This window comes from Phragmites australis, chromosome 12 (genome assembly GCF_958298935.1).
Source record: "Phragmites australis chromosome 12, lpPhrAust1.1, whole genome shotgun sequence".
Lineage (NCBI taxonomy): Eukaryota > Viridiplantae > Streptophyta > Magnoliopsida > Poales > Poaceae > Phragmites > Phragmites australis.
Window position 1 is genome coordinate 4,316,443 of NC_084932.1, and position 72,089 is coordinate 4,388,531.

Here is a 72,089-nt window from a genome sequence, read left to right on the forward strand (position 1 = left end):
ATATACCAGAGGAGAAGATGTTGATACAAATGGACCATGCCAAACCAGGCGACAGACCTATACCCGACGCAACTTAGCTATCCCTAGCTCATCATGATGGTGGGTATGCATGTCACCCTACTTTGGTCGCCCTGCACACCCTATATTATCACCGAACGCCGTCACACTCACTCATCAAGCTATCCCATAGCATTAAATGATACGGGACCGGTCACTGCTATACCACACCGTCCCACGACCATGCCCGCCGAAACGGAGTGACTGAGGAAGGAAAACACTTGAGTGGGTCGTATTAAATGAGACTTGACCAGTTTTTACTAGTCACAGGATCTCCTATCACAACAAGAGGGTTGGTCATCTGAGCACCACCCTAGTCGTACAGTAAGATCTTGAAAATGTTTGCATCCGGCTACCCCTGACAAAGTGGGGCCGTACTAAGAGGCCCCATTTATCTACAACACCGACACCCATCTATTCACACGCGTGAGCGCATTCATTGTGTTCGTTGTGGTATGTTTATCTCTAGATATGTGATAGGAGGCACATTTGCATGTGGTGTCCCCTTGCATCTTGTTGTAATCGGGAAAAAATACAGAGAAGACTTGCCGTGTCTTGTAGTGCCGCGCAATTCCTCGTTCAGTCTCCCTATTGTTCCACAGCGGGCACCCAGGAAGCCATCACGTGTCATGCTCACCTGCTCCCTGTTCACGCGGCTGCTGCTTGCTAAGTTGCTGTCAATAAAGCAACCTATGATGTGTTGACTGCCCTGTAGCTATTAACTTCTCATATTCATCTCCATCTTTTATACTTCTAGATTCTTCTCGTCCCCATCTCCAAGAAGATGTTCGCCTAACCCGACCTAAGCGACAATGCGTCGGAGAAGAAGAGATGGAAGGGATAGATGCAGCGGCGCAGCCTCAGCGTGCATGACGTCAGAAGGAAAGTTTCAGATTGTTCTAGTTGATTGAACTGAATTTTTGTTAAAGCTAGTTTCGGTACTTAATGAGTTGAAATTTTGCGATCTTTCAATCTTAGTGGACAGGTCTTGAAACTAGTAAGTCTCAATTGAATGGCCTCAAATCCGAATCCAATGTCTTCAGCTATCTCAATTAATAAGTCCCCCGAAATTGAAAGCTTCTTCAGAATGTCCAAACTCGAGCTTCTGAACTGAAAGTTGTTTCAAATTTCGATTTAAAGCTGTTTTCAAATAGCAGTGATTAAATTCTAGAGAACTACACTTACATAGTCCAAATTATCGTAAAAATAAACTTTTCTGGAACATATTTAAAAAAGTACACAAACTTCATTGATATTATCACGTACGTGCACACAAGGATATTTGCTAGTTAACATATTAAGTTTGGATGTCAATTGGCATGCCAGGCCCACATGTAAGACACAGCTGGAGTTCAATTCATGTCCAAACTAACAACGTCTTATGTGTGGGCTCGTGATGTAAATTGACGTAAAAAATAACAACGTTTGCTAAAAAAAATGTATTTTTTTATAATATAGGCAAATTGTTGGATTGTGATCTGAATTTTTATTGGACTAGATAAAGGACGTATTTGTTTATATTCCGAAACAGTCCGTATTAGATTAGAGTCGTATATGTCTACTCCTGTAAATATATCTTGTAAGCTATAAGAAAAGTCAAGACGTTCATTGTAATTCTTTGTATTATACACATTCTTGATACAATGAAGATCGTTGATTGGTATCCGTGATTTTTTTTTACAAAGATTTTTCACATAAAAATTATGTCTTATATTTGATCGTATCATATTTGATTTCTAACCAGTAGTATCAGAGTCGAATCAAACACACGAGAAAAAAAAATTAGATCTATTCGCCGTCGAGTTTTTCTCTTCGTTCAGTCGACCGGTCTCCCGATCGCTGCCGCCGGTCTTTCGCCGATCAACGCGCTTCCCCGCTGCAGGCCGGCGCAAATCCCGAGCTCCGATTCGCAGTGCCCCGCCCGTCCACCAAAGAAAAGGCAAGTCCACCGGAAAAAAGCAAGTCATTCACCCATCGAATCAGAAGGAAAAAAGAAACAAGTCCCGAGGACACCCAGACGTCCTCACGTGAAGAAAGAGAAAAAAATCAAATCAGTTTTGTTATTTGTCTGTCGTCTGATTCTTTGAAAAAATTTGTCGAATTTGCAGCCGTGAGATGTTGCTTTGCGATCTGTGCGCGGGTTCTCTTCCTTGTGCTTATCGGGCTCGAAATGGTGACCCATTTCGATTCCAGACCCGTTAGCGAGTTCCGGAGAGTGTGAGCGTTAATTCATCTGTTCGATTTGATGATTTCTGTGCCATAGCTTTCCCTTTACTGTTTCTTACCTCCTCACTCTATTTCCCCACTTTAATGCTCTCTATTTCTTTACTCCTTTCCCTCCTCTCTTATTTTTATTTCGTTGATCTTTTTCTATCCTCTCTGAATACCTATAATCTTTCTACTGTACTGTGATGAGGAGAGAGAGAGTCAACCCATTTCTTTCATCTATATTCAAGGCTATTCTTCGACTTTAGGATGGATTTGAGTCATATGCATGGACCTTGTCATTTTATTTTTGGTTTTTTCTCATATTTTAGTTTGTTTTGTACCTTTTATTTTTAGAGTTTGCTTAGGGTGTAACCATCTATTTGTGTTGTATGTGAATTATTTTTTGAGTTTTGAGTTTTGACGGGTTTAATGAGTTGCTATTGATAGTTTTGTGCTTCATAATTTGTCTCTTCTCTCTATTTCTTTCTCTCTTCTATCTCTCTATTTCTCTCTTCTTCTCTCCCCATGTCTCTCTATATATTTCTCTCTTTGTCTCCCTCTGTCTCTCTCTATTCTCTCCATGTGTCTATATCTTTGCGTCTATTTTTTTTATGTATCTGTCTCTCGATTTCTCTGTCTCTATATATCTTTGTATCTTCTTCTATTTTTTATCTGTTTATCAATTTTTGTCTCTATTTGTATATCTTTTTGCTTCTTTTTTGTTGTGTCTCTCTAGATGTATATATGTCTCTCTATCTTTTTTTTTTTGCTTTTTATTTTATTTTATCATATTTCTTGCTGTCTATTTTTGATCATATCTTTTTTCTATCTCTTTGTCTTGGTTTCTATCCATTTTTATTCTAAATAATTTTTTCTATCTCTATCTCTATCTTTGTTTTCTCTTTTATCTCTTTATTTCTCTCATGCTCTATCACTCTGCAATAAGTATCCATTTTTCTCTTTATTTCTTGCTTTCTCTCTCTTTATCTATTTATCTCTCTATGTGTGTCTTTTTCTATTTGTCTCTCTATCTCTCTTTATCTCTAAGATTTTCTCTCTTTTTATTTCTCTATCTATATCTCTTTATCCGTCTATCTCTCTCTTTCACTGTCTATTTTTGATTATATCTTTTTTCTAGCTCTCTATCTTTGTTTCTATTATTTTTTATATTTCTATCTAGTTTTTGCTATGTATTTACACTTCTTGGCTTCTTACATGTCATGAAGATATCTTGTTCCAAACATGTGTAGCGAGAGTTTATTTGTACTGAAATGCCTTTTCACAAGATTATGATGGGTTATCCTTACATCCCAAAACAAACCAATGTGTAAGTGTTTTATCTGTTTATCAATTTCTGTCCCTACTTCGTATATCTTTTTGCTTCTTTTTTGTTGTGTCTCTCTGAATGTATATATGTCTCTCTTTATTCATTTGTTTTTGTCTCTTTCTCTCTCTACCTCTCTCTCTCCTTGTCTCTCTGTCTCGATCTATATCTCGTGCTCTCCCTCTTTCTTTGTATTACCACAATGCTAGTCATTGTTTTCTCTCTTTGTCTTGTCTCTCGAATAAATAAGATTCAAATATTACACATAATATTTTTGTTATTACAAGTGACGCTTTTTTAGATGTGTGTGGAATGATCATGTCTGTGCTGAGACGCCTCTTCATACATTCAAGGTTGATGTCATCATATTTGTAACACGAACATGTCAAAGTATGTTTTGATTTTCGAGAGGTTTGAGATGCTACTATATAGTGTTGGTTGTACTTATTGTACACTAATTATATATAACCGGAGTCCATTTCAAGTGTAAGTGCTTCATTATTTAATTTGTTCTTTGTGCAGCTGCTACTCTCTAATAGTGGTTTTAGGCTCAAGTTTTCTACTTACGTGAATTCAGTGAAGAATCAACATGAAATATTGCTAAGAGATAAGTCCATGTTCCGAAAGGAAGACGAGAGCAACGCTGCATGGAGTTTGTCTCTTCACCGTGCTCCCTGCAGTGCAACCTACTAATTTATCAGCCTGTTTCGGACCCGTTATATGATTTTGAATGTCTGGTAGTATTTGTTGGGCTGTGGTTGTCAAAATTTTATTTGTCCAACGTGGCAACATGTCATTGGTCCAAAATTTGACAGATTTTGTGCCACAAAATGTGTCAACAGATAGATAGCAGGTCCCAAATCAAATTTGCTAGGTGCACACAAGAATCGTATCAGAAGATTGGTTTTGACTTCATTGCTAAACGTACACGAAGTGTACCAGGACTTGTTCAGTTTATTGCTTGGTGCACACAGGCTGTACCAGAGGTGCTGCTGATTATTTTTTGTTGTTGATTATTCTTCGTCATGACTTCTTTAAAGTATGATATTTCACTGCTAAATCGAGATACAAGGTTTTCTCTATGGCAAGTAAAGATGCGAACTGTTTTTGCGCATACTGATTTGAATGATACGCTTGATAATTTTAGAAACAAAGATCAAAGGTCTTGGTCTGATGAAGAAAAGAGAAAGGATCGTAAGGCTTTGTCATAAATTCATCTTCATTTATCAAACAATATTTTGCAGGAAGTTTTGCATGAGAAAACCGCTGCTGCTTTATAGCTAAAGCTGGAATCGATTTGCATGTCCAAGGATCTAACCAGTAAAATGCATCTGAAGATGAAGTGTTCACGTACAAATTACAGGAGGGTGGTTATGTGTTGAATCATCTTTCGGTCTTTAAGGAGATCGTTGCTGACATACAATCTATGAAGGTAAAATATGATGATGAGGATTTGAGTCTTATTCTTTTGTGCTCATTACCTAGTTCTTTTGCAAACTTCAGAGATACCATATTATACAGTCATGATACACTAACTTTGAAAGAAGTTTATGAGGTCTTGCATGCCAAGGAAAAGATGAAACAAATGGTGTCTAGTGATGGCTCTACTTTCAATGAAAAAGGTTTGATTGTGCGTGGCAGGACAAAGGAGAAGAATTCGCATAATAGCCAAAGAGATAAAAGTTCAAACGGTTACAGGGGTCGTTCAAAGTCCAGAGGCAAAGAAAAATTCTGCAGGTATTGCAAGAAAAATAATCATGACATATCTGAATATTACAAGTTAAAGAATAAAGAAAATAGGAAAGGTAAATCTATTGAAGAAGGTAAAGCATCTGTTGCTGCTTCTGATAATAGTTCTGATGGAGAGACTCTCGTTGCTTTTGCTAGATGTGCTAGTAGTGGTGATGAATGGATTATTGACTCTGCTGCGTCTTTTCATATATGCATACATAGAGATTGGTTCACCACTTATAATTCTATTCAAGATGCTGGTTCTGTTAGGATGGGTGATGACAACCCACGTCCAATTGTTGGAATTGGATCAATTATGATAAAGATGCATGATGACATTGTTAGAATCTTGACAGATGTGAGGCACGTTCCAGGTATGAAAAGGAATCTTATTTCTTTGAATAAATGGTATGATAGGTCAGGTGGAGATGGTATTTTGAAGGTGAAAAAAAGTTCTCTTATTGTAATGAAAAGTGATTTAAAGTCTGTCAATTTATATCATCTCTGAGGCACTACAATCACAGGTGATGCCGCTGTAAGTTTACATTCATTATCAGATTCTGATGCTACTAATCTTTGGCATATGCGTCTTGAGCATATGAGTAAACTTGGTTTGACAGAATTGAGCAAGAGAGGTCTTCTTGATGGACATAGTATCGGCAAGCTAAAATTTTGTGAGCATTGTATTTTTGGCAAGCATAAGAGGGTGAAATTCAACACTTCGGTTCATACAATAGAAGGTATTCTTGATTATGTGCATTCTGATTTATAGGGACCATCTCGTAGGTCTTCACTAGTTGGTTCTTGTTATATGTTAACTATTATTGATGATTACTCGAGAAGAGTTTGGCCTTATTTTTGAAGCATAAATCAGAAGCATTTAAAGCATTTAAAGAGTGGAAGGTTATGGTTGAAAGGCAAACTGAAAAGAAGGTAAAGAAGCTTCGCACTGATAATGGGATGGAATTTTGTTATGATGAATTTGATTCATATTATAAGTCTGAAGGTATTGTGAGGCACTACACTGTTCCTGGTACTCCACAAGAAAACGGTGTAGCTGAACGTATGAACAGAACTATCATCTCGAGGCCCTGAGGCTGATAACTTGAAGCTGCAACACCAAGACTGTGTGTTTTTTTTTCTGTTTTCTTTATGTTTGGAGTTTTTTACGATACCCAATTGTTGCTTTTGGTTATGATTAATAACGAGTTGTTTGCAAGATTTGAGAAGTAAAGAGCTTGTTGCGGTGAAGTCAGAGGTGCTATTGCGAGGGTGGCCTATGTTAGATAGATGTCATGTACACACCTCGCGTTCACACCTTGTGTTCACACCGGCCTCATGTTCACATCGGCTGTTAGACAATGTCGTGTTCACACCAGCCTCGACTGGCTATATATATGTGTAACCTATGTACCTTGAACAATCAATCAATCAGTTGCGTGAATTATCTCCATCAACATGGTATCAGAGGGTTTCATTCCTCAACCTAGCCACTAAATCACTTCCGTCATGCCACCCTCGGGGAGATCAATCCCCATGATCTCCATCGGGTGCAACGCAACTCCTGCATTGGGGCGGTGTCCACCGTGCTCCCCACCGCACATCGCCACACACCATGGCCCCGCACCGGCGTTCCTTATTGCCGAGTCCTCCTCCGCCGGGGCAGTGTTCGTTGTGCTCTCCAGTGCGCACCCCGAGCCCCCGCACGTCACCGTCTGGCAAGGCACCACGTCGGCGGTCCTCGTCGTTCGGTGCTCCTCCAGCGGGGTAGCATCTATTGTGCTCTCCACTACGCATCCCACGCCCCTACGCGTCGCCGCCTGCCACGGACCCGTGTCGGCGTTCCTCGTTGTCCGATGCTCCTCCGCTAAGGCGGCAACGTCGTGCTCTTCACCGCTCCACCCCCACCCCCCTTGGGGAGATCAATCCCCATGATCTCTGCCAGGGGCTGCGCATCCCCTAGTGTAGGGGTTGTGTCGTTGATCCTCTAGATTGGCACACATTAGACGATATGTTCAAGGACGGACTGAGCATTCACTACAACAGAAACAGTCATCCGTACCATCCCATCAGTGATGGTTAGGATAGAACCGGCACTGATACTCAGTATCAGTATCATTGCCGGCTCTTGGAACAAACCGGCATAGATACTTCAGTGCCGGCTGATAACCATGAGCTGGCACTGATACTGAGTTTCAGTGCCGGTTCGTATTACGGGTCGACACTAATAAGTCTACAGTCTATAAAAGATGCCTTCTTCTCCCCCTAACACGTCATCCCCAACTCTGATGCCCCTTTTCGCCACCTCACTGTCGCGACGTCACCTCTGACCTCCTCCTCCATGACCGAGTCCGTGGTGAGCTTCCTCGAGTCGCTCTCTTCCTTTAGCGCGTGTCGCTTTCACGTTCGCCCGATGCCAGCACGGGTCTTCGCGTTGGTCGAGTCGCTGCCGCCCTTGTGTGCTCACCACCGGTCGAGCTGCAGTCGGTCCCGTCGGCCAATTGGCACGCCGTTGAGATCGCACACTCACGTAGATGTTCTAGGTGTTCTCGGTAGGGCCGTTTTTTGCTGTTGCTCGTAGCCGACATGTTTCTCCCCACCCGTCGAGCCACCACCGCTGGTGTGCGCCGCCGCTGGCCGCCTTTCGGCCAACGCCGTCGACCACCTGTGCCTCAGGCTAGTTTGTGGGAGTGCGCTGGTGCCACTGGTGCCACTCGCTGGCTGAGCCGCACCGTTGTTCGCCGCCGGCGAGCTCGCCAGTGCCGGGCGGCACTATGCGCCTCCTGGCGCAAGTTGATTTTGACCTGGGTCAGCGCGGCTCGACCCTACGGTCAGTGACAGTGGCTAGCCAGCCCCTGGTGAAAAAGGAATTAGGGCCTTTTTAATAATCGGTTAATTCAGAAATTGCCAAACAGAATTATTGTTCAACCATTAAATCGGCTGAAACTTGCAAAATACATAGGGAATTAAATATAGCTCTAAAAATAGTGAAACCAATTTTGTTAGCTTTGTTTTTATCATGCTCTACATATTAAAAATACTTGGAGCCATGATATATGTACTGAAATCCCTTTAATTATTTAAATGTGATTAAGTTTAGGTAATTCAGAATTAATTTATTGTAAGTCCAAAATTGGTGAAACTACATATTAGTTATTGGTAAGCCATGAAAGTATGTGATTATGCCATTATTACCTAGATCTCTAATTTTCTAGTAGTGATTTAAGGAAAAAATTGTTAAAATCACCTCTAAATAGATTAAAACCTAGCTTCAATTTTCTAGTATTGAATTAGTAAAAAAGATTAAAATCACCTCTAAATAGATCAACATATTAAATATAAATATTGTGCTATAGGGATGGCAAATCCACCCGCTAGTCGCAAGCGGATGTGGTAGTAATTAGAAGGTGATGGATCATCTAACATGGAGTAATAAAGATGCGAGGTAATTCAATAAATTAGATGTGCATTTTGAAATATTTCATGGTTATCATTTCATTGGTTTTTTATTGATTGCTAAAACGTAGTGATAATTATAAATTTGTAGATGGACCGGACATGGATGTACAAGTCTGATCGTCACTGCCCAGAGTTCTTTCATGGTGTGGATGCTTTTTTGAGGGCTGCCGCAGCGTACAGAAAGCTAAAAAAACTAGCATGATGATCACTATATATGTTGTTCGTGCATTGATTGCAAGAATAAGAAGCAGTTCTCAGGCATAGAGTATATCAATGCACACTTGTTTCGCAGGGGTTTCAAGCCTGGCTATATCCATTGGACCGAGCACGATGAACATGAGGAGGTTGTGCGTGAAGAGAAGCACACAGTCGAGGAAGACGGAGGCAACGATATGATGGATGACGAAGACATCGATATGTCAGCGTTCGAAGATACTTTTGTCGGCAATGATGATGACGACCTAGATGAAATGTTGCACAATGCGGAGGGAGACTTCACCAGTGATAGGCAACATGAAAAGTTCCAGCGCATGATGGAGGGCAATAAAACACCGGTGTTCCTGGGTTGTAAGAAAGAGCACAACAAGCTACATGTTGTGCTGACATTGCTGCAAATGAAGTCTAGCAATGGTTGGTCTGATAAGGGTTTCAATGAGTTATTACGATTCTTGAGGGACTTACTTCCAGAGGGCAACGAGTTGCCTTAAAAACATATACCATACCAAGCAGATTATATGCCCGTTGGGATTGGAGTTGAGAAAATACATGCATGTCGAAATGACTGCATGTTGTTTCGCAACGGGGATGCAGACTTGGAAGCGTATCACGTTTGTGGTGCATCACGGTACAAACGCAACGTTGACAATATCGATAGCGATGACGTAGGGGAGAAGAGTAAGGATAAAAGACCCTCTGCTAAGATAGTTTGGTATTTTCCTAGAATCTCCTGTCTGAAGAGATTGTTTGCCAACAAAGCGAATGCAGAGTTGATGCGATGGCATGCCGAAGGATGCAAGAAAGACGGAATGCTTAAACTTAAAACACCTTACTGATGGAATGCAATGGAGGAATTTCGATACAAAATACAAGGAATTCAAAGCTGACAAGAGGAATATAAGGTTTAGGTTGAGAATGGATGGGATGAATCTTTTCAGCAATATGAGCAATAGTCATAGCACTTGGTCCGTGACTCTTTGTATTTATAACCTTCCATATTGACTGTGTATGAAGATGGAAAAAACTACATCTTCCTTTTGGCAACATGAGCAATAGTTTATGCTTTCAATATCATCATTCGCCTATTTCAAATTAATCTTATTTACCATGATAAAAAATAAAAAAACTCGATTCGAAGATGACCTGAGAAAACTCTAATTGGTGTCCGATCTAACGATTGGTGACACAAACCGTAAACTACAGATTGCGCAGCCCTGAGAGAGATCATGGAAATTGAGTCATCTCCAAAAGGTGGCGTGGTGGAAGATGTGAAGGTGGGGGCTCAAGAACAGTGTTGGCTTGATATAATGTAAAAGTATGAACATACTGCGTAATTCGTTGGATGTATTAATTGAGTCTCCTGGGCTATTTATATAAAATAAATAGTGGTTTAAATCCCAAATAATACTAGAGATATCATATCAGAGAGAATAATTCTATCCTACTGTAACTACTGGATCCTTACGGTATTATCTAAGAACGACGAAAGGGAGGAGTACACACTAAAAATCGTGAGAAGTCAATCATGGTTGATTCCTTTGGCAATTTCTAAACAGAATCGAGCCTGTGGATGAGTCGCCTACATGAAGACTATCCTGTCATCACCTGTAACACACATAATTTGGTACGGTACGGCGAAGGATATAAACCCCGGTGGAGTCCTGGTCGCCGAGGAGACTTTTTGACTCTCCTTTTCTCGCCGGAGACTTTGCCCGGCAGGCCGCAAAATTGCCCAGAAATTCCCTGGAAAAAAGAACTGCCCAGAAAAAGCTACGCATTGCAATCGAGCCTGTCCATCAATTCACTCACTGAGGCAGCAAGAAGTGAAGCACGTGTTCAGTGCCAGTATCTGCCATTCTGCCAACCCACACACTCTGTAAGCAAATGAGGACATCCAGCAACATGCATGAACCTGCTCCAAGTCTGCCTTGACGGCTCATTGATTGACCCAAATGTGGCAGACAAATGTTAGGCCTAATATTTTGTCGTCATGATGCAAGCTGCCATGTTGTAGTTAATTTGTGTGATTGTTTATGTAATGTTAGGTATCAAACACTCTAGCATTACTAGGGCACTAACCATGCGACTATACGCTAGTTAGACTCATTGTAAGATGTCATATATTGCTATTTTGCTTATTCGATTGCTAAGATTAAATTTTTGACAAGTGGAATGGCTGAATGATTATAACATATGTGATCGTTTTTTTTCACATGCTATCTGACAAAAAAAAATATTTGTTACCGCACCATTTTTTATATGTATTTGATTCATACTCATGATCAATACTATCCGTGACGTATTCAGTACGACAATATTTGCATTTGGCTCCGATTCAAAAAAAAAAGAGATATGGATACAAATGATATCCATTCGATTTCGAGTCGATTTCACCCCTATGTGCGTGTGTGTGAGAGGGGGGGGGGGTCTGACTGCTTGTACTCAAGAAGAAAACACACCATGTTGATGAAAGCTATTTAAAAGGGGTTCCAATAATTGAAGCATCCAGCAACATCCATGAAACTGCTCCAAGTCTACCTTGACGACTCATTGACTGACCCAAAAGCGGCAGACAAATGTTAGGCTGAATTTTTTGTCGTCTGATACAAGTTGCCATGTTGGGGCTCTCAGTGCAAGTTCCATCCATCTCTCTATATATAAGTAGCAGCCTCATCAGCTCGGTCCTTGTGTCTCGTGGCGGTGACCTCATAGCCAGTGATCTCATCGACGCCCGGCCGGTGCGCTGGGCGGGTTGATCGGGCTCCACAGGCACTGGATGGCCGGCTAGCTTCACTTCGGGTGCCGGTCTCGACTCGTGCGAGCTGTAACTGTAAGCACCTTTTGCTTTTGTTTTTGTCCCCGACCATTTTAATTTGTAGTGGAGATCGGAGCCGGCACTAGGATTTCAACATAGGTCGGATGTGCACATTACTCCCTCCAGACATAAAAAGGGTGTTGTTCGGATTGCGTCTATTCACCGACTACTTTCCATCTTTGCATTTTCCTTCTTAATCACCGAGTACTTTCCATCTTTCCATTTCATTCCTTTAATCATAGGTCAATCACAAATAATACTTTGTATTTAATCACGGAGTAAATATTTGTTTCTTTTGGTAGGAGCAAGCTTATCATGACAGTTGAACACACACTCCTCATCCTCTAGGTGGAAGAGAAATATTTATCTTCCACCCAGAGAGCGGAAAATATTTTTGCACAGACAAGTAAATGCCATAAGTGTCTATTTTTGTAATTTTTGAAAACAAACCTATATTTATGCTACTTTTGAAAATCTCTACTATATAAAATATGAGTTGGTTCCTGCATCACCTCTTCTCCCTACTCTCTTCTCATCTAATAAAAACCCCTAAAATTCAAGTAATTTACCTACTTTAGCCATCCACCATCGTTCTCCAACCTTATCGTCTCGTTACCAGCTACAGATATAGAATTCGTTTTACTAATAAAAATAAAGAAAGAAATTAGAAAAACAATTAGCGGATAATATCCTCCTCATTTCAGATCCATCTGAAATCAAACTACGGCATCGCTTATTCGTTCTGCGGCGCTGCATGATGTTGGCGGTTCGGTGATTGGGGAAAACAGAGGAGACGCTCCGATGGGAAATTGGGTGTGGCAGAGAGAGAGAGAGCTGTGGTGGTGCAGTGAGTCGGCGGAGGTGATCGCCGGCCTTAAATAGACGAGGTAAGGTGATGGACGGGAAAATATCCGCCCATCAATGAGATTTTTCTTGCTGGTGATGAGACTGAACAGTGATGCAAGCATGGTGTAATCGCGGTGTGGTTACGGCGGTGGAAAAGTTACGAGAGATGGAGAGATGGGATGGGAGGAGTAGAGTTACTAGTCATGGCAGCGTCAAGCTCCGAAGTCATCGTCGACACTCGACAGCGAGTAGTTTGGTCAAAAGTTGCGAGCTAGCCGACAGAATAGGACAACGGGTTCTCGTGCGCACATGCTACTTGTGGGGCTCACATCGGCGTTGATGTGACAAGACAACTAGAGACCAAGAGAGGAGAGACAGGGAGGTATGGGCGAGCGAGAGGACGTGGGAGACGAGAGGTTGACGAAGGGGCGGTGTGGCTGGGCCAGGCCGGGCTGAAAGAGAGGGTGATTTGGGTTTTGGCCCAGAGAGGTTTTAGGATTTAGAATAGGTTTGATGATTTCCAGACATAGAGAAATTCGAATTTGAACTCGCAATGAAAAAATCCAAATAAATCTAAAAAGTTCAAAAAATGAAATATGATGAGCTTGTGCATATTTTTCAAATTTGGTACGTATTTGGGATACTTTTGCCCGATCAAATTTGTTTTAATTTCAAAAAGGTCAAATATATAGTGATTTTTAAACAATGGCAAAATACAGGATTACAACTAGTGCATAGATCCATGGTTTACACGGCGTCTCTACTGTTTACATTGCTACTGGTTTTAATGTGTGGATATAGTATAATTGCTGCATCTTCCTGATAATTGGTTTAGGAATTAAAAAGACACTAAAGTGTGAGTATTTCCAACAGAAACTAGTTTGTGTTCTGGAATTGAGTAGATCGGCTGCAGCTAGACTTGTGATACTTGAGGCATTTGTTTTCAATAATGTGTGTGATGGGATTACACCAGGATCAAATATCACAAATCACGTCGAAGTATATAGAAAACACACACGCTATCTGGATGCACACAAGAAGTTCACAAGGAACACGAAGAACCCAAGATTTTCCAGCACCACAAGCTCCTGAAGCCTTTCCCTTCTCTACTCTTTTTGTCACGTTACATTGTGGGGTGCCCCTATACAGGGCTGAATACTCAACTCTGAATCCTACTCCGATCCAATTATACTCTTACTTAAACTCATCAGCCATGTACAGTACATGGACTCAACACCTGCATGCAAGTCGGACTCAATCTCTTATATGTATTAGACTCCTACCAAAGAAAAAAAACAAGATTAAACTCTAACAGTGTGATCCTTGTCTGCAAGAATTGTATGGTTCTGAAGCACATTTTCAACTCTGAATTGCAGCTATACTTGACAATCATCCACTCATCCTGCAGTGGAAACTTTCAATTGTGTTCAACGCTGCTGCACCAAATTAAAGCCGCCATTAGGCGACGGCTTTGACCGAGTGCCGCCAAGGGTCGCCGGTAAGCATCATCTCTTGTTTTAGCTCTCGCTCGTCTGATTCGTCTGCTGGTCTTATCGATCAGATCAGCTTTTTGACTACGAACTGCAAGCATATGCAGCTTATCGGAAACTGTTTGCATGTACGTACGTGTTAGCTCGAATTAAGTAGATCTGGGCAAATTGTAGTCATCCAGAAAAGCTCTCTTTCATTATTTTCCCTAAGACATTTGTTGACTATTTTCTGAACTTTCTCCTTTTTTATCAATGCAGTAATCAAGATCTAAGTTCGGCCAAGCTAGCAAGACTAGCCATGAAGCTTACTGCAATCCGACAGTTTCTCTTGGTGCTCATGGCGTGCTGTGCACATGCTGTCATCTGTTCCTGCAACGGAAACTACACAGATAGGCTGTCACTAATTGATTTCAAGAAGGCAATCAGTCTTGATCCACATCAAGCCTTGATGTCGTGGAATGAAAGCAACCACTTCTGCAGCTGGGAAGGTGTTCTGTGTAGTCTCAAGCACCCAAATCGTATTACTTCTCTTAATCTCACAAGTCGAGGTTTGGTAGGGCAAATCTCTCATTCACTCGGAAACCTAACATTCCTAAAAGTTCTAATCTTGTCAGCTAATTCATTCACTGGAGAAATCCCTCAATCCCTTGGTCGCCTTCATCGCCTCCAAATCCTCAGCTTGAGTAATAACACGCTTCAAGCAAGGATACCCAGTCTTGCAAACTGTTCAAAGCTCAAGGAGCTATGGCTATGGAATAATCAACTAGCTGGACAGATTCCTGCAGATTTGCCTCGCCGGCTACAAACGTTGGAACTTTCTTTTAATAATCTTAGCGGCACCATCCCTACTTCTCTTGCCAATATCACAACGCTTAATATGTTTTCTTGTGCGTCAAATAATATCGAGGGTCACATCCCAAGTCAGTTTGCAACGTTGTCCGGGTTGCAATACCTAGTTTTGAGTGAGAATAAGTTGTCAGGTCGTTTTCCACAGCCTGTCCTAAATCTTTCTAATCTAGTTCAATTTAGGGCTTCTTTGAATGGTCTAAGTGGAGATGTACCATCCAATATCGGCAACTCTCTACCCAATCTCCAAGTGCTCACATTAGCTGTCAACTTCTTTCATGGGCATATCCCATCTGGATTAACAAATGCTTCCAGGCTGTCCTCTATCGATATATCCAGGAATAAATTCACTGGGGTGGTGCCTAGCTCCATCGGCAAACTTTCTAAACTATCTTGGCTAAATCTCGAGTTAAATAAACTCCGAGCAAGCAATATGCAAGACTGGAACTTTATGGACAGCTTAGCCAACTGCACTGAGCTGCAGCGTTTGGAGTTAGATGGGAATTGTCTAGAAGGCCGTGTTCCAAATTCATTAGGTAACCTTTCCAATCAACTCCAATATCTATACATGACAGGAAATCAGCTGTCAGGAGATTTTCCTTCTGGTATAGCAAACCTTCGCAACCTGATCATTGTGTCATTGAGTAAGAATCAATTCACTGGTGTGGTTCCAGAATGGCTTGGAACTCTAAAAAATCTGCAATTGCTATCACTATACAGCAATTTCTTTACAGGGGTCATTCCATCAACCTTTTCAAATATGACACAATTGGGAGTCCTCTATTTATTCTCAAACAAATTTGATGGACACATACCCCCAATCCTAGGAAGCCTCCAAATGCTTGAAAAACTGAGCATTTCCAACAACAATCTTCATGGGAGCATACCAAAGGAGCTCTTCAGAATTCCAACATTAGTACAGATTCACTTATCTTTCAACAACCTAGATGGACCACTTCATCCCGATATTGGCAATGCCAAACAACTCACATATTTGTATCTTCCATATAATAATTTATCTGGAGATATTCCAAGCACTTTGGGTGACTGTGAAAGTTTACAAGATATCGAGCTGGGCCATAACTCTTTCAGTGGAAGTATCCCCACATCATTAGGCAATATAACTAGCCTACAAGTTCTCAATTTGTCTCACAATAACTTGACCGGGTCAATACCAGTTTCTCTCGGCGGCCTACAACATCTTGAGCAACTAGATGTGTCATTCAACAACCTAAATGGTGAGGTCCCAACAAAAGGAATTTTTGGGAATGCAACTGCCGTGAGGATTGATGGAAACCAGGGGCTTTGTGGTGGGCCTCTGGAGTTACACTTACTCTCTTGTTCTGTCACGCCTTTGAATTCCAGAAGGTACAAGCATTCCACCGTGCAAAAAGTGGTGATCCTGTTAGCCATTATTGTGGCACTTGCTATAGTCATATATGTAATGTTGCTCTGGAGGGGCAAACAGAAGAGAAAACTTATATTTCGGCCCTCATTTGGTAGAAAATTTCCGAAAGTTTCTTACCATGATCTTGCTAGAGCAACAGAGGGGTTTGCCGCATCCAATTTAATCGGTAAAGGAAGATATTCTTCCGTATATCAAGGAAAAATGTTCCAAGACAGAATTGTGGTTGCAATCAAAGTTTTCAGCTTAGAAACAACGGGAGCACAAAAGAGCTTCATTGCAGAATGTAATGCTCTGAGAAATATGCGACATCGAAACCTAGTTCCAATCCTAACTTCATGCTCAAGTATTGATTCCAGGGGAAATGATTTCAAAGCCTTAGTATATGAGTTCATGCCACAAGGTGACTTGCATGAGTTATTGTACTCGACTCGGGATGATGGAGACACTTCAATTCATAGCAGCATTACACTGGCTCAAAGGTTAAGCATTGTGGTTGATGTCGCAGATGCATTGGAATACCTCCATCATAACAACCAAGGAACTATTGTTCATTGTGATCTGAAGCCCAGCAATATTCTTTTAGATGAAACTATGACAGCTAATGTTGGAGATTTTGGCCTTGCAAGATTCAGACTTGACTCCGCAACATCATTTGTTAGCGACTCCATCTCAACTTCTTCAATTGCTATAAAGGGAACAATTGGATATGTTGCCCCAGGTAATGCTAGTTTTACTGTGACTTTTTCCCTGCAGTATTAACTTCAGACTAAACCATTCTTCTATGCAATCCATAGAGTGTGCAACAGGCAGTGAAATTTCAAGCGCTGGGGATGTTTACAGTTTTGGAATTGTTCTACTTGAAATATTTTTACGGAAGATGCCAACTGACGATATGTTCAAGGACGGGCTGAACATTGCAAGATTCGTTGAGATGAACTTCCCGGACAGGATATCACAGATTGTAGATCCTGAACTACTAGAAGAGGAGCATGCTTTATCGCAACAAACATCAGCAGCCATGAAGGAGAAGAGCTGGGAGTGTTTACTTTCAGTGCTAAATATTGGACTTCGCTGTGCTAATCCATCCCCGAATGAGCGCATGGACATGCGAGAAGTGGCTGCAAGGCTGCATGGAATCAAGGAGGCTTATCTTAGAGGAAACTAAGGTAACACTAGCTAGTACATTGATGATTTGGTATGATCTACTGTAAATTTTGTCCTAGTTGTACCTTATTTCTTTTTCATTGTTTTGTAGACTGAACTTTTATTCCTACTGTGGATGAAATATGGCAAGTCTGCTGCTATTTCTTCTACCTGTAGCTTATGAAAGGTTTACCGCGTAAACTAATAGGGTGTTTAGTTTGAGGGACAAACTCATCTTAGATGGGATGGTCCGTCATGACTTCATGTCATGAATTTTGGTGGGATGACAACATCCCTCATGTTTGCACTATTCATGTGCTTGTGAGGAATGAGATGGTGACAGATCAACCTATTCTATTCTTCAAACTAAACATATGGGCTAGGAATGAGATAGTGATGGATCACCTTATTCCTCAGACCAAACACCCGATAAATAATCTAAAAAGTGATGGTGTGTCGTTCTCCACTGCAGATTTCCGGTGTTTAGCAAGACCGCAAGAGAGCCTGGTATACACTAGTCCTTTGTTGACAAAGAAGTGGAGCTGGCAAACTGAAGCAAGCTTGACTATTTGAATCCTAGAACACAGCCTGTGTTTTCTCTTTTTTTACATGTGGAGTTTTGAAATTCTCAATTCTTATTTTTAGTTTAGATTATAAATTGTTTTCACGGAGAGTTAATATGTTTGTACCTCTGTCCTCTAACTCACTCAACTCTCTTCAACATTCTCTAAACATGGAAAGGGGAAGAAGTGCCGTTTTTCTTATATGCTTTTACTATTAAGGAAACTAGATCAAGTGGCACGCGCAATTGTGCGGGCTAAACATTATGTAGTCCTTCAATGCACTTTCTCTGTTTGTAAATGTATAATATTTTGGATATTGACTTGGTCTAATATGCAATATGTTTGATAGAGGTCATACATTCACAACAGAGAGTAATAAGAAAAGTTCTTGGTTTCTTTTAGTGTGAACAATTATTTTATTTAGATTACATAATTGGTTGTATACTCATATAGCGAAAGATTTTTAGATTAAAAATTTATTACCAAAAGTTCTCAGTTCATTTAAATACCAACGAGAGGTTTGATCCTTTAGAAAAATTGCATTTGGTCACTTACCGAGGGAACAACCCTTTGGTCTGACCCTTGTACTTCACAGCAAAGACTCCTGCAAAAAAATCTTTCTCCAGAATATTTCTTCTCCCATCTTCCTATTTGGAATGCAGTAATCCAAAACATAGGCATAGAGAAACGTAGAAATAGAAAAGGAACATAGCCCCGTAACAGAGGATTGGAAGACACATAAATTTTGTAGCAAATGATGTTTGAAGCTTTCCTCCCTCTCCTCTCCCTCTCTTCTCTTTTTCCTCTTCTTGTTTCCGGCGCAGTCAGTCTCACGGTGTGGTTTTGTCCTTCGCCCGGATCCGCGAGCGGTCGGCTGGATCCGTGCGTTTCCGGCCGGATCCACGCGCCGCCGGCGGGATCCGTGCGTGTGCGGTTGGATTGGCGCGTCGCCTGCGGGATCCGTGTGTGTGCGGTTGGATCGGCGCGTCGCTGGCATCGGCGGCCTCCACACGAGTGGGGCGGTGCGGCGTGGGTTCTGGCGCCGTCGGTCTCGTGGAGCCGTCGCCGCCGCTGCCAACCCGCCAGTGACCACATCGCCGCCGTGTGGTTCGTATGGAATCTCCGGCGATGGAGGCTTCCTCTGCATTCGAACCATGCAGGAGATGGAGCAGTTCATGTGCAAGCGGCTGCAGGATAGCTTGTAGTTGTCTGCATATTGCTAGAGTTGCATCTGTGTTTGCAAGCATTTTCTTTTTGTGTTTAAGACCTCTATGTTCTGTGGCTTCACTGCCTGGTTTCTTATAATAGAAATCGGAGGGGGCAACTCCTGCCTTGTCTAAAAAAAATTATGTTTGAAGCTGAGGAACAGGCAAGCTCACATGTATTTTTCTTAGAACATTAATATCATAGCTTAGACCGACTGAGCGAATTCTCACTCCTAAGCACCGGTAGATGGGCCCACTAAATTAGTGGCCCCACGTTTCATTGGAGCGCTGGATGTTAATCTCTTCGACTCCATTGCTTCCACCACATCCGTCAATGGCGCGGTGGCAGCACACGCCCACGTAAGCAGTGTTTTCTCTCTGTCCCTTCGCTCGTTGTCACGGGCTTCGCGAAAAATTGAGCTCGGACCGGATGTTTCAATTCCTGTGAAATCGATGGTTTTGCGAGCCTTTCCTTTGTTTTACTGGTCATGAATCCTTTGATCCAAATAGCCCTTTCGAATTCCTCCAATCCAAACGGTCTCCTCTCCCTTGTCAGCTCCTCGTATCCTCTGCATCTTCATCTTCTGCACACCAATTTCTTCCCCCCCCCCTGTCAGTTCAGAGTCCTGAGTTTATCGTGTTTGAGAAATGTGTTTAAACTCGGGGAAATTTCTAGTTGTTTTCAGGAATATAATTCTTCCCTTTTGGTACTGCGCTAGTTGGAGGTCCTTATCAGGCCAAATGTGAGCATAACTGTATAATGTACTTGTTGGGGTCACCATCAAGAACCCCCGACACCTCCTTATCCTCAGTCTAGATCCGAGGACCATCAGGCTCAGGACCCCTCCAGGACCCCATGGCTCCAGAGGGGTCCCGGAGGCCATGCCTTCGAAGCCCTCCAGACCCTCGGAGCCATCGGTCCTTCAGAAAGATCAACTAGGAGGGGGCCCGTAGGTCGCCTCTCATTTGCAGCGAAGTGACCGGCATTTAATACCAGTCAAGTGGTGGCCCCCTAACACTCTGGTGCAAGTGGTGGCCACTTGACACGCTGGTGCAGTGCGACATTGGAATAGACGACCAGCCGCTAGAACAACCGCCTCACCAGCCGTAGCAATGATTTACGGGGCTATCTCTATACCCTGTGGTACAGTAAAGAGCTTATATCTCTACCAACCTCATATGGGTATGTTTGTACATTCACACTCTGAATATCAATATAAATACAAACTCTTGGCCACTAAGCCAAGGAGAGCGGGGGGGGGGGGGGGGTAGATTTCCCTGAAAACTCGTGGTGTTCTATCCATCTCCACTTCTCCTCCAAGCTTGAGTTATTTCTGTGAATTGTCTCTCGCCACACTTTGTTCGTGAAAGGCATTTTCTTTCACCAATAGCTGGCACGTCTATGAGGAGAGAATACGTGTAGAAGCACTAGGAGAGGTAGGATGCCACCAAAGAAGAAGATGGCCAGGGCGACGGCCTAGGTGGCCGACTCCCCGACCACGCCGGTGCGAAAGTCCACACGACCGCCACAACCAAGCTCATGCTACGCCGACACCAGCCCCTCATCTGGCCGAAATGAGAACCCCGTGGCCACCGGCGATCCGGCCATGACCTTGGTTGTGACTAACGCTAGGGGCATCGCCGTTCCGGAGGCCCTTCAGCGGAAGCAAGGTGCGGACCTCGTTGTGCCCCGGGGGGCCGCGGCTGCGGCTGAGGCTGAGGCCACAACTGCACAAGCCACAGCGGCCAACCAACATGCACACGTGGTGGCCCTCCGGGCTCAGCTGGAGGAGCTGCAGGCGGCCCTGCGGGCCACACAGCTGCCTACCGACATGACCATTGTGGCGCCTGTAACGGCCAACGCTGTGCTAGCCCAGGCTCCGGGGGCTAGCGAGGGCTTCGTCATCATGACACATCACCATCGCACGCCATCTGCGGTCGACCAACAGGCAGTGGAGCCTCGGGCCTGTCGGCGTGAGGCCCCGCTCATCAACTCCGACTCTCCCCTTTAGGCAGACCTGCAAGTCGTACCCTTCCCGGACGGTTTCTGGACCCCCAAGCTGCCTAAATCTAAAGGTGATTCAGACTTGGAGTTCACTTGTGCATACACCCTCTTCATCGAAGACAACGGAGGCGGGTAGGCCACCATGGCCAAGTGCTTTCCTCTCGCTCTGGAAGGAGTAGCCCTCCGATGGTTTTGGGCGCTAGAACCCGGGTCTATTTACGCCTAGGCCTAGCTCAGGGACACCTTCTACAACAACTTCCAGGGTACCTTCGTCGAGCCGGTGACCTCTGGGAGGCTTTATGCCATTAAGCAATAGCCCGGTGAGACCCTCTGACAGTACTTCTGGAGGTTCACCCAAATCAAGGCCCAGGTAAAGAGCATTTTAGAATCATCGGTCATTGATGTCGCTACCCAAGGTTTGGCCACCGGGCCTCTCCTCGATCAACTGCATCGACGCCCAGTGCGCTCAGTAAGCGCCCTCATGTGCAAATTTAAGGACAAGTGCGGAGGAGGAGCGGCTCTGTCGGGAGACTGTGCGTATCACCATGACCCCCTGTGTCAAGCCTGAGAAGCCCACCTCTCAAGCGGGGTACTCTCATGCCCCGCCACCTCCATTGGTAAAAAGGGGCTCCAAGGAAGCTGTGGGCTTCAGGGTGCACAGGCCCCGGCAAAAACAACGGCGCGGCTTGCACAACATCGCTCAAGCCCGAGGGGCTCCGAGCTTGCCCCATTCAAGGGGCGTGGCGAGGGTGCTCTGGAGCCTTCCCTGAGCGACAACGCACCCAGGGTCGACATCCGGAAGAAGGATACTAGTGCACTTTGCAGGAGGCGGACGAGCCCACAACACCGATGACTGCCAGACCCTCACCACCTTTCGAGAAGAGTACCTCGTGAGGCAGGCAGCGCACGCGGCGGGGGACAGGGTTGGCGCCAAGCAGCGCGGAGGCTGTAGGCAAGTAGCAGGCCACCAGATTGATCACCTGGCCTTTCAGAACCCTCCCCCGCTATCTCTACCTCCGCCGCTACCGCTACCCACAGTGTAGCACGTCGACAAAGGGGACCATGCTAGGTGGGTGGTCCTAGCCATAGCAGGAGGAGGACCCTCCGGTGGCTTCTCAAAGCGGCAGCGGCATGACTTTGCACATGGGGTCAACCATGTCAGGGCTACCAGCATCCACCACCAAGTCATTGGATGAGCCGAAGCCCTTGTAACATTCTCCCACAACGACGCTATGGGAGTAAACTTCCCCCATACCGATGCGCTGGTCATCACGACCAACATCACCGAAATTGAAGTCCGGAGGGTGTTGATTGACGGAGGAAGCTCCGCAGATACCCTCGTTGTACATGCCTTCGACCAGCTCCGCATTCCGCGGAGCCGACTCTCTCCAGCCTGGAGGCCCCTTCAAGGGTTCGATGGGGCTCCCATCGATGCCCTGGGCCGGATAGAGGTACTTGTCGCCTTCGGCAAAGGCACCGTTATGCGGACCGAGATGATCACCTTCGACATTGTGGACGTGCCCTACACATACAACATCATCCTCGGCTGGGGAACTCTGAACAAGTTCAAAGCAGTCTCCCATAACAATTACCTCTGCATGAAGATACCTGGGCCCTAGGGGCTGATCTCCGTACATGACGATCAATACTTGGCTAGATGCATCAAGTATGGGCACCCTGCCCCTCTTGACAGCCGCCATGTGCATAACATGGTTGAAGGCCCCCTTAAAGATCCCTCTCCTGCATGCCTCGAAGTCGGGTCCCTCTGAAGCCCCGGTCGGAGGGGGACATCAAGAACGTCCCATTGGGAGTAGGGAATCCCGACCTAGCGTTCCAAATCGGGCAAACCTCACTTCGAAGCAGGAAGTCCAGCTCATAGCCATCCTAAGGGAAAACTCCGATGTATTTGCATGGTCTCCACAGGATCTCCCCGAAGTCGATCGCCACATCATTAAGCATGCCCTCTAGGTCGACCCGCAGGCTCGACCTATACGACAGGGGCTTCGCAAGCTATCCGCCAAGAGAGCTGTCCAGAAGCTACTGGAGGCCAGCGTCATCCGGGAAGTCATCCATTCGGAGTGGCTGTTAAATCCCATCCTGGTCAAGAAGCCTAATGGGCGCATGTGCATCGACTTCATGATGCTCAACAAAGCCTGCCCATGAGACCCATATCCGCTCCCTCGCATAGACTAGCTGGTGGACTTCACCACTGGCTACGAGTTGCTCAGCTTCCTGGATGTGTACCCCGGATACCACTAGGTTTGGATGGTTGCTGAGGACAAGGGCAAGACCAGCTTCATTACCCCCTTCGGAGTGTAATGCTACGTTCGGATGCCTTTTGGCCTCCGAAATGCCAGAGCTACATTCTCCCGCCTAGTACGGAAAATCCTAAAACAACAGTTAGGCTGCAACGTGGAGGCCTACGTCGACAACATAGTTGTTAAAAGCAAGATTGAAGCTGACCATGTTGCGGACCTACAGGAAACCTTCAATAACATCTGGGTCACTGGCGTACGACTTAACCTAGAGAAGTGTGTCTTTGGTGCCAAAGCTGGAAAATTATTGGGGTATCTCGTCTCCAGGCGAGGCATCGAGGCTAACCCTGGCAAAATCAGTGCCATCACAGAGATGGTACCCCCCACCACCTCAAAGGGGGTCCAGCGCGTGGCCGGTTGCCTAGCAGCCCTCAGCCGTTTCTTACCAAGTCCGCTGAGTAGAACCTTCCATTCTTCAAAACATTGAGGGGCTCCAGGCCATTCACATGGATGATGGAGTGTTTGGACGCCTTCGAGGCCTTCAAGGCCCACCTTTCCAACCTCAAGACACTCGCTATATGTGACACCCCGGGGACCAAAACAAGCCCGGAAGGTCACTTAGGCCAACCTACAAAATCTGCGAAAGCTGAGGGAAAATTTCAGCAGCACCTCCCCTGAAAGTGGAGGTATAACAGGCAACAACAAACCAGACAGAACAGATATAGAATATCACACTAGCAAAAATAAGATCCTAGCAAACGAGGTACAAGCCTCAACCAAACCACTGAACCACCATCAAACTCACTATATATACATTACAGGGCAAAAGACAATATCTGACAGGGCATCAAGTTTAGCCAAAAGAAAAGGTGAACGCGCAGGCGACGTGTAGCTACCCATCCCGCAAGCGATTGACACCTCAAAAGGAACCTGGAAAGAAAGCACGGGTGAGATTCGAAAATCTCAGCAAGTGAAAGGTACTTTAACAAAAAGCTATTTAGCCAAAGTTGAATGTGCTAACAATTCTAAATAGAAACTAGTAATGAAACAGACCGCCAACACTAGGAGAAACAATTATGACTAAGCAAGTCCAACGATAACATTAAACATTTTAACATTCGGTTGGTATAAGCCTTCAGAACCGCATATATATATATATATATATATATATATATATATATATATATATATATATATATATATATATATATATATCTATATATAAGCTAACTAAAGGAAATAAGATTTGATGCGAGTGATTCATTGAATTTCATAAGAAGACATAACCATGCACATGACATCTTCTTTTTTTTATTTTATTTTAAAAACAATGAACGGTCTAAATTTATTGGGCTTGCTACGGGTCACAAAGTGCCCGGAACGGACATATGAATAGAAAAATGGGTCCGTCTCGATGTGATGAACGCAACCACGGTCTCCGATCGTCCATACAAGCAACGGATCAAAAAGTCAAATTTTTGGTCAAATCTCTTTTTTTTACCCTAAAAAAATTCGGTATTACACTATACTCCTTCCTTGCGAGGGGCTCCTCCAGTACTTATCCGCCTCTGCCTCTGCTGTAAGCTTCGTACTCGTACTGGAGGAGGAGAAGGAAGGTCGCTTTGTTCAGAGGGCAGTTTACTACGTTTTGGAAGCCCTAGCCGAGGCCAAGACACACTACACATAGCTCGAAAAGGTGGCATATGCACTTTTGATGATCTCCCGCAAGCTCCGGCACTAATTCCTCGCCCACGACATCACCATACCAACTTCATACCCACTAGGCGACATGTTCTCAATCGGGAGGTGATGGGACGCATAGGCAAATGGGCAGTGGTACTTGCACCCTTCGTGGTGTAGTTCGTGGCTTGTACGACCATCAAGTCCGCAGGGCCCTCTGAGACCCCTCCACAAGATATATGGACAGTATACACCGATGGAGCATACGGATCCAGCAGCATGGGGGCCAGAGCCGTCCTTATCTCCTCGGCTGGCCAGCAAGTGGCATTCATAGCCCGCTTGGAGTTCAAGGCAACCAACAACATCACTGAGTATGAGGCCGTCCTCCTGGGGCTCCACAAGGCTCGGGCCTTAGGGGCCGCCAAGATAATTGTCAAAATAGACTCGCAAGTTGTTGCCGGGCATATTAATAAGACTTTCAGGTCTGGCATCCGAAGCTGTTGAAGTACCTCGAAGCAATTCGCAAGGTCAAAAAGTTTTTCCAAGGCATCTTAGTGCGAAGCATACCCCGCACAAACAACCACTAGGCAGACACCCTGGGAAAGGCTACCACCGGAAGTGGAGTCCTCCCTTCGGGGGCCTTCTTCGAAGTCCTTCACAAGTCAGCAACAGGTACCTCCGATGAGGTTGCCGCCACTATCCTACCCATTGGGCCTTCTAACTGGAGGGCCTCCCTATTCTCCTTCCTAAAGGGAACAGAGGATCCCGATGACCTGGTCGAGCTCCGTCGTATTAAACAACGCGTCAGGGGCTACCTCCTGATTGACAGAGGCCTTTACAAGACCGGAGTCTATAGCCCTCTCCTTCGCTTTGTCACCAAGGCAAGGGGCCAACCTCTTAAGAGAGGTTCACGAGGGGCTTTGTGGCAGCCACCTCATGCCCCGCTCCCTTGCAGGCAAAGCGCTCCGCCAAGGGCTATATTGGCCTACTATCATGACCAGCGCCGAGGAACTCATCCACACCTACAAAGGATGCTAGTGGATGGGACGCCGGAGCCACCGTTCTCTGAACCCGCTACAGCCAATCACTCCCATGTGGCCCCTTGCACACTGGGGGATGGACTTAATCGGGTCATTCCCTTGCGCTAAAGGCAACCTCCGGTATGCGGTTGTGGCCTTGGAGTACTTTTCCAATTGGATCGAGGATGAGCCCCTCATGACAATCACTCAAGAATGTCCAGAAATTCTTCTGGAAAAATGTCATATGCCGCTTCGGCGTCCCATAGCACCTAACCGTAGACAATGGGATGCAATTTGACTCCGGCTGGTTCTAGGAGTTCTGTGCCGACCATGGCATCGAGATGTGCTTCGCTGCAGTTCGTCACCCGCAATCCAATGGGGCGATCGAGCACACCAATGACAACATCCTCTCTGGACTAAACTGGTGTCTCGTCGACCTCGCTAAAGGCCTATGGGTCGAAGAGCTCCCAAAGGTGTTGTGGTCCCTCCGTACTACGGTCACCCATCCCACCGGGTTTACTCCCTTCCGTCTCCTGTTCGGCGACGAAGCCATGACTCTGGCAGAAATCAAGGGACGCTCCCTCCAGGTTCACTTGGTGGAGACCACCGGAGAAAGAGAAGTATCGCTCGACCTAGCAGAGGGCACAAGGCTTCATGCCGTCCAGAACCTCGACTGCTACATCGCCGAAACTCCGGAACAAATGGGAAGGCCCCTACCTCGTCCTCGCGTCCAAAAGGCTAGGCTCCTATCGCTTGGCAGACACAGACGTGGACGGGGCCCCCCTCGACCACACATGGAATGCGGAATCACTCTGTAAATAATATGTGTAAAATGGGGAGCTTACGGAGCCTCGCCAAGGTATCAGTTTGGGGAAGAGCATCTGGAACCTATATATATATATATATATATATATATATATATATATATATATATATATATATATATATATATATATATATATTGTGTGCCTAGGCACAACGGCAGTTCACGTTGCGCCTAGCCACTCAGCGAGTTGTTGTTTTCTCCCCGCGCGTGCCCCGGTCGAGCCAACCTCACTCCCACGCGTGCGCCGACCGAGCCTTCCTCCCTCCCGCGTGCCCCCGACCGAGCCAGGAGTTACGTCCATGTAAGTCACCAGTTACGCTTTGTGCTATACTGCAGTTACGACCTGGGTTGTAGCTGAGTTACAACATGTTCGACAACATAGTTACAACATAGTAGACACCCCAGTTACGATCCCAGTATACAGTCGTAACTTGTTCATCTCTGTGCAGTCGCAACTGACTATTTTCTTAGTCGTAACCGGGGTGAAACCCAAAGTATAGTTTTGATCATAACTAAGTTTTTGTCTTGTGATCATAACTCAACTATCTGTGTAGTCATAACTGGGACAAAACCCACAGTATAGGTGCGATCGTAACTGACTTTTAGTCATGTGACCGTAACTCAACTATTTGTGCAATCATAACTGACTATTTTCTTAGTCGTAACTTGGGTGAAACCCACAGTATAGTTGTGATCGTACCTGACCTTTTGTCATGTGATCGTAACTCAACTATATGTGCAATCATAATTGACTATTTTCTTAGTCGTAACTATAGTAATTTCTTTGTGGTCAATGGAGAGTGGCATTGCGATGCCACCACAGGAGAGCACGGTGCGCGAGTCGCGGCAGTTGGTGATGACGATGCGGCAGTGCCCTACGAATGGCTACCATGGTGGTGGAGCCCACAGTCAGGAAGGGTGACTCCGCGTTGACGTCGACCTTGGCCTGCGCAAAGCCACTGGTGACCTTGCCGTCCACCCGAAGCTGGCCGCCATCGCTTCCTTCCAGCGCACGTCGCTCCCAACGTGCCAGCGCAGGCAACCTCCTCCGCGAGCACCAATTGCATCCGCTCCCTGCACACAGTGGCGCAGAATAGACTTGTTGTACACACACACACACACACACACACACATGAAGGCAACATGACAACAACGATCATTATGAGATAACCAAAGTTCCATTATAATCATTCAACCGACGGGCACCCCTCAAAGCTCTGGGCCTCACAAGCAACCCAAAAGACAAAAAAAAAACCCTGGGCCGCCACATCCGTGGGGCCCGTGATGTCCATGTCAGCAAAGGGATTGGCAAGATCCCATGCCATTGAGTTGCCCAGGGACGCCTCGCCCCCTCCTCCAATCTAGCCAGGGCCGATCGGGACTGGAGGGGCTAGGGCCCCCCGATGTCACCACCCCCGGACTGGGCCTCATCCTTAGCAGCACTGCCTTCGGACCTGACGTCCAGCACACGCCTCTAGCGCTTCATCCCGTTTGACACGACCTCAGATGACTCAGCCGCTGAGCTGGCACACGAGCTCGTGGGGCTAGGCGAAGTCCGAGCCTGGTGTGGAATTGCCAAAACTGCAGAGCCCGCGGTGTGGCCACGCTTACTTCATGGATAGCCGCGAATAGCTCCGCCCGACCCTCATAGACCTCCGTCCGCATGGCCCATTCTAAGATGGTGAGGCAGGTGATGGTGTTGGCTGAGAGTTGGGGGAGCTCCATGTAGAAGAAGCGGCGTGGTCGGGAACCTAAGCCACCACTTCATGACTCTGCGGGGCCGGGATCGCCTCGCCCACTGGAGGGCGAGCCACTGACCTAGAGGAGATCTTCCCCTCCTCAACCATCCGGTCGAGATCGGCCGCGGTAACGGTCGACTCCCCTAGCACAGTGGTCTATCGGGGGTGTTTCTTGCTAGCTCAGCAGAGTTCCACGTCCGACGGTGACCCAGGAAGCGACGCGGGAACCGTGGCCCCCGTGGCTCCCATTGGCATGGTGACATGGTCCCTAGATGTTGTACAGCCCCCTGGCGGGGGTCCGGATCTGCCACATGTGCTGGAGCGAGTAATGACGCCTCTGGGATTACCGCGAGGAGAGTTCAATGATGATGAAAAGCGGAGGGGGAGAGCAGGGGGAAAAGAGGCGAGAGTGCTGGATGAGGATGCCGATCGGCCGTGACTCCTCCCTTTATCCACCCAAGGAAGAGACATTGCCGCCTCGGGGCACGGGCGCACGTTCTATCCCTTCCTTTCCCCACTATCACCGGGAAGTAGAACCGCTCCCTAGGATTGACAGATGCAGAGCCGTCCGAAGCCTCATGGGGGAGGCCGAAGGAGAAGTCGATGGTGATGCCGAGGGGGGGGGGATCAGTGACCTCCTCGACGAGTAGCTGCAGTGAGGCTCGATGGAGGTAGGGCCGTCTGGAGCCTCGCGGTGGAGGCCAGAGGCAAAGTTGACAGCGATGCCGAGGGGGTAGTTAGCGACCTCGTCGGCGAGTAGCCGCGACGAGGCTCTACAGATACAAGGCCATCCGAAGCCTCACGGTGAAGGTCGGAGGCGAAGTTGATGGCTAGGCTGAGGGAGGCTGTCCGCTACCCCCTCAGCAGTAGATGTGGCGAGGCTCGACAGGGGCAGGGCCGTCTGGAGCCATGCGGTAGTGGTCGAAGGCGAAGTCGACGGTGAGGCTGAGGGAGGCAGTTTGCTACCCCCTCAGCGGTAGATGCGGTGAGGCTTGATGGAGGCAAGGCCGTCCGGAGCCACGCGGTGGAGGCCTGAGGCGAAGTCTACGGAGATGCTGAGGGGGGCAGTCAACGATCTCCTTGTCGAGTAGCCGCGGCAAGGATCAACGGAGGCAGGGCCATCTGGAGCCTCGCGATGGAGGCTGGAGGTGAAGTTGATGATGATGTTGAGGGGGGCAGTCAGCGACCTTCTTGGTGAGTAGCCGAGGTGAGGCTTGACGGACGCGGGGCCGTCCGAAGCCTCGCGGCGGAGGGCGGAGGCGAAGTCGATGGTGATGCTGAGGGGGGCACTCGGTGACCTCCTTGGCGAGTAGCCAAGGCGTGGCTCGACGGCGGCAGGGCTGTCCAGATCCTTGCAGCAGAGGCCAGAGGCAAAGTTGACGGCAATGCCGAGGGAGGTAGTCTACTACCCCCTTAGCGGTAGATGCGGCGAGGCTCGATGGAGGCAGGGCCGTCCAGAGCCACGCGACGGTGGCCGGAGGCGAAGTCGATGGTGAGGCTGAGGGAGGCAGTCTGTTAGCCCCCTCAGTGGTAGATGCGGTGAGGCTCAACGGAGGCAAGGCTAGGCCTTTTGCCTCCCTAACCCCCCGACCCCCCTCGCGCTTTTCGGGCGTAAGTGAGCGGAGGGCGCATCTCGCTCCTTATGCGTAGTGTTTGTTGCTCAGAGCATTAATCCCCTAACCCCCTCGCATCTTATGGTCGCGAGCAGGCAGAGGGCGTGTTCTATTAGCGCTATCGCCGTGGCTTTAGCTGAGGCAGGGAAGCTTCTAAGGCGGTTATGCCACGTGTATGCATATATGTATGTATGAAATGAAGTAATTTCAGGATTAATCATTAAGTTGATTTGGACCCCAATGCGACCGAGGCTACACCTTCGAGGTGCAAAGGGTTTGGGCCTAGACGCGACCGAGGCAGTGCCTTGGAGGTGCGGAGGGTTTTGACTTCGACACGCTTGGTGGAGGATTTTGACCTCAACGCGGCCGAGGCAGTGCCTTTGGGGTGCGGAGGGTTTTGGACCTTCACGCTCTTGGCAAAGGGTTTTGGACCTTGACGCTCATGGTGGAGGGTTTTGCACCTCGAAGCTCCTGGCGGAGGGATTTGGACCTCGACCCAACAAGGAGTTAAAACATACTCAGATGTGTACCTTGTGCCAGGTCGGATGGGCTAAAGAGGTCCTCGTGTTCCTTCCGGAGGGTGTGCTCTTGCTCGTGCCTTCAAGTGTGGCTAGGTACGAGCTAGCACGTGTGTACGCACGCAGTTTAGGCCACAGCTCACTCGCATGGCCAGTGGTATGCCGTCGTGCGATGCTCGTGATTGATGCGCGTGCTTCAAATCGCACCTCTCGTGTGGCGATGACACGTCGAGGCCGGAGACGGCCTGCACATTGGCGGCTTGCTCACACTGCTTAGTGTCGTTTCTCCTGCTTTCTCCTTCCAACATGCCTCTTTGTTCTGATCCCTACGGACGGCGCACTGTTGGAGCACAAAAAGTGCCCCGGACAGAGTGCGACGAGAACCCTGCATATCAGAGGGGTTCAAGCTTGGAGATGGCCTGTAGCCTTGAGGAGAGGAAGAGAGAGAGTCTATATCGCCTGGAGGGAAAATCTGGGTGGTCCCTTTCCCTTGCCCTTTGAGGGCTTATTTATAGAGAGAAGGGGCAGGGGAAATTATCAGCTTGCCCCTTAGATATTATGTTACAACCATGTACATAGAGGGGTATTTTGGGCTTTACATATGATGTGATAATTGAGATACTATGATCATTATAGTAATGCTACAGTACATCATCTAAATATCTCAAGTCTGGGGCATTTCTCCAACACCCGGTATTCAGAACACAATCCTTGCTATTCTGATACAGGTCACTTCCAAGGATTGGCGTTGACTTCCTACTTCCATCCAGGTATGGATGAAGACAGGAACTGCAGTGGCCTATGCGGAGTTCTTGTTGACCTTCGCGGCATGTTCTGTGATCACGTCTATCGATCAACTTGGTGGTGAAGGCGGTAAAGCAGACAAGCCTGAAGACTTCAATCGATGGCACCAAATATCGTCAGTGTTTTCTCTCCCTTGGGAGGTATAAAGAGCACAACATGCCATCACAGGAAGCTAAACAGACATTCCATTACGTGTCGAGGAGGTGTTTTCAGAAGCTTATGTAGAGAGAAATCTCCTATGTGTTGCATAAGCACAATGTTGCTACTACCATACATCTGTTTGTCCATGCCGTCAAGGCCAGTGCACCACTTGAAGTCTTCTCATTTTCCCTGACTGACGAGGCTAGGACTTTTCCTTTTCCATGACCAACGAGTCCATAATTACTTTGTTCGCGACCGACGAGACCGAACACCTTTTTCAAGACTTCATTATGGGATTTGCACGACAAAGTTAGACACCTTTTGCTAGAGGCCAACGGGACTTTGGAATTCCATATTTTCTACATTGTGTTTATGCATATTCGGAGGAACTCTTATTTTGGAGATGACGACCATCAGCACAGCTTAATCAGATGTAGTATGTGAAGACGGACGTAATTAATCGGCAAGCCTCGCGAAGCCCCAGGAACCAGAAGACGCAGTCATCATGATTAGTCAGATGCACGCGTGTGTGCGTATGTGGCGTATGAGATGTAATCGTGGAAACTTTACTTTATGAGAATTTGAGAGAATTAATAAAGAATCAGTGTTTAATTTACATTGTTTGTCTCTATTTACTTGTATACGTTGTGTATTCTGGCACGCTCGCAATATATTCTATCTAAGCGAAACGCCATCGAGGCTTGTTTCCCTCATGCAAAACACTCGGTATTAACATCCTCACTTTAAACTGCTTCATTTCCGTATGGGTTCTAGGAAATAAGAATTTGTTGAACAAACAATTGCACCCTCACTTTTCAAGATCAGAGGGCATCATGGAATTATATATCTTCTTTAAAACTGCTTCATTGCTACTGTACTGTGTGCATGGCAAGTCAAGCTACTTTCCGCCACTTTCTGTACTACCTTGTCAATAACTGTTGTGTTGTTTGGGAGAGAATCATGTCATCTAAAAAGAATAGCTTATGAAATTAAAATAGGCAAGTCGAGTTCACTCATGGTTGGCATTTTCATCTTTGGCGATCGACTGTGACATGGTTTGTTGGATTTAATCCTAGAGTGGGCATCGGGGATTTGAATCACATGGAAGCATGGAGTTTGTATACGACTCGTATACGGCAAGGGCGTCGTTTGTATGTGTGCAGGACTATGGTTCATACGGTGTGTACAAGTTTAGTTAAGAGTTAATAGAGTCAGAAATTTCATCCAAAATAAAACTTGCGATCTGTTTCTGTTCCTTTGTTGTTTTCATCGAGTACCTAGTACTCAACGTCTTCGTTTTCTCGCTGTATAGATCGCATGGTCGAGCACTTCTGGTTGATAGCGTGGTCGAGCACCTCTGGCCCCATCGTGGTCGAGCACGTACTGGTCGATCGCGTGGTCAAGCACGAACTCATCATTCGTGTGGTCGAGGAGCGTGAGCTGGTTGTGCGCGTGATCATGGGTGTCTGAATTCAACATCTGGTATCAGAGCCTCGGTAGAGCACAGAGCCAAGTCCGCCGGACAATCCAGCATCGTCGTCCTGCAACTCGCCGGAACAGAGGCAGCACTAAGATGTGCGGATGTTGATCATCCCTCAGGGCGAGGCGGCGTGGGAGAGTGGCAGTGGGCCGTTCCAGTACCCATAGCTGACGGCGACAAACTACACGAGTTGGGTGATTCGAGTGCAAGCGATGATGGAGGATCAAGGCGTCTGAGAGGCAGTTGAGCCAGAGGTCAGTGCGGTCGTCGATGAGAAGAAGGACAAGAAGGCAAAGTCGCACCTCTTCCAAGCGCTCTCGGAGGACCTCCTGATGCAGGTGGCGAAGAAGAAAACGGTGAAGGAGGTCTGGGATTATCTCAAGACAAGGTTTATTGGCGCGGATCACATCAAGAACATGTGATTGCAGATGTTGAAGAGAGAATTCGACGCCATGCATATGCAGGAGGAAGATACCTTGGATCAGTACGTCGGAAAGCTTAACAGCATGTCCGTCAAGTATGCAAACTTGGGGGCAACGCTCGACGACGCTGCATTGGTCAAGAAACTATTCGACACCGTGCCAGATCATTTCCTCAGTGTGATTGCCAGGATCGAGCAGTTCCATGACCTCAACACCATGTCATTCGAGGAAGCTGTGGGGTGGCTGAAGACATATGAAGAGCGTGCACGCACGCGCGCATCCAGTGGCAGTAGCGTTGGCGACGTCCAGCTCCTGCTCACTCAGGCTGAGTGGCAGGCACAGCAAAAGAAGGACAGCAACGATTCCTCATTGAGCAGCAAGGGCAAGTTCCACGCTCCTGCAGAGAACAGCAACCACGGTGGGGGTGGTCATGTATGTGGCAGAGGCCATGGCAGAGATGGACGTGGCGGGGCATCACGCACTGACAAGGAGAGCAACTCAAGCGACGGTCACCGCAACAAGAGCCACATCAAGTGCTACAATTGCTACAAGATGGGGCACTACGCGAACGAATGCATGGCACCAAAGAAGAAGGAGGAGACACACCTCACATGTACTGATGACACCGAGCTGGCTTTACTGCTTGCAATGTCGGAGGAGGTACTGGGGCTGCAGCAAAGGCAGGATGCTGTGTTGCTGAATGAGGAGAAGTTGACGCTGGAACTGCACGACACCATGGAGGGAGGCTCCAGCTCTAAGGTATGGTACCTGAACAATGGAGCCAATAATAACATGACCAGTGATAAAGAGAAGTTCAGAGAGCTGGATGAAGGTGTTACTAGCAAGATGATGTTCGGGGATGGCTCCACAGTGTAGATCATGGGCTTAGGGTCTATCGTGTTCAGCTGCAAAAACGGCATCCAATGGCTATTGCAGGAGGTCTACTACATTCCCCAACTTTGCAGCAATATCATTAGCCTTGGACAGCTCACTGAAGTTAGACACAAGGTGATCATTAAGCTGGACATTTATATGTCTATGATGAAAGACCTACACGTTTGCTGATGAAGGTGAAGCGAACTCCAAATCGCCTCTATAAGATCGAGCTCCATCTAGCGATGCCGGTGTGTCTCTTAGCAAGCCTTGAGGATTTGGCGTGCCTCTGGCATGCGAGGCTCGGCCATGTCAATTTCGCTACCATGAAGCAACTCATTGACAAGGAGATGGCTGCAGGAGTGCCACCGATCACACACTCGAACCAGTTGTGTCAAGGGTGTTTGGTGGCAAAGCAGACAAGACAACCGTTCCCAGCGACAGCAAATTACAGAGTTAAGGAACCGCTCGAGCTGCTACATTCTGACCTGTGTGGTCAGATTACACCTTCGACTCTTGCCTCCAATAGTTATTTCATGTTAATTGTTGATGACTTTACTCGGTGAATGTGGATGTATATGGTCAAGTCAAAGGACTAGACTTGGTCAATGTTCAGAAGATTCAAGTTGCAGGTCGAGAACACAAGCGGGCAGCATGTTAAGACGTTGAGGACTGATCGTAGTGGGGAATTCCTCTCTGCTGAGTTCACCCGATTGTGTGAGGAGGCTGGGATCGCGTGGCATCTCACCACACTGTACACACCACAGCAAAACGACATGGTAGAGCGGAGGAACATGACAGTGATGGCGATGGCAAGGTCTCTTCTCAAGAGCATGAATGTGCCTGGAAGATTTTGGGGAGAGGTGGTGTGGCGTGCGATGTATCTGCTGAACCATTTGCCAAGGAAGGCGTTGGATGATCGCACTCCATTCGAGGCCTGGAACCGAAGAAAGCTGCCTCTAGCACACCTTCGTGTGTTTGGCTGCACGGTGCACATGAAGGTGATGACACCACACTTGAAGAAGCTCGACGACCGAAGCCAGCTAATGGTGTATCTTGGCGTCGAGGACGGCTGTAAGGCCCACCGTCTCTTTGATCCACAGCACGGGAAAATTCATGTAAGTCATGATGTTAAATTTGATGAAAGTATGGAGTGGAGCTGGTGTACTGGTGCAAGCGGCGGGGAGCCATCTGATTTCACCGTTGAGGAGGCGTTTAGCACTGAATCGGTGGTAGGCGGCTCTGTGCCACTCACGGGTGGTTCGACAGGTGTGCCAATGCCCGCGGCACATGTTGACCCAGTTCCTTCAATGACTTCGCTGGTCGGCGATGTGACACCGGAAGGGCCAGCAACCAGGACACGTGTTGTGGCATGCACGATAGCAACCTCCCCGACAACACCCACCACTATGTTGATGATGCCAGCTCTTGAATTGCTGGCGGTTGATCTGGCCACACCATTGCCGAGTGGGAGCAACAACACAGATGAAGGTCATGTTCGTTACAGGCACATCGACGACATCATGAGAGATTCTCCAAGGGTGGATCTCGATGAGGACGTGGAAGAAGAGGCCATGCTTGTGGAGACGGAGGAGTCTTCCTCCTACCGCAAGGCTGCTGGACAGTAGGTCTGGGAGGACGCCATGGCTAAGGATATCGAGTCCATAGAGAAGAATGACACATGGACTCTCACAGCGCTGCCGACTGGACATAAGACGGTTGGACTCAAATGGGTTTAAAAACTGAAGAAGAACACAGAAGGAGACATGATCAAGCACAAGGCGAGGCTGGTCGCGAAAGGATATGTGCAACGGCAAGGAATCGATTTTGAAGAAGTGTTTATGCCGGTGGCTAGGCTGGACATCGTGCGCATTATCCTTGCTGTTGCAGCCAATTGAGGTTGGCAGGTTCATCACCTGGATGTCAAGTCGGCATTCTTGAATGGTGAGCTCGAAGAGGAAGTATACATGGCCCAGCCGGAGGGATTTGCAGTGAAGAAAAAGAGCATCTAGTGCTCAAACTCAGCAAAGCATTGTGTAGACTTCGGCAGGTACCATGGGCATGGAATATACGGCTTGACACGAGCTTGAAATGGCTTGGTTTCAGCAGATGTTCACAAGAGTAGGCCATATACACAAGAGGATCAGGTCTTGCAAGTGTGATAATTGGAGTATATGTTGATGATCTTACTGTGACAGGAGAAAGTTCAGAAGAGACCATGGATTCAAGCAGCAGATGATGAGTGAGTTCGAGATGACCGATCTCGAATTGCTCAATTATTATCTCGGGATTGAGGTAGCGCAAGAAGATGGGCGAATTACAATCAAGCAAACAACGTATGCAAAGAAGGTCCTTGGTCAATTCGGTATGTTAGATTGCAATTCCACAAAATTTCCCATGGAACAAAGGGCGTAGCTGCACAAGGATCCAGACGGACAGCCAGTTGATGCAACTGAGTATCATTGCATCATTTTTTGCCTATGGTATTTGCTCCATACAAGACTTGACCTTTCATTTGTTATCGGGGTGGCAAGCAGATTCATGGAGAAGGCCATGGTGATGCATTGCAAGGCAGCGAAGTAGATTCTTCGGTATTTGAAGGGCACCGTTCATTATGGGCTTGTGTATACCAGAGGAGGAAAAGAAGAAGAAATCACCAAGTACACTGATAGTGATCTGGAAGGTGACATGGATGACATGAAGAGTACTGGAGGTATGGCTTTTTATATCAATGATAGCATGTGTCATGGAACTCGCAGAAGTAGAAAACGATGGCTTTATCTTCGTGCGAGGCTGAATCCATGGCAGCAATAACAGCAGCATGCCAAGCTTTGTAGCTTAGAAGTCTGTTGGGGAAGCTAACACGAGAAGAGTCCAAAGCAATCAAACTCTTTGTCGATAATAAATCGACAATTTCTTTGATGAAGAATCAAGTGTTCCACGGTGTGCAGCAAACACATTAACACCAAATTTCATTTCATCTGTGAGTGTGTTGAAGGAGGCCAGATTGAGGTTGAATTCATTCGCACGGAGGTGCATCGAGTAGACGCTCTGACGAAGGCATTACCGGTAGTGAAGCTGGCGGTCATGTGGCATCTACTGGGAGTTCGTGATCTTGGCCCACGTCAGGATTAAGGGGGAGTATGTTGGATTTAATCCTAGCGTGGGCATCAGAGATTCGAATCACATGGAAGCATGGAATTCGTATACAGCTCGTATACAGCAAGGGTGTCGTTCGTATGTGTGCAGGACTATGGTTCGTACGGTGTGTACGAGTTTAGTTAAGAGTTAATAGAGTCAGAAATTTCATCCCAAAAAAACTTGCGATTTGTTTCTATTCCTTTGTTGTTTTCGTCTAGACCCGTCCACAACGACCCGTCCTCCCTGCACAACTATAAACCCACCCCCAACCTCACTACCCCCTCTCTGTTGCTTTCCACTCGCTCCTCACCAACGCCCGAGCCGCCATTGCCGCCCTGAAGCTCCGCCGCATGTTGACCGCCATAGCCGAGCCCTCCCTGGTGCTTGTGAGGACGTCATCGGCTTCGCAGGAGCACGAGGAACCTTCCCCGCTGCACCTTGACGTAGTTCCATCACCGCAAGCCATCCTTCACTGAGCTCTGGTGGGCATTGCCACTACACACCATTGTTAGAGTTCGCAATTACGCCCCGAAGCCTGCTAACGTTCTCTTCGACATCGCAGGACCTCTAGTAGGCTTTCCCGACTCTCGGCTCCCTCTCCTTGCCGCTGGAACTACCTTCCTGTCAATTTCCGATCATCGCCGCCCGCTCCTTTCCATCGATGACCACTGTCGAGATGCCTCTAATCGTCATGAAGCCCTCGGTGAGATTCACCATCGCCTTCTCATTCTTTTGCGTCATTCCCCGTCATGTTTGGTGCCCTGTTGCGCGTGCGCGCGCATCGCCGCCACAACCGCCACCAACCACCATCTCCCTCCCCAATCACCCTAGCCGTCTGATATGTAGCGTGCGGCCATGATTAGATCCGAGATGTACCCCTTCGCGAGCCAATAGGAAGCCACCACGTGTGCGCATAATACCAATCAGATGGTGTAGTCCCGTCAACGCCACGTGTCGACGTGTCGGCCGCGTCAACCACCTAAGCTGAGTCAGTAGTCCCAGTTAGCGATGAAGTCAGCATTGCGCAATAATTAGGATTTTATAATTAAAATTAACTTGTTAATCCTTTTAATTACATAAATTCGCATTTAATTCCCTAAACTTTTCTATTTTCACAAAAGGGACCCTGTTAGTACTATTATTTTACATTTAGCCCCCTAAAGTTTTATAGATTTACATATAGGTCCCTAAAATTTTACAAATAAGCCCCCTAGACTTTTCTGTTTTACCAAATAGTCCCTGCTATTTTACAAAAAAACCCCTGTAACTTCAAACCTTTATAACTTTTTCATACGAGCTCCGTTTTAGGCGATTCTTGCGCTCACGCGATCGTAGTAACGAGTACGTTTCCGCTAGTAGGCTTTGTATAGTGCTCTGCTACTATTTAGTGTACTATTCTTAGATGTTTGTACTTGCTTGTTTCTAGTGTTCGCGAATGCAATAGGAGACAAGCAGTTCGTGAACCTGTAGGACCAGACTTTTGAAGAGTTTGAGCAACCCACTGTTGAAGGCAAGTGTCCTTGATCACATTAAACCTATTGTAGGAAAGTGTGTCTTTTACTTTTAGTTGCATGCTTATCAATATGAATCCCATTGCTAGGGTTTACTAGATACTTTCATGATTATCCTTGTCACTTGTGTTATAGTTTGGGTATCAAGGGTAGAAATGCTTAGTCATGTTGTCAAGTCGGGTGGTTTAAATGTCAATTTGTTAAATGGTTTATGCAACATGAACTGGTTTGGGTAATCTTTTGAAGCAATATGGATCATATGGATATAGACAGGTTGGTTTGGTTGGTATGGCTGTTGTGTGCGCATTGGGTGATGTGCGAGTACATGCTTTAGATCCTAAGGACCAGTTCAAGGACATGTAACCCTGCACAAAAGCGCAACCACGAGGCTTATATGGGTACGGCCTGGCCAATTAATTAGATGTCCTCCTTATTCTATGCGCACCAGTTGGCTGTTGAGTGGCACAAGAGGGGGTATCTATAGTGGATGGAATCCCTGTTAGCGATGAAACCTTAGTTGGTGTACACAGATTTAGAGGCGCTTTGTAAAGGCCTTGTAGTGAGACTCTGACTCTACACCTCGGATGTGTGAAGCAACACAGGAATCATGACTCTTGGTTAAAGTGTGTAACCTCTGCAGAGTGTAAAACTGATATATCAGTCGTACTCACGGTCAAGAGCGGGTTTGGAATTCTTCATGATTAGAGGAGGATCTTGGATGGTTGATTTTGGTAATCGGGTGGTGGTAACTTGATGAATCGGTAGCCGAATATGGAATATCTGATGAGTTTTGTAGTCGGATGGAATCCGATGAACTGTTTCTCTTAATGTTGGTATCATCACACATAGTAATTAGGCCTGCTATGTCTTTTTGAGTTCTAGATTATGATGGCATAGATGCAGTAAACCTGAGTCAACCCTTTCTAGTCTTGAGCCCTCATGTCATACCTTTTCATACTTGCTTAGTACTCTATGTACTCACGCTTACTTTCTCCCAACCACTTGTTGCTACTCAGAAGGTGAAGACTTCGAGGATCTTCCGGATGATGGAGCTGAGTTCTAAGAGGAGGAAGACTTCAACCCAGAGATGATGTTCTAGGCTGGCACTCCCCCGGACAACGCCTGTGGATTGATGGAAGACCCGCTACCGTTGGTTTATCTTAGTGTTTTTTTTAAGACCTATGGGTCCTTTTGTATTGAACCTTATCGTTATGTAATGGCATTGTAATGATTTCACTTATGACGTCACCGCATGTATGAAAATTTGATCCTGGTATACATGTGGAATGCATCTGGTTTGCTCTTTTGAAACCGGATGTGACAGAACTCATCATTCGCGTGGTCGAGGAACTTGAGCTGGTCGTGCGTGTGATCATTATGGGTGTCTGAATTCAACCTGGTTGTCACGCTCTCCATTTTCTCTGTGGAAATTAGGCTACTAGTCACTATGGAAGTCATCTTGACTGGTTATATGGATACGAATTCGACTGAAGAAGAAAACTGTTTGACTCTACAAAACTGTTATTTTGAAGGGCACAAAACTAGAATTAGAGTGGCAGTTGCGATAGCTTTTTGGGATTGGATGGTTGGCAACCATGCCTATAGATGAAATGTTCAAGGCTGTAAGCATCTAGTAACTTATACATCAGAGAACTCACTATCTTGAAAGCTGCTTACCTGATGCTCTGCTGCATTGCTTGAGAAGTCAAGCTTGCTGCCACTCTGTATGATAACCTATGGCATCACAGCACTTTCTTGAAAACTGCTTAAAAAATATCGTAATTTCTGGGAGGGTGCCATGTTATCCCTTAAAAAGTAGGACAGCTTGTGGAATGATTCAACAAACCATTCATGAAAGTCTTTAGATCAGTCAAGCCCACTGGTGGCTGGCGTTTTCAGCTAAATGGTAATGTGGCAAGTCTCTCTCATTCTCCATTGTCTTGGTGCAAATTGGGTCAGGTGGGAAGCCGCTTTTGACTGGTTTTACCGTATGGAGAATGATTCCACTGACTGATCATTAGCAATTAAATATTAAGTTGTATTAGTGCAATTAAATAGTTTATTATACTACATCTATGAATTCTAATGTGGGTTAGAATAGAATTTGCTCGGTATTAACATTGGTGATGGGTGTGAATACATGTGTCAGTTCAGGAGAAAATATATATATAGTGGGACAAATCCTTACACTCTCACCTTTCAAGAATATCAGAGGGCATCAAGGCACTATCTTCTCTACAACTGCTTGATTGCTACTCTGCTCTGCTGCGTCCATGGATAGTCAAGATAGACGCCAATATCTTTAGTATCTTGTCAATAACTATTGTGTTTTTTGGGGCAGCATCATGTTTTCAGATCATCATCATCTAATTAATCAGAATAGCTCGTGGAATTAAAGTTGGTCAGTCAAGTCTACTCATGGATGGCGCTTTCATCTTTGGCGATAGTGTGTAAAGGCAACAGCTTTCTCCATTTTCTTCATGGTAATTGGGTTGATCACTTCGGAAGCCGTCTTTGACTGGTTTTATGGATAGGATTCTACTGAAGAAGAAAACACTTTCCAGTCAACTCCAGTATCTAGTCCTCCTGGGACGAAATCAGCTGTCAGGAGATTTTCCTTCTGGTATAGCAAACCTTCGCAACCTGATCCATGTGTCATTGGTTAAGAATCAATTTACTGGTGTGTTTCCAGAATGGCTTGGAACTATAAAAAATCTGCAAGAAGTATCACTAGCCAGCAATTTCTTTACAGGGGTCAATTACTTTGGGTGACTGTGAAAGTTTACAAGTTATCGAGCTGGGCCATAACGCTTTCAATGGAAGCACCCCACATCGTTAGGCAATATAACTAGCCTACAAGTTCTCAATTTGTCTCACAATAACTTGACCGGATCAATACTAGTGTCTCTTGGCAGCCTACAACTTCTTGAGCAACTAGATTTGTCATTCAACCACCTAAATGGTGAGGTCCCAACAAAAGGAATATTTGAGAATGCAACTGCCGTGCAGATTGATGGAAACCAGGGGCTTTGTGGTGGGGCTGTGGAGTTACAGTTACTCTCTCGTTCTGTCACGCCTTTGAATTCCAGAAGGCACAAGCGTTCCACATTGCAAAAAGTGGTGATCCCATTAGCCAGCATTGTGGCACTTGCTATAGTAGTATCTGTAATGTTGCTCTGGAGGGGCAAACAAAAGAGAAAACCTATATTAATTTCAGTCCTCATCTGGTAGCAACTTTTTGAAAGTTTCTTATTACAATGATCTTGCTAGAGCAACAGAGGGGTTTTCCGCATCCAATTTAATTGGTAGAGGAAGATATTCTTCCGTATATCAAGGAAAAATGTTCCAAGACAGAATTGTGGTTGCAATCAAAGTTTTCAGCTTAGAAACAACGGGAGCACAAAAGAGCTTCATTGCAGAATGTAATGCTCTGAGAAATATGCGACATCGAAACCTAGTTCCGATCCTAACTGCGTGCTCAAGTATTGATTATAAGGGGAATGATTTCAAAGCCTTAGTCTATGAGTTCATGCCGCGAGGTGACCTGCATGCACTGCTGTACTCAACTCAAGATGATGCGAACACTTCAACTCCGAGCTGCATTACACTGGCACAAAGGTTAAGCATTGTGGTGGATGTTGCAGATGCATTGGAATACCTCCACCATAACAACCAAGGAACTATTGTTCATTGCGATCTGAAGCCAGGCAACATTCTTTTGAATGACAACATGACGGCACATGTTGGAGACTTTGGTCTTGCAAGGTTCAAAGTTGATTCTACAGCAGCATCTTCCAGTGATTCGATCTCAACTTCTTCAGTTGCTATAAAGGGAACTATTGGATATGTTGCCCCAGGTATTCTAATTTTCGTAATGCGTTGTGGTTCCTCTACTAAACTTTGGACTAAAACTTTCTTGTATATGTTATCCACAGAATGTGCAGCAGGTGGTGGAGTTTCAAGTGCTGGGGATGTTTACAGCTTTGGGATTTGTCTACTTGAAGTATTTTTGCGGAAGAGGCCAACTGACGATATGTTCAAGGACGGGCTGAACATTGCAAGATTCGTTGAGATGAACTTCCCGGACAGGATATCACAGATTGTAGATCCTGAAATACTAGAAGAGGAGCATGCATTATTGCAACAAACACCTGCAGCCATGAAGGAGAAAAGCTTGGAGTGTTTACTTTCAGTGCTAAATATTGGACTTCGCTGTGCTAATCCATCCCCGAATGAGCGCATGGGCATGCGAGAAGTGGCTGCAAGGCTGCACGGAATCAAGGAGGCATATCTGAGGGGAAATATAGGTAATAGACTAGCTATTTCATTTATAATTTGATATAGCCTGGTTGTAGTTTACATAAGTTATATAACGAAAGTGCTGAGAAATGATGGTAAGGCTTGCTCCTCTGCAGACTCCTCCCGTCAGTAGGGCCAGCAAACTGAGGCTGGCAACCTGAAGCTGCAACACAATGGCTGTGTTTTTTTTTCTGTTTTCTTTATGTTTGGAGTTTCTTACGATACCCAATTGTTGCTTTTGGTTACGATTAATAATGAGTTGTTTGCAAGATTTGAGAAGTAAAGAACTTGTTGCGGTGAAGTCGGAGGTGCTATCGCGAGGGTGGCCTAGTATTGTTTGATTGTCCTTAGCAAGTCAGTTGTTGTTGTGGGAGCTTAGGGGCTTGGTTTCTGCTTTGAGGTGCCGTTCCGGTTTGCGAACGGTCTTTCAATTATATTTTGCATGGTTTCTTCCTCTCAGGATTGAGAGGCCCGGTGTTGTAATTCTATTCTTCTTAAATGATGACACAGCTCCAGCCCTTGTTTTCTTTAGAAAAAATAACACTTGCTACATGGTATATTGCTCAGACATATGCACGAGAGATATGGAAAGATATGTGAATATTCGTCATAATTCTTGTGTTTCTCACGCCAGTAGTGCTGGAATATACTATACGTACTTTATCCTCGCTAATAATCTAAGTTAGGTAGGAGGTTCGAACTGAACAAATTGAAGGAGCCGTAAGTTGGCTGATCGATGGAGACAAAAGAAACACTCTATTGAAGAGTACGAGAAGTTCACTGATTGACTATTGAGTAGTGTAGCAATTTTTTAACATGAACAAAAAGTCTTCGCGGGTCTCTCGACGGCCCGTGAAGACTTCTTGCCACCTTTTCTTCTGGCGAGCCGAAGGCTTTCACCGGCCGGCAGATGGATTTGCATCAGCCGTGAGAAAACGCGAAGCACTCATTCGAACCTCCTAAGGTGTCTAACTTCTTCAGCCTACAATGGTCTCCACCCAGCAGTGTAGCGGCCGGCAAATATTTTTTTAAGGATCGGAGGCCATTTTAGTACGATTAGAAGAGGTCCAGACGATTGGTCTCATTCTATGAATGGCCTCCGCACTCCTAGTTATACAGAAAATTCATGCTGATTCATAAACAGTTCATAGAAAATAGTTGGTAAAAGCAATTAATTCCTCTATCTAGAGTGGTCTGTTATCTGAAAAGACTATGTCTAAAAGGATTATGTCTAAAAATACTATATCTGAAAGGTTACATCTGAAAATGCTATGTTTGAAAAAAGGCTATGTCTAAAAAAATGTTATGTCTTAAAAGGTTGTATCTGAAAACACTACGTCTAAAAAAGCTATGTCTAAAATGTTTATGTCTGGAAAGGTTACAAATGATTCAATCGGACAAGCAGTACAAGCAGTTAATTTTATTAGTAAAGTTGGACGTCTACTATTAACATAAAGTTCATAGTAATATTACAACTAACACACACGATGGCATATACGGTACACTTCCCTACTAACCTAGCCATGTATCGCCTCTAAACCTAACATGTCTTAAAGAATGTAAACAACCCAATTACAACCGCTAGTCTATTGAGTGCATTGGGGGATACTTGCCCTTCCTCGCAGCATCTAGTCTCGTTTCACGCACCTGACGTGCCTTCTCGCGCTTCCTCAGACCCTTCATATGGTGGCGGATACTTGTCACGATTCTTTCTTTACAACATCAAAGCCTCCTCCATACATACTTTTTTCTCTCTAATAATTTAGCTCAAAACATCCCACGATGGAGATGGCACACCATACCTATTTCTCATTTCATTCTTAATCTTTTGAATTATGCTGTTCTTGTCTAAGGGTGCGAGTGAGTAGATATGTTCCAACAATTCACTACAACAAATGGAGCTCTTCCAATTGCATCTCTGTGTCTTCTGCTACATAGTATGTACAAGTTAGAATTTTCAAAATTGACACCAAAGCTACCACAATTCGCATAGTCACCCAATCATCGCTGACAGTGTTACCACAAAAGTATCCCTGACTGAGCTCATATGGCACTACACCCTCATGAGGTGGGACCCCACACTGACACTTTATCAGTCGGTTCACATCGCATGACATCTTCTCCTCATATGACTTGTATTCTGCATGTTCCTCCTCCTCTAGCCAATATGGCTTCATACCATATATGAATTGTTCAAAGTTGCACGAAGCCTGTCCATCCTGCACACATGTTGAAATTAGCATATCAAGATTATAATTTCGTTAGTTCGAGTGACATGGTTCCTCACTTACATGATCCCATCTCGAGCAATGGAAGAAATGAGTATATGTCAACCTCTCCAGCAGATGCTGAAGCTTGGCACGGACACCACAATGTCACAAGGGGGTTCCTTTGGTGCCTAGCACTAGCTTCCTCCTCTTCCTCAGTCATTTTTGGTGGGTTCAATGGAGGAGGCATCCAACGCTTAAACAGATGATACAAACTACTATGATGATCCTAATATAGGAATAGACAGATTCTTAGATCATACTTCTCCGAACCATCAATTCATTGAAAAAATAAGCATTCATATTCTCCTGTCAAATTATGAAAAAAAAAATCAACAACCATATAGTAGCATGATTACTATCAATCGGTTACTATACACTTACATGAGAATTCACACAAGTATAGTAAGCACGAGCAGCCGTGAAAGGATGCCTAGCTTGTTTCACCTTGACATGCACTCCGCATTCACACTTAAGAACGGGAAGGCATCACACTTTTTTGTTCTTCCTCCGAGGGACTCTCGAGTTAATTGAAATCTCAACGCTGCTATTTGGGTTCCATTTGCAGAGGAAGAGGGGAAGTGGCTTGTACGCATCGGAGCGGCTGCTCAACGCGGGATCTCACATCCAGCTTCCGAAGCTAAGCCACGTGCCACAGTGCGGGATATCAACGCGGGATTTCTGCTCGCCAGCCTTAAAAATAGAGCTCTTTTACAGTGGTCTATACTATCTGTAGGCAGGAGTTAGTATAAATTTAATCTGATCGTCCACGTGATTGGACATTTCTGTAATTACAACAGTAATGTTAATATTTACCTACCATACCATTGAAGGGCATTGCAATTTTTTTATACCTAATCCCCAAATAATCATTCAACCAAATAATCAGTATTCAGGCCAGTCTAAACATAAAACCTATGAATTTGCATTATATAACTAATATGCTATTTCTTTTTTTTTTCAAAAATACCCTTATACTACATATACTTCTCTCACATATTACTTATACTAACTCTAAATAATAGGTAGTATTCTAACCAATATAGACCATTCAATTAAAAAATAGATAGCTCAAGTTCGTCCGAGACCACGTAAAAAATTTCTAAAAATAATCGTGGGGAAGCGAGATTTTTCTTGATGGTGACGAGATCCGACGGTGGGGAAGCGGGAAGCTGTGGTGCGAGCTCGGTGTGGTCGCGGTGTGGCTACAACGGCGAAAAAGTGACGAGAGAGGGAGAGATGGGACGGGACGAGCAGAGTTCCCAGCCATGGCAGCGTCGAACTCCGAAGTCGTCGTCGACAGCGGGTTCTCACTTCTCAGGTCAAAGGCTGCGACCTGGACGGCCGGACGGCAGGTTCCTCGCACGCACGTGCTACTTGTGGTGCTCACTTCGGCGCTGATGCGACAGGACAGCGAGAGACCAGGAGAGGGGAGACAGTGAGGTATGGACGAGCGTGAGGACGCGGGCAACGGGAGGTTCACGAAGGGGTGGTGCGGGCCCGTGTGTCGGCGAGCTGGCGTGGTCGGAAGAGAAATTTTATGTCCCTCCCTTTTTTGGTAGGAATTTTTCCAAAGTTTCTTATAACGATGTTGCTACAGCGACTGATGGATTCTCGGCATCCAATTTAATTGGTAGAGGAAGATACGGTTATGTGTACAGAGGTGAGTTGAAACAGATAGAAATGTGGTTGCTGTCAAAGTTTTCAGCCTAGAGACTAGAGGGGCACCATAGAGCTTCATTGCAGAATGCAATACTTTGAGAAATGTGAGGCACCGCAATCTAGTTCCTATCCTCACTGCATGATCAAGTATCGATTCCGAAGGAAATGATTTCAAAGCTCTAATATACGAATTCATGCCAAGTGGGGACTTGTACAAATTGCTATACTCAACCGGAGATGAGGAAAACTCTTCAAATTTGAACCACATTACATTGGCTCAAAGGTTAAGCATTATGGTTGATGTATCAGATGCATTGGAATACTTGCACCATAGCAACTACGGGTCTGTTTATTTCAGTTGTAGATTCTGAAAAGCAGTTTTTGGATTCTGGATTGTGGAAAGCTAGGGGTCCAAAAGCTAAGGGCTTTTTGGTAATTTGGATTCTGGGTTGGTTGGATTGCTGTTTGTGCATGTTAAAAGTCTGTAATACCCTCAACTGTTTTGGGTGCACTGTTTACCATTTTGTACCACGTTTATCATCCGATTAAACTTGTAGCATATTTCTAAAATACTAAAATACATAATTAAATAGCAAAAGATACATCATCTCATTTTATAGGATCACATCTCACTAACTTAGATGGCATAGCTAAATCGCTAGCCAACAGATTTGATACAAAGAGATCACATCTCATTACCTTATCTGAACAAACCTAGCAGCCTAGCTAATTAACATCATTGCATTTTCAGAGAAAGAGATCATGTTCAACCAACAGGACACCGTTAATGTACTGTCACCAACAAGACAAAAGAACTAAAGAAGCATTAAGTAATCCATAACTCGATACAGTAACCAAAATGACAATTATGTCGTCCATCAATACATGCATACATGTCTTTTAGAACACTATTAAATTTTTCCATTTCAGTTTGATACACGTCATGACTATAGAACTTCATCATGTAGCCGATCTTTTGCTTCTTTGCAGCAGTCCATATGAGCACTACAGAACTATAGATTTCCTACAAGTGTGGAGCATCCGATTCATTCAGACTCATCAGGATCAGAGTTCATCTGCAACAGTTCATTCAGAAGGGAAGAGCCATGTTGGATTCATCAGCCTGCCATCTGGTGCCCGAAGATTGCCCTCTGATATTTCTGCAGCAGCGGAAGGAGGCGGGAGACGAACAACATCCCGGGAGAAAGCATTCATCAAGAAGCACCGGCCATCATCAAGTATCGATTCCGAAGGAAATGATTTCAAAGCTCTAATATACGAATTCATGCCAAGAGGGGACTTGTACAAATTGCTATACTCAACCGGAGATGATGAATACTCCTCAAATTTGAACCACATTACACTGGCTCAAAGGTTAAACATTATGGTTGATGTATCGGATGCATTGGAATACCTGCACCATAGCAACCAAGGAACTATTGTTCATTGTGATCTGAAGCCTAGCAACATTCTTCTAGATGAGAACATGACAGCTCACGTAGGAGACTTTGGCCTTGCAAGATTCAAAGTCGATCCGACAGCATCATCTCTCGGTGATACAAACTCAACCTCTTCGATTGCAGTACGGGGAACCATTGGATATGTCTCCAGGTAGTGGCTAATTTCATCTTGTATTATGTTGCCGTATATTTTTATTTACACTCTTACTTGAACATGTGAATTGGAACTGAACTCTTCATATATTACACTATCTACAGAGTGTGCAGGGGGTGTCCAAATCTCAACAGCCGCAGATGTTTACAGCTTCGGAGTTGTTCTCCTTAAACATTCATCCGAAGGAAGCCAACAGATGACATATTTAAGGACGGATTGAACATTGCAAGGTTTGCAGAGATCAACTTCCCTGACAGGGTATTGGAGATTGTTGATCCCCAGATGCTACAAGAACCGTACCCCGGCCAAGAAACTCCAGAAGCTGTCGAGGTAAAAGGTGCACGATGTCTGATCTCTGCGCTTAACATTGGATTGTGTTGCACAATGCCATCCCCCAGCGAGCGCAGGAGGTGGCTACCAAGCTGCATGGGATCAGGGATGCATATCTTAGAGGAAACTGAAGGCGCGGTTCAGTAATTTCTGAACAATTTACTGAAAAGTTATCAACACTCACATCACATAGAATGTGTGTGCCGGTTGCTGTTTAGTGAGATCGATCATTACTCTTTCGGATACACACGTGGTGGTTCTTTGTATTGCGTACGTGACAAATGGCTTTGTAAGAAAGTACTTCCTTGTTACAAATAGCAAGGTGCTGCGGTACATTTTATGTAGTGTCAGTAGTACTGCTGATAAAGCAAACTGAAACGTGTTTGCTAGTTTGCTTTTACAACATATATGTATTTGTTCCAGTGCTTACCTTGAAGAAGATAATCTGTAACCATTCATTGGTTGGGAGGTGAGCAAAGTATGAGCATGATAAAAACATCGAGATCACATATTTGGTTTTGCAAACTACAAATTAGGAATGGCAATCCTGCCCGTGAGTTCGGGTACCTTTGGGTACCACGTCCTATGGAGTTGGGCATGGTCGTTTGCCGACGGGCATAGAGGGTCGGGTACCTACGAAGTAGTGAGTCGGGCATGAGTTTTATAATCTGCTTACAGGTCTACCCGATAACTTACAATGTTTGTCTAATGCCCCCATACTCTCTAGCTCAGCCCATTTATCCGGCCAACCCTAGCTTTCCTTAAGTAATTCTAGGATAGAGTATTTATGTGGGCATTGAACAAAACATATTATCGTTAATATTATTGTTCTGAGTCGTGATTTGTTTCTCTTGAGATGATCTTGGAAAATGTTTTTTCTGGGCTAGCCAGGAAACCCACGAGTAGAGGTGCAATCGGTTCGGATACAGACGGATATCATTGATCCTATATCCTATCCTATTTTTTTACTCGAAGTTGAAGTCGGGAATGGATAATGCCGAATACAGATATGGATACGGATAGTTTTGATCATGAATACAGATTGATATAAATCAAATATGTGACGAGTCGAATACAAACTATGTCGGATGCAAATACTTCTTCGGATATTGAATAAAAGCAACAACGTATATATCGCATATGTTATGATCGCTGAATATTCCACATCTCCAGCAAGCCGAAGGAGCTCCCGTGGTCAACAAGGCCTAATTCCGTCCAATCTCTGCTGGGCCTGAGAGAGGAGGCCTAACGAGCGTCGAATCTTGCCGCCGCCACTGCCCGCTCCCCTTCAGCGACCCCACGTTCGATCAACATCAGCAGAGACGACTAGGTCCTTCCTCTCTACCCGCGCCATTTGATCTCTGCCGCGCCCTATCCCGTATGGGCATGGCTTCGCGCAGCAGTAGCAGCAGAGGGTGAAAGAGAGGGGGGAAATGGGTGGACTCATTCTCAGGACGAAGGAGGAAAGGAAGAAATTGTGGCGCTTTTTTCATCTCATCCGCAACTTTTCAGGTCAAATGCTTGATCCCTGAGGTATATAGGACCACAAGTTTATTACCTATATATAATACCAATAGAGACAACTAAAATAATTTTGGGATGATAGTCTTTGTCTATTTTATTTTTTCTTTCTTTTTGTGTAATTTGTTTTTCTACTACAACTATGGATTTCTAATCAACTTTTGAACACAATCCTCTCTGTATTAACACTGGTGATTGGTTTGAATACATGTGTGGGTTCAAGGAGAAAAATGTAGTTGGACAAATCGTTGTACTCTCCCCTTTCAAGATCATCGGAGGACATCAGCACACTATATTCTCTAGAGCTAATTGATTGCTGCTCTGCTGTGTATGTGTGCTCGCGCGCGCGCATGGCAAGTCAAGCCGCCTCCACTTTCTGTAGTACCTTGTCAATAACAGCTGTGTTGATTGGGAGGTCACCATGTCAACAGCTCATCGTCTAAATAGCGGAATTAAAATAGGCCCGTGAAGTTTACGCATCAACGGAGCTTTCATCTTTGGCAATAGTCTCATGGATGGCGCTTTCTCTCTTTTCTTCGTGGAAATTGGGTCACCACGGCAACCGTCTTTGACGAGTTTAACTGAATTAAAATCAAGGAACACCTGCTGCATCTATCTATCTACATATATGTAGCTTCCTCATCCCGGCATGATGCCCCGTTGATCACCAGCAATCTCTCTATCGGTGCTTGCGCCACGCGGCCGTTCGGGTCACTGAACCGCTAGCTTCTCGGAGCGATGGTCGCTGCATGCACCAACAGTACTAGCTGTAAGCACCTCTTGTTTACTTCCTATCCCCGGCCGTTTTAATTTGTTGTCGAGATAGCACGGCTTCGTTGATTTTCCTCCCTAGCTAATAATCTAATTCGTTTAGCTTTAAGCTTTAATTTTGTTCACAAACTGCACGTGTGTTGCCGATCGGATGCTATTTGTGTGCTACCTATCTAGCTAGCTATTTGTATATGATAGTTAAACTTTATGTAGTAACCGGCAGTGTTACTTTTGTGTTCTATCTTGTTGAACAACAGAAATTTCAAGTCTTCAGACAAAGGAAAAGCTCAAGTAGTAGAAATGAAAAGAAAAAACACCGCCGGGTACTTCACATTCAAAGAATCTGAATGTGTACTTGCTGGCAATAGTTCCTTATTAATATTTATCTGAAACTTTCCCTAGTTTTTTCATCTGTGCATGTTGTCATGATCTGAATTCAACCAAGGCAGCTAAACTAGCCAAAGGTCACTGCAATTTGAACAGAACTCTTAGTGCTCACGGCTTGCAGTGCGCAGTGCACTAGTGCAGAGGCTGTCAGCTGATCAGAAAACTAGTTTGTGTCCTGGAACTGATTTGATCAGCTGCCGCTAGATGTCCCCTTTCTCTGATTCTTTGATCCTTGAGGCTCCTTTTTTTTGTTCTTTCAGCAATGTGATCCTTGTACTACAATTGTAAGGTTCTGAAGCAAATTCTCATGTCAACTCTGAATGGCAGGTCATACATAATATTCATCCTGTAGTGGAGACTTTCACTTTGTGTTCAACACTGCTGAGCGATCGAACAGAACGTGAGTTCCCACAAGGGAAAATCTGGGGTAGAAAAAAGGCATCGAGTCATTCAGGTACTGCACGAGGATTTTATTTTTATTTTTTCCTAAATGTGAATGTTTATGGACTATCTAAAATTTCACTCCGGTCAGAAAAAATATTCTAAAATTTCACTTCGTTCAATCAGGGTAGCTAAGCAGCCATGACGGCTAGTGCTATGGTCGGACAACTTCTTTTGGTGCTCATGGCTTTAAGTGCACAACTCATCATCTGCAGCTCCTTATATGGAAACGAGACCGATCGCTTGTCACTACTTGAATTCAAGAAGGCAATCAGTCTCGACCCACAGCAAGTCTTGTTGTCTTGGAATGATAGCACCCATTTCTGCAATTGGGAAGGTGTCATGTGCAGGAGGAAGATCCCGCGCCGTGTCACTTCTCTTGACCTTGGAAATCGAGGTTTAGTCGGGCACATCTCTCCTTCACTCGGGAACCTAACGTTCCTAAAACACCTATTCCTAGCGACAAACATATTCAGTGGAAAAATCCCTCCCTCCCTTGGTCGTTTACGTCGCATCCGATATCTCTACTTGAGTAATAACACATTTCAAGGTGAGATACCTGACTTTGCAAATTGTTCCAATCTCAATATGCTATGGCTGGATGGCAATCGCCTTGTTGGACAACTGCCTACATATGCCAATCTGCCTCCTCGCCTTCATGACTTTCAGATTTTCAAGAATAATCTCACTGGAACCATTCCCCCTTCCATGTCTAACATCACAACGTTAACTCGGCTCAATATCGCTTTTAATCAGATTAATGGAGAAATCCCGAGTGAAATTGGGATGCTGCCCATGCTACAATTATTTGACTCTGCTGGAAATAAGCTATCGGGAAGGTTTCAACCAGCCATCCTTAATTTATCTTCTCTTGTTAAACTAAGTCTTGCCTCCAATTATCTGAATGGAGAGTTGCCATCCAATCTTGGTAGTTCATTGCCCAATCTACAGTTTTTTTATTTAGGTGACAACCATTTTAATTGGCATATCCCAAGTTCATTGACAAATGCGACTAAGCTATTCGCGGTGGACATGTCATCTAATAATTTCACTGGGGTGGTGCCTAGTTCAATTGGAAAACTAAAGGAACTCACCTGGTTGAATCTGGAAGAGAATCAATTCCAGGCACATGACAAGCAAGACTGGGATTTCATGTATAGCCTAAACAACTGCACTGAGCTGCGTGCGTTGTCATTGTATGGGAATCAGCTCGAAGGAGAGATACCAAGTTCATTTGGCAACTTTTCCACGGGGAATCAGCTTCAAGAGTTGTATATTGGAAGCAATAGAATATCGGGGGATTTTCCTACTGGTATAGCAAACCATCGTAGCCTGAATATTATATCGTTCGGGGAAAATCAATTCACAGGTGCCATTCCAGAATGGCTAGGAACTTTGAAAAACTTGCAAGAATTAGACTTATCTGACAACTTATTTACTGGGTATATTCCATCCTCCCTCTCGAGCTTATCTAAATTGGCACAGCTCGCTCTAGACTATAACCAGTTGAAAGGGAAGATACCCCCAAGTCTGGGAAACCTCAAAGCCCTCGAAATATTGAGAATTTTCAATAACAATCTCTATGGTAGGATACCAAAGGAGATTTTCAACATTCCTACAATAGTATATATTTCGTTATCTTTCAATAGCCTAGATGGACCACTACCTCTTGAAATAGGCAATGCCAAACAACTACACTATCTGTTTCTTTCGTCAAATAACCTGTCCAATACTATTCCTGACACGCTGGGTAATTGTGAAAGTATGCAAGGTATTGAGCTGGACCAGAATTATCTTATCGGCAGTATTCCAGCGTCACTAGGCAACATGCGCAGCTTGGAAATACTCAATATGTCTCACAACCACTTATCAGGATCCATACCACAGTCTATTGGTAGTCTGCAGTATCTTGAGCAACTAGATTTGTCATTTAACCATCTTGATGGTGAAGTACCTGAAACAGGTATATTCCAGAACACAACTGCTATCAGGATTGACGGAAATAAGGGGCTTTGTGGAGGGCCAGCAGTTCTTCACCTTCCAGCATGCACTGTTACACCTCCAAGTTCTACAACTAAGCACATGCGATCGATAGTTTTCAAAGTAGTGATCCCATTAGCAAGCGTGGCGTCACTTGCTATGGTCATTACAGTTGTCTTGTTATTGTGCATGAAAAGACAAAAGAGAAAATTTATGTCCCTCCCTTCTTTTGGTAGGAATTTTCCCAAAGTTTCTTATAATGATCTTGCAAGAGCAACTAATGGATTCTCCACATCCAATTTAATCGGCAGAGGAAGATACAGTTATGTGTACAGAGGTGAGTTGTTTCAAGATGGAAATGTGGTTGCTGTCAAAGTTTTCAGCCTAGAGACAAGAGGGGCACAAAGGAGCTTCATTGCAGAATGCAATGCTTTGAGAAATGTGAGGCACCGCAATCTAGTTCCTATCCTTACTGCATGCTCAAGTATCGATTCTGAAGGAAATGATTTCAAAGCTTTAATATATGAATTCATGCCACGAGGGGACTTACATAAACTACTATACTCAAACGGAGATGAGGAAAACTCTTCAGGCTTGTGCCACATTACTTTGGCTCAAAGGTTATGCATTGTGGTGGATGTCGCAGATGCATTGGAATATCTCCACCATAACAACCAAGGAACTATTGTTCATTGTGATTTGAAGCCTAGCAACATTCTTTTGGATGACAATTTGACAGCACATGTTGGAGACTTTGGTCTTGCAAGATTCAAAGTTGATTCGACAACATCATCTTTCGGTGACTCAATCTCAACTTATTCGATTGCAATAAAGGGAACAATTGGATATGTCGCTCCAGGTAATGATGACCATTTTTTTTATCTTGTCTTGTGTATCTGCATGTGTTATTTAAAATTGTTTGAAACATGCATATTTGAACTGAATTCTTCTTATACACCATCTACAGAATATGCAGCGGGTGGTGAAGTGTCAACTGCTGCAGATGTTTACAGTTTTGGTGTTGTTCTACTCGAATTACTCATCCGAAGAAGGCCAACAGATGACATGTTTAAGGAAGGTCTGAGCATTGCAAGGTTCACAGAGATGAACATGCCTGATAGGGTGTTGGAGATTGTTGATCCCCAGCTTCAACAAGAGTTGGACCTCAGCCAAGAAACTCCAGCGGCTGTCAAGGAAAATGGTGTACACTGTCTGATCTCGGTGCTACGCATTGGGCTCTGTTGCACCAAGTCGTCCCCGAATGAGCGTATCAGCATGCAAGAGGTGGCTGCAAAGCTCCATGGAATCAAGGATGCATATCTCAGGGGAAACCGAAGAAGCTGATCAATGATCTTCGTTTTTTCCTAAATAATTTACAGAAGATACATCAATTCTCTCTCTTGTTAAGTGATATCTTATTCTCTATTCTATTGAAATAAACAAGTATTTCTCGTACTATTAATTAGGTGAAAGATGGCTCCGTAAGATATTTGTTCTCTTTGATGCAGATATGTAAGGTAATATACTGCCAGTAGTAGAACTGATAAAAGCGGCAATGGTTATCACTGCCACTAATTCTATGCCAATTTTGAATCAACAATCGGCAGTGATCATCTTTTTTTTTAAGTAGTGTATGCTTTTTTAACGAACACAGTCTATATATAATGCGAGCTGCTAGCGCCCAGATGTCCGATGGATCAGACGCTTCAACGGTCCATTGCAACATGAAAAATAACGTTTGCAACATCTGAAGTCAACATTTGCAACATAAAAAAAGCACCAAAATAGCTCACTGTATGCATCCGATTTTGAGAGAAAAATTCTCACCGCAACATCTCGTCATGTTGCACGCAACATTTTCGGGTAAAACCCCATGTTGTCACTCGACCTTGAGCTCGCGTAAGAGATCTTAAGTGAGCTCGACTTCTTGCGTAATCGCACTGAAAAATGACATGAAAAGGATCTCAGATACTATAAATCAAGTTTCTTACCCCTAAATATATCAACCACCTTAAACAATTGCAACATTCAAAAATTACTATTGCACATCTCAAAATAAATATTGCAACATCCCAAATCACCTGATACAATATTGAAAGAAGCTAATCCAATTGCAACATCCTAACACTTTATGTTGCACAAGTTGTTTCCGATTGCTGCACATTGAATAATCAAAATGTTGCAACGTAAATTTTATACTGCAAACATTCTAATCGGTCTTGACCTGAATCATACAAATAACATTAAAGAACAAATGAAAGTAACTCCAATATTTCAGATTTAATCTTACAGCAAACCAAAACAATTATCACGATATCGAAACTCACCTATTGAACACATCTTGTTAAGAGGCACACACGACAAACAGAGGAAGGGCTACAACAAATCCTGGATCCTAACCCCCAAACTCGAAGCCCTGGATCCTTAACCCTGGGCCCTAACCCTACCGGCCAGCATGGCAGAGAGCGGCGTTGCCAGAGGCGAGGACGGTGGCAAAGGGAGAAACTTGCCGGCAGGCACGTGGTCCTCTTAATTTCCTCTCTGGTCACGTATGGAGATGGAGATAGAATATCATCCATCGCTGAGAAGAAATAGGAGAAGCGTTAGATGTGCAAAGGCAAATGAATCAAATATAATCATAACTATTTTTTCATACAAAGTCATACATATATATTAATAGATAACAAGAGAGAAAATGCAACATACCATTATACAGGAAATACTATTCTTTGATTTTTCATCTCTTGGAAGCGTTTTATGATTATATCATTGTCAATGCTCTAAAAATCTTCTTCTCATTGTTTGCGTCTTCTTGGATTATGGATTATTTCTTTGGATGAAACTCCACCCAAGACTTCTTTGGTGGAATCGAACTCTCAGAGTAGTACTTGTGCTACTTGAAAAATATGAATGCAATGTCCGTTCTCCATTTCTTACAAATCTATGAATAAACAATTGCACAAAGTGAAAACTAAATCAATGCAAGAATCGGTGCTATTGCATCTTCGTAGGATCAGAGTAAAACGAAGATTGATGAACCAACATACCTGACCGGACACCTTCGTCCTTCAAGAGGAACGCACTTACGCACGGCCGTTGCAGCTCCCCCGCAGCGATGTTTTTAAAATAATATTATTTTATTGGAAAATTACAAAAATATTATTCAAATCTTAGAAATTGCAGGAATAGGTTCTGTCGGCATTCCGTATGCCGACATCCCATATGGCATACACATGGTCGTGGGCCGAGGACCTGTCGGCAATCGGTCTGCCGGACGGGCCTGTCGGCACTTGGAGTACCAAGAGGTGCTACATGGCCTGCGCACACAACCGCTAGCTTCTGTGGCGCATTGTTGGCAGGAGGCCCATGTTGGGGGAGTCACCATCAGGGACCCCCGACACCCCTTGGCTCCGTCTGTCTAAAAACCCGAAGGTCATCATGCTCAGGACCCCTTCGGAACCCTTGGCTCCAGAGCGATCTTGGAGGCCCAAACCTTCAGGATCGCTCCGGAACCACCGGGGGTGCTGACTGCTGGAGGGGGCGAAGCCCGGAGGCTTAGGAGGGGTGAGGGACCCACTGACCACGTGGTGTCTGTCATAATGTACTTGGCATTTAATGTCGGTCAAGTGGTGGCCGCCCTGACATGCTGGAGCAAATGGAGGCCACCTAACACGCTGGTGTAAGTGGTAGCCGCCTGACACACTGGACAGTGCAACGCCGTAATAGACGACTGGCCGCTAGAGCCACTTGCCGGGATAATCGCTACTGCTAGCCATAGTACCATTTTAAGGGGCTGGCCTTAGGCCCTGGTTGTACAGTAGACAACTTGTACCTCTACCAATCTCATATGGGCATATGTGTACATTCACACTCTGAATATCAATATAAATACTGACCCTTGGCCATCAAGCCAAAGGGAGAGACTTCTTTGAGAACGCTAGGTAATCTTATCCTCTCCACTTCTTCTCAAAGCTTGAGCCACTCTTGTGATTTGGTTCTCGACGCACCTTGTTCGTGGAAGATATTTTCTTTCACCAACAGCTAGCGCCGTTCGTGGGTATCGTAGAAGCATTATGAGAGGTAAGATGACACCAAAAAAGAAAACTACCCAGGTGACAGCCCGAGCGGCTGGCTCCATGGCCACACCTGTGCAAAAGTCCGCACGACAGATGTGGCCAAGCACGCATTACGCCGATGCCGACACCCCAACCGGGGGCGACAACGAGTCCACGCTTGGGCGGAACGGGGGTGCCATGGTCATTGCCGGTGCAGCCGCGGTCCCAACTACGATTGACACTGCAATTCCTACCGGTTCAGAGGCCCTATAGCAGCAGCATTGCGACAACATTGTGGCACCTCAAAGGGCCATGACGTATGCCGCAGCTGTACAGGCTGCCGCCACTAGCTAGCAAGCACATGTGGCGGCCCTTCAAGCCCAACTGGAGGAGCTACAGGCGGCCCTTCGAGCTGCGCATCAAACTAGGGTCACCCCTGGGTCGGCTAACGCCGTAGAGCTCCCTGCTCTGGGGGCTGCTGAAGGCGCTGCCGGTGCCCCATACCGCACCCGGGCGTCACCCCCAGACACTTCACATGTGGCTGAGCCCCGATTCCACCGACGCGAAGCCCCAATCCTTTACTCTGACTCACCCCTACAGGAAGGCGTATAGGCCATGCCCTTCCCCGACGGGTTCCGAACCCCAAAACTTCCAAAATCCAGGGGTGATTCGGACCCAGAGGAGTTCGTCCACTCGTGCGCTCTCGTCATAGAGGCCCATGGTGGTGGGCAGGCCGCCATGGCTAAGTGCTTCCCCCTCGCCCTTGAGGGAGTAGCCCTCCGATGGTTCTGGGCATTGGAACCAGGGTCCATTTACACCTGGTCCCAGCTCCCGGATGCTTTCTGCAACAACTTCCAAGGGACCTTTGTTGAGCCTATTCGCTGTCAAGAAGTAGCTAGGAGAAACCCTCCGGGATTACTTCTGGAGGTTTTCCCAGACCAAGGCCTAGACAAAAAGGCATGTCGGAATCATCAGTCATCGATGCGGCGACCCAAAGCCTGGCCTCCGGATCACTCTTCGAGTGGCTACACCAACACCCAATGCGCACGGTGAATGCCCTCATGAGTATGTTCGAGGATTATGCTCACACGGAGGAGGAGCGACTCTGCCGTGACGTGACCAATGCCATCACATGCCCTTCCGCTAAACCCTCGAGGCCTACCTCACAAGTTGGGTCCTCCCAGGCCCCGCCCCTATGTCAGTGAAAAGGGGCTCCAACAAGGACGAAGGACCTGGAGAGCGAAGGCCCTAGTAGCGCCAGAGGCACAGCATCCACAACATCAACCACGCGCCATGGGCTCTGAACCCGCCTCTGTCCAGGGGGCACGGTCGAGGCCACATCGGGGTTCACCCCGAGCGATAGTGTGCCCCTGACCGGCCACTTGGAGAGGGGTTCTGGTGCACTCTGCACGGGGCCAAATATGCCCATAATACCGAATACTGCCAGACCCTCATCACCTTCCTAGGGGAGTACCTCGAGAGGCAGGCGGTGCGTGCGGTGGGGGATAGGGCCCCCGAAAACGAATGACCCGAAGGTCGTAGGCCTGCCACAGGCCACCAAGTTGATCACCTGTCCTTACTGAACCCTCCTCAGCTAGCACTACCCCCTCCGCCTCCACCGCTTCCGTTGCAGCACATCAACGACAGAGACCAAGCCAGACAGGTAGTTCTAGCCATAACAGGAGGAGGCACCTCCGGTGGCTCCTCTAAATGACAGTGGTGAGACTATGTGTGTGGGGTCCACCATGTCGGGGCAACCAGCCTCCACCACCAGGCCCCAGAATGGGTTGAAACCTAGTAACCTTCTCCGCCAACAACACCGTGGGGGGTAAAGTTCCCCCACACTAACGCCCTTGTCCTCACCATCGATATCGCTGCCGCTAAAGTTTGGAGGGTGCTGGTAGACCGAGGGAGCTTTGCTGATCTCCTCTTCGCACATGCCTTTCACCAGCTCTACATCCCGCAGGATTGGCTCTCCCCGGCCTAGAGACCCCTCCAAGGGTTCAACAGGGCTCCCCTCAACGTCTTGGGACAGATAGAGCTGCCCGTCACCTTCAGCAAATGCCCCGCTGCGCGGACCGAAGGGATCACCTTCGACATTGTGGATGTACCCTACCCGTACAATGCCATCCTAGGCAGGGGCACTCTAAACAAATTCGGAGCGATCCCCCATCACAACTTCCTCTACTTAAAGATGCCAGGTCCCCAAGGGTTGATCTCCATCCACGGCGATTAAGGCTTGGCTAGGCGTATCGAGTACGGGCACCCAACCCCACTCAACAGATGCCACGTCCATAATGTGGCCAAAGAACCCGTCGGAGCCCCCCCCCTACAGAGTGCCCTAAACACTATGACTCTCTAAAGCCACAGCTGGAGGGGAACATCAAACATATCCCATTGGATACGAATTGCCCCGACCGATCATTTCAGATTGGGGCAGATCTCACTCCAGAGCAGGAAGCCCGGCTGCCTTGTGAGCCAACCTCAACATTTTCACATGGTCCCCACATGACCTCCCCCGAGTCGATCACCGCATCATCGAGCATCGTCGAGCGTGCCAAAGGCAACATCCTCTCAGGCCTTAATCGGTGCATCGTTGGCCTCGCTAAGAGCCTATGGATTGAAGAGTTACCAAAGGTACTATGGTCCTGCCGCACCACAGTCACGCGCCCCACCGGCTTCACCCCCTTCAGACTCTTATTCGGCGACAAAGTTATGACCCTGACAGAAATCAAGGGCCAATCCCTCCGGTACAACTCCCGGAGACCACCAGAGAAAGGGAACTTTCCCTTGACCTCAACAAAGGAACGAGGCTCCATGCTATCCCGAACCTTGATCGCTACATCGCCGAAACCAGGTCATGGTATAATCCCAACATCGTGCCGCAAACCTTCGCACTCAGAGACCTAGTCTGTCGGCGCGCACTAGCTCCGGGAAAACTGCAGAGCAAATCAGACGGCCCCTACCTCGTCCTCGAATACAATGGGCCTGGCTCCTATCGTTTGGTGGAGACGGAAGGGATCCCCTTCGAGGACACCTAGAACGCAGAAGCACTCCACAAGTACTATGTGTAGGAAACCCCAACCTATACTTAAACAAGGAGCTGATATATAAGCACGAGTGTACCCAGACTAAATCTTTGGCCGTGTTCTGTAATACACAAAGTATTACTCGAATCTTTGGACTCGACCTCAAAGGCCCTAGGCCTCAATCGCGTCAGGGCACAACCTCTCCGCACCTCGAAGGCCTCAGGCCTCGGTCGTGTTAAGGCGCAACCCCTATGCACCTCAAAGGCCTCAAGCCTCAGTCGCATTGAGGCTCCGAAATCTTAGCAACCCTGGAAACCCGGCCCTGTAATTCACATGGCTAAAATCTCAAAGGTACGCCCCCTCCCCTGCATCCCTCTTGAGTTTAGTATAGCTATTTACTTTGAACCTTCACATCAGCATACTAAAAACCTAGATGGGCGTGTTCAAAACTAGTCATAGCTCATACCACAGTAATCACAAAACTTAAGTTATATCTCTGCTCAATAGCGCAAAAACCCTCTTGTAAAACCTAAGGGGTTGTGAGAACCCTGTCTAGATATAAGAACTACTTGAAAACTCGCCAGCCCTTTGCTCACCAAAAAAAAGCACGGTACGTGCCAGCAAAACGATCGAGGAAAAATAGGTAAACTGATCTGTTATAACCTTACAGCAAAAGCTTGTTACAACCAAAATACGCTTAAATACATAAGTCGCTCCTCCAAGTTCATAGTGTTTTGGGCAACTCGGAGAGGAAAGAAAGGCAAAAGGGCACCTAGCTAGCCTACCAGATAATCCTAGTGACAGTGTAGGCACTTTAGGTGCGTCCTGCCGTGAACATTAATGCAGTAGCTGGCCCCTGAGCCACCATAGCTGTCGGAGGACGAGGAAGAGCTAGGCGCTTAACCCTTGGCCTCCTCCTTCTCCTTCTCCTCCCTCTGCTCCTTGGCCTCCCTCTTCTCCTCCTCATCGATCTCTTTCTCCAAAAGATCCCAGTCGATCTCCTCTTGGTCGTTGGAGATATCGGTAATCTCGACAGGCGACGCCGATCAGACTGGGGATGAAGGAGGTGTGACCGGCACTCCCATCAGCGATGGCAAGATCAAGAGGCATCGAGGTGAAAAACCCTCCACTATACGCGTCGAGGTCCACACCCTCCGCTATACGCATCGAGGTCCAAACCCTCCGCTATAGGCGTCAAGGTCCAAAACCCCTCGCTATACGCATCGAGATCCAAACCCTCCGCTTTAAGCGTCGAGGTCCAAAACCCTCCTCTATACGTGTCAAGGTCCAAACCTCAATCGCATCGAGGTCTAAACATGCTCAATCATCACTACGGGCTCACTCACTCTAGCCGCTCCTAAGACACCTAAGCATACCTATAGTCGCACCATTTGACCGCTAAAGATCGCAGCATGCAAGGGCACCGGGAACGGGGAAGCCTCTGGTGCATAGGTGTGAGCAAAGGAAATATGTCAAATGAGAAGCAAAGACAAAGTATAAACAATCTTATTTTTATATATATCATGGGTACAAACGTTGCACTCAAAATATACCTTACAATCAGTCAAGGCCTAACAAGTGCGCTAAGCCGCCACGCCTTCCTAAAGCACGATGAGAGGTCGAGCCGGAACCGCCCACCGCGCGCCTGTAACAGCACATGGAGCGACGATGCAGGTACCCTCAGCGCGATGAACGACCGCTGAAGATAGAGTCTACCTGAGCCCGAGGAAGCGAAGGTCTTGTCTGGAAGGGGTAGGAGTCAAAGGCTGTAAAATCCAGCTCCTCCGAAGACAGCAACACCTCCACAGCCTCTGCATCCTCCTTCTTGACCCAAGCCATGACGTCCTTAAGAATATCTGCCGGAACCAATCCATCGGAGCCATGGGGAAGAACAAAACGCTGAGAGTCACGTGGGCCAGCAGCCTCAAAGGCTCTCCACCACTCTTCTACCCCTACGAAACTCGAGCCAGCCTCCGAAGTAGAAATGGAAGGATCCTCCAGCTCCGCCTTAATCAAGATATCAATGACTAGTTCTAGGTCCATGTGTCCTTGGGAATCGTGAGGAAGGGCAAAGCGCCACCGCCACAAGGAGGGTGGCGTAGGTCTGGAGGATCGAGATGTACTGGGCCCTCCTCCAGTGGTAGTAGCCCGAGCACTAGGGACCGTTCCTGCTGCTTCGGGTCACCAAACCTGAATGCGCAAATCCTGCTCAAAGGTATAACAGCACAAGCACACAGATAAATGCACAAAGCACAAGGTGGACATGGCTCTACCCAATAGTAGCGGACAAAGTCGTAACACATCAAATAGGAGTGCCGGACTACCACACTACATCTCCATCCCCCGCAAAAGGAGAAGGAAAAAAAAGATGAAACCTACTGAGGGCTACACCTCTGAAGGTCGACCCTGCGAACCATTGTCCACGCGCGACGACTACCCCTGAGGAGCGATGTCTGGACGATGAGGCTGCCCAGGTGGCGGCGATACATCAGAGGAGGCTTCCGGGCACAGAGCCTAAACTCCCGACCAGGGAGCCCCTCAAACGTTTGACTTCACATGTTCTATGATGAAACGCAACGTTGCCGACTGGCCGTGCCTCACTCATACTCCCCAGTGGAAAGCCGTCCAAGGTGGCACGAATTGGCACCGAGGGTGCCTTGAGCCGTACGTCCTCGACCACGAAGCCTGGGTCTGTGATGCATGCTTGCCCGATCTTCCAAAAGGTAATTTGATAAGTCGATTTGGTGGAGCTTTGATGTTGATGATCCAAAGGATCCGATCAGAACAGATCAACAACCCTCGCAACCACTACACCACTACTCCATAGTTATCAACCGTGCTAAGGTGCGGTTGACCTCACCAAGAAGGCTTTTCCTGCAAGTGAATTGAGAACACAAGCAAGAACAGGTTGATGCAATCTGAATATTGCTAATTACCGATGAAGTACTCGAGTTGGGGTTCAACGAACCGATAAACGACGAAACTGTCTAAAACAGAATAATCTAAGCTAAACCCGAGCCTAAACTACGATGGCTACTGTGTATATATAGGGGGACATAAGGAGGTTGACCTAGGGTTGTGCAGCCATGGAAAGAGGCGTGCACATCCTGGACTCTGACCCTGACACATTACAAGACCTAACAAGGTCCACAACGGTGACGCAACACATTATTTTAATTACTCTGATTAATCTATAAGGAATCTAAGGGTGAGACCAGATCCATTGAAAATGTCTCGTCAATAGCTTTCTAACAAGTCCAAGAACGCCTCAATTGGACTCTGTATGCAAGAGTTATTCCTGTTTTATTGACATGCTATCTTGGAACTTGACCACGACCACGACCATGACCACGATCATGACTAGAGCTCAGCCTCGAAATCGAGTAGACTTGTCCTTTGAGGGGTGACATCCGGGTTAAGTTGTGGTACTTCTCCCATGTTCCTAAGCCATAAAACATTACAAGAATTTAGTAGTAACCCATTCAAGGAAGCATGAACAACGAGAAACGAGTTCACCTCGTGGTCTAATTATCATGCACGTGCTCTTGTAATTGGAGCTTGTATAATTTGAGGAATATTAATTGTATTGATCGTATCTGAAGGAGTCATGGGCTCATCATCCTCCCTCTCTTGAATTGGAGTCATCCTCAACTCAAGCTCTTCTTCTTCTCCCAAGTAGGTCTTCAAATCTGAAATGTTAAATGTGGGACTAACTCCAAAATCTACAAGTATGTCCAATTTGTATGCATTGTGATTGATTTTCTCAATTATTTTAAATGGTCCATCAGCTCTAGACATCAACTTTAATTTTCTTAGTTTTGAAAACCTATACTTCCTCAAATGCAACCAAACTAAATCACCCGGTTCAAATTTTATTTCCTTCCTACCTTTACTTCCAGCAATTCTATAGTTTTCAATCATGCTCTCTATATTCTTTTTAGTTGTTTCATGCAACTTAAGAATAAATTTAGAACGTTTCTTAGCATCTAAATTAAGTCTTTCAAAAGTAGGCAAAGGTAGTAAATCAATAGGAGCATGGAGATTAAATCCATACACTACCTGGAACAGACTTACCTTGGTGGTGGAGTGTACCGACCTATTGTAAGCAAATTCAATATGTGGTAAACACTCTTCCCACATCCTCAAATTTTTCTTTAGAATAGCCTGTAACCTCTGTTTGACCGTTGGTTTGGGAATGACACGTAGTAGAAAACAGCAGCTTTGTCCCCAGTTTATTCCAAAGTAATCTCCAAAAGTGACTCAAAAACTTTGTGTCACGATCCAATATGATAGTATTAGGCACTCCATGTACTCGAACGATTTCCCTAAAAAACAAATCAGCTATGTTTGTAGCATCATCGCTCTTATGACAAGCTGTAAAATGTGCCTTTTTAGAAAATCTATCCACAACTACAAATATGCTATCCCTTCCCCTCATTGTCCTAGGCAGTCCTAAAACAAAATCTATAGAAATATCCTCCCATGATGCACTAGGAACAGGAAGAGACATATAAAGACCATGTGGATTTAAGCGAGACTTAGCTTTGTTGCAGGTGGTACACCGTAAAACGTAGCGCTCGACATCACGTCTCATCTTTGGCCAAAAGAAAAGGGTGGCCAGCACATCTTCAGTCTTCTTTTCTCCAAAATGTGCCATCAATCCTCCTTCATGCACCTCCTGTAACAACAAAAGACGAACAGAGCTAGCTAGAATGCATAGCTTGTTAGCACAATAGAGCAATCCTTCATTCAGCACATATTTATTCCATATTTTCCTTCTTTACAATGTTCAAGCACTTATTTAAAGTCTAAATCAACAGCATATAAGTCCTTAATAGTCTCTAAACAAAAAATCTTATGATCAAGTTGAGATAACATGGTATAACGCCTAGAAAGTGCATCAGTAATCACATTGTCCTTTCCTTTCTTATGCTTTATGACATATGAAAAATACTCAATAAATTCAACCCATTTAGCATGTTGTTTATTCAGTTTAGCTTGACTTCTAATATGTTACAGCGATTCATGATCAGAACGTGTAACAAATTCTTTAGGCCATAGATAATGTTGACAAATTTCAAGCACACGAACTAAAGCATACAATTCTTTATCATATGTAGAATAATTCAAACTTGGCCCACTTAATTTCTCACTGAAATAAGCAACAGGTTTACCTTCTTGAATTAGCACACCTCCAATTCCAATCCCGCTAGCATTACATTCTAGCTCAAAAGTCTTACCGAAATCCAGAAGTTGGAGCAATGGAGCGTGGGTAAGCTTCTCTTTCAACAACTTAAATGCTTTTTCTTGTGTAGGTCCCCATTTGAAAACCACTCCTTTCTTTATCAACTCGTTCAATGGGGCAACAATGGTGCTGAAATCTGGCACAAATCGCCGATAGAAACCCGCAAGACCATGAAAGCTTCTTACCTGTGTGACAGTCTCAGGGGTCGGCCAACTCTTTATGGCTTTGATTTTTTTCTTCATCCACCTCTATTCCCTATGGAGTAACAACATAGCCAAGAAAAGAGACTCGATCCGTGCAAAAGGTGCACTTTTCAAGGTTACCGAACAAACGTGCATCTCTCAAAGTATTAAAAACAGCACGTAAGTGATCAAAGCATAGTTCATGAGACTTGGTGTAAATCAAGATATCATCAAAATAAACCACCACAAATCTTCCGATGAAAGCACGTAAAACTTCGTTCATCAATCGCATGAAAGTACTAGGTGCATTAGTTAATCGAAAAGGCATTACTAACCACTCATACAAGCCAAACTTAGTTTTAAATGCAGTTTTCCATTCATCTCCAAGTTTCATTATAATCTGGTGGTATCCACTTCGCAAGTAAATTTTAGTGAAAATTACAGAACCACTCAACTCATCAAGCATATCATCTAACCTAGGGATATGGTGACGATATCTTATAGTAATATTATTAATGGCTCTACAATCAACACACATACGCCAACTACCGTCTTTCTTAGGAACCAAAAGAACAGGAACAACACAAGGACTAAGGATTTCTTGTACGTACCCGCGATCCAATAGATCTTGGACTTGTCGCTGAATTTCCTTAGTCTCTTCCGGGTTGGTCCTATATGCAGGACGATTTGGCAAAGTTGCTCCCGAAATCAAATCAATTTGATGCTCAATCCCTCAAATAGGTGGTAATCTCGAGGGTATTTCACCTGGAAATACATCCAAAACTCCTACAAAAGGTTAGCAACGGCAGGAGGCAAAGAGCTAGATATATCCTCAAGTAAAACTAACGCATCTTTGCATATCAAAGCATAGCATGGCAGCTCGTTAGCATAAATTTTAGAAAGGTCAGATTTAGTTGCAAGCATAACACAGTCTTTCAGTCTAATTCCATTGGACTTAGAAGTTGCTATCGCTTTCTCCTTTTTGAGTGAAAAAACTTTTTCCGCTACTTGTTGATTTTTAGATTCATTCTCAAACTCTTTTCTCTTATTTTCAGATATCTCTTGTTCATATTTCACAATTTCAGCAGGGGTTAAAGGTAGAAAAGTTATTTTCTTTCCTTTATGCGTAAGAGTGTACTTATTACTTCTACCATGATGTGTTGCATCAGTATCAAACTCCCATGGTCAACCTAGCAAAAGAGAGCATGCTTGCACAGGTACTTTATCAAAATCAGCACAACCATGGTATGAACTAATAAAAAAATGCACCCTAGCTGCTTGCATTACCTTCACCTTACCACTGTTGTTGAACCATTGAATATGATAATGGTGAGGATGATTTCTTGTCGGCAAGGCAAACTTCTTGATCATATCTAAACTTACCAAGTTGTTGCAACTTCCTCCATCAATAATTACTCGAACACGATAATCCTTTACTATGAGGAACATCTGAAACAAATTGTGGCATCGTAGCTGTTCCGCTTGCTCCATTTGAGTCCTTAACACTCGCTGCACAATGAGGGTCCAATAATCCTCCGTGGCAGTGGCATCGAATACTTCCTCATGGTTGATATCCGTCTCATGTCCATCCTCATCACCCGCATGGTTAGCTGCAAGAGCATATTCATCCTCAACATCACTAGCACTTACATATACACCATCTTCTGTTACAATGTACGCTCGTTGATTTGGACAATCCTTCATGACGTGGCTCATTCCCTTGCATCGATAGCATACAATCCCGGTCGATTGACCTATAGAAGCAACCAAAGAAGATCTCTTGGCTGGACCCTGCACACTTACAGATTTGCTTACCTCGGGAGCGTGTGACGGTGTCGAAGGTACTGCTAAATGCGCCGTACTCGAGAAGGGGGCAGTAGACCGTGTAGTAGAATGTGAGGCTATTTTGACTTGTCCCAGTGTTGATTTTGAAGTGGTCGTGCTTCCAAAATTTCACCTTGGCCTCTGTTGTCATCCCTGCAATTCTTTTTCTGCCAGACATGCAAGTTGGAACAATCTAGGAACATTATTGTACTCTTTGTAATCAACTATGTCATGAATTTCACGTCTTAACCCTCCATAAAAGCGTGCCATTGCAGCCTCTTCGTTCTCAATAATATCACAACGCAACATACTAATTTGTAGCTCCTGATAATATTCTTCTATGGATCTATCACCTTGGTTTAAGCGCTGCAATTTCTACGTAAATCACATTTAAAAGAGGGTGGAACAAATCTGTTACGCATAGCAACCTTTAAAGCATTCCATGTGGTAGGCGCTAATCCATCGATGCATACTCTATTCCATCAGATAATTGCAAATTCTTTAAAGTCACTTGTGGCTTGCCTAACTCTATGCACTTTAGAAACTAAATGAGCATTAAACTTCTGTTCAACCATCATCTCCCAATCTAAATACTTTTCAGCATCATAAGCACCTGCAAAAGATGGTATGGTAAACTTAACCTTAGCAAATGAATCATCATTAACACGTAGGTTATGTTGCTAAAAATTATTACCTCTCATACCTTGACGGTTGAATTTTAATCGGTCCCATTGTCGTGCATGAAAGGCATCTTGTTCTTACCTCAAAATTTCATCATCTGCGACAGACTCCTCTTGCTCATGGGTTGTGCCATGAGGATCCACATGCCCATGGTTTGGTGGCTGATTAACCACTCGATCAAAGCGTGTATTGAGCATGGCAATACTATCATTAAGTTGTTGCAATGTAGTGTTTGTCTCCACAAGCTTCTTATCGATGTCATCATTAATAGCTTGTCAATGATCATTCAATACCATTGTGGGTTTTTCCCTGAAAACACACTCCTGTGCATCCGATACTTCTCCTACCATGGTTAGTCGAAGATAGAAAACAACGAAAGATAAATTATACCTATCGACTACTAGGTGGTGGAGGTGGAGTCACGCACTCTCAAGCATCTTACCACACTCTTGCAAGTGTTCTTACCAATCACTGCAGTTGGCACAACCATTGGCTGGTTTGTGATACCTTATCAGGGTGCGAGTGAGGTAGTTGCAAGGGGAGAAATCGTTCTGATCGAGAGAAGGTGTAGCTTGAACAGGCAATATTTAGTAGCATGGAATAGCAATAATTAAAATCAAATTAGCAAAGCTGAATAAAAGTCTATAGTACTCGTCACAGTTGTTGGCCCGAACACGTTCCTAGAACTAGCTCAAGCAAGCCGAAAACTATAACAGACACAAACACAATGGAACAAAATTCACAATGCAAACTGATTCTCTTTTTTTATGAATTATCTCTCTCTCTCTCTTTTTTTTTTGCACTCTTTGCTTCTTACTTGCTTTTTTTTTTGCGAATGTGTCACAAACTCAAAACTCTTCTATTGCCTTTTCTAAGACCAGTGAGGTATGTAGCTCACAAACTTTTTCTGGAGAGTAGGGGTAAAAAGGTATTAAAAAGATACTCATTCTCTCTCTCTGAACTTTGGCTACCTCTATTTTGGCTATGGTGGTCGGATCTGTGAAGGTGGGTGACTCCGACTAAATGGTCGGATCCGAGAAGGTGGGCGGATTCGAATTGGTGGTCGCGGCGACTAAGTGGTCGGACCCAAGCGAGTGGTCGGAGTGCCTGGTTGGAACCCTAAGTGGGTGGTCGGAGTGACTGGTCAGAACCCTAAATAGATGGTTGGAGTGACTGGTCGGGACCCTGAGTGGATGGTCAGAGTGACTGGTCGGGACCCCGAGCAGGGACACAAACTCGGATATAGCAGACTAGGGCAAGCCGAGTAACTCGACGACTAAATTAGCAAAGACTCGACGCTACAAACTAGAACACGATGACTCGACCAGCAACAAAGACACTGACAATGGACTCAAGCTCAACAACGCGAAAACTGAAAACAAAATTACGAAAGGCTCAAAGTGGTTTGGACAACGGAAGAACTAAAACAGAAATCTTTTTGTGGGACAATTTTTCTGGACTCTAGGTAATGGAACTTGATGAAACAAAAGGGGATAATTGAGATTACCTAACGGGCAACCGAGGCTCTGATACCACTTGATGCGCGCTTGCCCGATCTTTCGAAAGGTAATATGATAAGTCAATTTGGTGGAGCTTCGACGTTGATGATCCAAAGGCTCCGATCAGAACAGATCAAGAACCCTCGTAACCACTACACCACTACTCTGTGGTTATCAACCGTGCCAAGACATGGTTGACCTCGCCAAGAAGGCTCTTCCTACAAGCGAATCGAGAACACAAGCAAGAACAGGTAGATGCAATCTGAATGTTGCTAATTACCGATGAAGTACTCGAGTTGGGGTTCAACAAACTGATAAACGGTGAAACTATCTAAAACAGAATAATCTAAGCTAAACCCGAACCCAAACTATGATGGCTACTATGTATATATAGGGGGGACGTGAGGAGGTCGACCTAGGATTGTACAGCCATGGAAAGAGGTGTGCACAACCTGGACTCCGACCCCGACACGATTACAAGACCTAACAAGGTCCACAACGGTGACACAACACCTTATTTTAATGACTATGATTAATCTATAAGGAATCTAAGGGTGAGACTAGATCCATTGAATAGGTCTCGTCAATAGCTTTCCAACGAGTCCAAGAACGCCTCAATTAGACTTCGTATGCAATAGTTATGTCCGTTTTATTGACATGCTATCCTGGAACTCGACCACGACCATAACCACGACTTTGACCACAACCATGACTAGAGCTCAGCCTCTAAACCGAGTAGACTTGGCCTTTGAGGGGTGATGTCTGGGTAAAGTTGTGGTGCTTCTCCTACGTTCCTAAGCAATAAAACATTACAAGAATTTAGTAGCAATCCATCCAAGGAAGCATGAACATCGAGAAACGAGTTCACCTAGTGGTCTAATTGTCGTACATGTGCTCTTGTAATTGGACCTTGTATAATTTGAGGAATATTAATAGTATTGGTCATATCTGAAGGAGGCATGGG

At 45.4% G+C, this 72,089-nt stretch overlaps 2 protein-coding genes and 1 pseudogene across 6 annotated transcripts; all 3 read left to right on the plus strand.

The window, feature by feature from the left end:
* The first annotated feature begins 11,649 nt into the window (after window positions 1-11,649).
* On the plus strand, window positions 11,650-43,938 carry LOC133887433 (receptor kinase-like protein Xa21). Of its 4 annotated transcripts, none has more exons than XM_062327385.1 (5): window positions 11,650-11,825; window positions 14,033-14,154; window positions 14,405-17,118; window positions 43,274-43,645; window positions 43,754-43,938. In XM_062327385.1, exons 3-5 carry the CDS (start codon window positions 14,445-14,447, stop codon window positions 43,768-43,770), a joined length of 3,063 nt encoding a protein of 1,020 aa, XP_062183369.1. In that variant the 5' UTR covers window positions 11,650-11,825; window positions 14,033-14,154; window positions 14,405-14,444; the 3' UTR covers window positions 43,771-43,938. The 4 variants fall into 4 exon arrangements, with proteins under 4 accessions (XP_062183369.1, XP_062183370.1, XP_062183372.1 ...); XM_062327386.1 differs by having other exon boundaries at window positions 14,065-14,154; XM_062327388.1 differs by lacking the exons at window positions 43,274-43,645; window positions 43,754-43,938 and adding exons at window positions 17,195-17,566; window positions 18,016-18,307.
* A 4,800-nt stretch (window positions 43,939-48,738) lies between these two features.
* LOC133887462 (probable LRR receptor-like serine/threonine-protein kinase At3g47570) lies at window positions 48,739-50,009 on the plus strand (annotated as a pseudogene).
* Window positions 50,010-51,627: 1,618 nt separating this feature from the next.
* Window positions 51,628-56,117, plus strand: LOC133887469 (putative receptor-like protein kinase At3g47110). Of its 2 annotated transcripts, none has more exons than XM_062327433.1 (4): window positions 51,628-51,800; window positions 52,517-52,643; window positions 52,762-55,469; window positions 55,578-56,117. In XM_062327433.1, exons 3-4 carry the CDS (start codon window positions 52,772-52,774, stop codon window positions 55,952-55,954), a joined length of 3,075 nt encoding a protein of 1,024 aa, XP_062183417.1. In that variant the 5' UTR covers window positions 51,628-51,800; window positions 52,517-52,643; window positions 52,762-52,771; the 3' UTR covers window positions 55,955-56,117. The 2 variants fall into 2 exon arrangements, with proteins under 2 accessions (XP_062183417.1, XP_062183416.1); XM_062327432.1 differs by having other exon boundaries at window positions 51,629-51,800; window positions 52,757-55,469.
* Window positions 56,118-72,089: the final 15,972 nt, after the last annotated feature.

Excerpts from the sequence above, each read along its gene's own strand:
- LOC133887469 (XM_062327433.1), top strand. The coding sequence starts at position 52,772 with ATGACGGCTAGTGCTATGGTCGGACAACTTCTTTTGGTGCTCATGGCT. Across the intron at positions 55,470-55,577 it reads AATTGGATATGTCGCTCCAG|AATATGCAGCGGGTGGTGAA; the intron begins GTAATGATGACC and ends CACCATCTACAG.
- LOC133887433 (XM_062327385.1), top strand. The coding sequence starts at position 14,445 with ATGAAGCTTACTGCAATCCGACAGTTTCTCTTGGTGCTCATGGCGTGC. Across the intron at positions 17,119-43,273 it reads AATTGGATATGTTGCCCCAG|AATGTGCAGCAGGTGGTGGA; the intron begins GTAATGCTAGTT and ends TGTTATCCACAG.